The sequence below is a fragment of the Lygodium microphyllum genome, chromosome 25, assembly GCF_053477565.2.
Source record: "Lygodium microphyllum isolate KBCC chromosome 25, Lygodium_microphyllum_v1.1.10, whole genome shotgun sequence".
NCBI lineage: Eukaryota > Viridiplantae > Streptophyta > Polypodiopsida > Schizaeales > Lygodiaceae > Lygodium > Lygodium microphyllum.
The window spans coordinates 7,089,272-7,161,360 of record NC_141159.1 but is presented as its reverse complement, the minus strand read 5'-3'; the positions used below and the strand labels follow the sequence as shown (position 1 = coordinate 7,161,360).

The 72,089-nt window shown below is 39.1% G+C and overlaps 1 protein-coding gene across 1 annotated transcript; it reads left to right on the top strand.

The window, feature by feature from the left end:
- Window positions 1-37,987: 37,987 nt before the first annotated feature.
- On the top strand, window positions 37,988-63,642 carry LOC148013877 (mediator of RNA polymerase II transcription subunit). The gene is made up of 5 exons (XM_087666881.1): window positions 37,988-38,233; window positions 62,202-62,301; window positions 62,430-62,487; window positions 62,804-63,160; window positions 63,241-63,642. The coding sequence occupies exons 1-5, from the start codon at window positions 38,198-38,200 to the stop codon at window positions 63,338-63,340; spliced, it is 651 nt and encodes a 216-aa protein (XP_087523007.1). The 5' UTR covers window positions 37,988-38,197; the 3' UTR covers window positions 63,341-63,642.
- The last annotated feature ends 8,447 nt before the right edge of the window (window positions 63,643-72,089 follow it).

The following is a 72,089-nucleotide window of genomic DNA, read 5'->3' as shown; positions in this document are numbered from 1 at the left end:
CCTCCTAAGAAAGCCCAAGGTGCAACCGCAGGAGGATTGTCTCCTAGCATCCACGTGGACATCTCACCCCAAGTTCACGTTTTCCTTCCTAATTTGGTATTGTTATAATTCAATCATGTGAGGATAATTGTTGGAAATATGATGCATTTTTCATCTTAAATGCTTTAGAAAAATTAGCTCACGATAGAGGAATTTAGTCATTAGTATTTTCAATAAAACGAACAAAAATAAAGTGAGTTGAAAATTAATATGCACAAAAATGGAATTAAGATAGTACACTCCGCTTAGGCTTGGAAGTATAAAATTGCATGTCACATTATTAGGCCATATCTTCTTCGCAATGAGTCATCATGGAAAGTGCTAAGAATCCGTAGGAAAGTGCAAGGCATGAAATGATTCCTAAGTTGCATAAATTGGTCAATTATCGTTTTTCAACTGCATAACTATTAGTAAAAGGTTGCTTGTTTAGCATGAATCTTGTTCTTAAGTTATAGGATGATTAATTAGAATTAGGTTATAACCTAACCTATACTTGATCTTAAATCGATAAGTTAAGGCTGAAAATCAATTTATGTGTAGACAATGAGTCATGTGTTATAGAAATGATAGCATAATTATCTTCAAAAGTAGATAGGTTAAATTGGCATAAACCTAAAACACCTAAACCCGCGGAGTACTCGTTTTAGAAAGAGTTAATTCAATTCCAAAGAACTCACTAGGATTTAATACTTGACCTAGTGGCACGTATTGCTAAAACCGAAACTCCTATACCCCAAAATACTTGCCCACATTCACCGAATGTAGGGAACACGGAACATACTTGAGAAGTGATCTAGGGTTTGTCCCTAAGAATCTTTCGCTAAAAGATGGAACTTGGAACCCTAGGACTGACAACGTCAGCCTAATGTAATCAGGAACAGATTGTTTCGTGACTCCATTTGATGGGTAGAATAGTCCCATAGTTCGATGCGACACTTGTGCAACAAGTGCAAAGTTGTATGATCTTGTGATTGAATCACAAGGGAATGGCTAATTCTCGGGATGAGGTTGGCAGGTTCCTACGCAAGTTATCTTGCAAGAGGATGAATAATCGTCCTAATATAGTATCATTCTGGGGTAAAGATAATTGCTTGGAGCAAAGGACAAACCAATAAATTGGAATAACATATGAACTTAAGGTATTGACCAAGTCAGGTTAATAGGGTACGCCCTAACCCAGGATGTAGGAGATCTTGCCAAGTCGCAAGTCATCCCGGATCGAGTGCTGCATGCATTCGGAAAGAAGGATTCACTCCTTAGCAGTTGGCCAACAATAACGACCAATGGAAATGATTGTGTTGGTTACAGATTTAAGAGCACTGTTTTGCTTTGTTTGATCAAAGAATTAAAGGTTAAATGGATATATAATGCTTCAGGTTGAAGGCCTGAAGAGAGAGGCAGCTTCAGTTACCCCCGACTGCCTGCCTGACCCTAACCAAGGGGGTTGTTAACCGCACCGGGAAGGTGGACCGAACCCGCCGCGAGAGGTCTCTCCGTTAAGCGCTACTTGGAGCAGGAGGACGCTTGGGTGCCAGGGGGGCTCTGGCTGTAAATCCCTCACCTTCCGGGCCCTGCACAAGAGGCTAACATGACTCGGGATTGGATCTCGAGGCCCGCATACTAGTTTATGGGTAGAAACTTGGATTAGTGATCCCTATGGATTACTGGATAGCCTTCGTGCGGATTGTGAATAAGCCTACGGGCTAGACTTTATGTATTTCAAAGATAAATATGATAACCTGTTAAAAAGAAACTTGTTTGACATTGCTTTTCTATGTCAAGTGATATGATTACGTGAAGGAACCAGTGCCTAACGGGCTAATTAAGGAAGCTGATTGATACATGTCCAACTAAATGTGTTAGGTAATTAAATCACTAAAACAACGTGAGGAAAGTGCGGTGGATGTGGCCATAGGTCCGTCCTACGGATGGGTGGTCCCAATTGGCCGGGAACTTTCCTCAAATCACGATGGACAGCAAGAAGATCGTCAAAGAACACGAACAACAAAAGCGTTGACCTAGAGTTATGATTGATCCCGATTTACGCTGTTTTAGGGGAACGGATTGGGACTATGCATTATGGCAAAGAGGTTGAGCTTCACATCCCTCTCATTTCCCATTCTCCTTGAACCAAGTGCAGCGTGAATCCACTTTAGACCTGGCATTTCTGCGTAAAGTAGTTCACTTGGGTTTGACGTTAGTTGCCATTAGGAAATGACCAATAGGAAAACCCTAATTCAGGTCGGTCCTAAGTGGGAACAGCCAGAATACTTCCGCTACGTGGGAGACACGGAGAGTCCTAGATCGCAAACCCCGTAACATTCCATGGGAGTGCTGAGCAGAGCCTTCTAGATATACTTTCCGATGGACTGCTAAGACGTGTCCTGAAGATAACAGGTGGACACGTTACAGTTGGTATCAGAGCCAACCAACAACGGAATTGTTTTTATGAAATCTTAATGAGATGAAGTAAAGAAAATGTTGCTATTCCAAACATTTCCTTACCTTCAATGCTGTCTTGCAGAATTACGAAGCATGGAACAAGTTCTTAGTGTTCCGAGTCATGTTTATGACTGCGATGCATTCCCCTGATTATTGACAAAGGGTTGAGATGATGAACATCCTAGAGCGAATCTATAATCCATCACCTTTGTACATGGAACGAAGATGGATGGGTGCCTCAGGAATCTACTATATAGCTGCCCACCGGTTTTCATACCTACAGACCAACCTAAAGAGGATCAAGTGATTGGAAGACCTAAAAGTCATGAAGACCTAAAAGTCGTGAAGCCCACTTGTTAAATCTTCTTCAATGTAATTTTAGTAGAAAAATGTCCTCTTGATAAAATTTGATGAACTTCTTTGAATATCACATCACAATTGATTGGCAAAACCACCTACTACAAAACACCAACCAAATTCTAATGGTACAAACATCCCAAGACGGCTTCAAATTGTTAAGTACAAAGTGCAAGGAACTTGCTCTAACCACTACTTAGATGATTGAGTATTTCCCCTCCCTAGTATTCAAACACTAAAACATCTCCTCGTACCACAACCATGAAATGTCTAAAATAAGGTTGCTTCCACAACCCCATTATCCACAAAGGTAGATGCATCCAAAAAATCATCATCAATCCCCATAATGGCATCTCTATTATCTAGGTGAGACATAAAGTCTACTACTACATATAGAATGGTATTTGAGAATCAAATTCCTCCTAAAGCAACACCCATCATGGCAACCGAACAATTACATGTTGTTGCTTCACCAAGTACACAAGGGTAGAATGATCGACATGAAAAAAAACAAAAGATAGCCCAATAAATATCGTCAAACTTTCTTAGTTGAAGAGATCATGCCTAAACTTTCCTTCCCCATATGGACTATCTTGGCTTTGCTGATGAAAGATGTTAGTAGTTGGCATAAAAAATGGGTTGATACCGACCAATTTAGTCTCCAACATTAGAACATTACTAATGAAAATGTTGGAAGCGTCCATAAACACATGAAATTCATTAGACTAGTCGAAGGAATCAGTGTAGAAGCTTTAGACAACATGCAATGAAGATGACAAAAATCCAAGTCACAATCATCAACCAACGAAACTCAAGTAAATGGGCTTTATTATATAAAGGAATAGCTGATGCTAAAAAAATGCCACCCATGCCATCAAACTTGTCCTAGTAAGCCCAATACAACATTTGGAGAAGTAGGACCTATAGTTGCATAACAATGGAGATTATTGAACCAAATGGAGACCTTTGTTGAATCAAATGCAATTCCATCCTGGAGATCACATGGTCAAGATCCCAGATAGTAAAAACAATTTTCGTTAAGATCAGGGCAAGCTTTCCCACATCAAACCAAACAAAGTTGTAAATGATGAAACCAAAATAGTGTTTTGCCAAAACGTTGAATTGATCCAAACATGCTTGCATAAATAAGTCAAATAGGGGGGCAAAAATTTTATTGCATATCTCACTAAAAAGGAGAAACTTTAGGTCAAACCACATCACGATATGTATAATATCTCTCCAAGCAATGTTGAAAATCCATTTTTGTTGATCCTTTAAGCCATTGAGACTTGATTATGCTTGCTTAAACTATCCAAGAAAGAGTACATCTCATGCCTTGCTATTTCCTCAAGAATGCTATCAAGATAGGGAAGTAAAAAAGGATGAGGGATAGTATCTTCCTTGAACTTTCAATAGTCCACACATATTTGAAGTTTATTATTCTTCTTAAAGCAACCATTATCAAAGAAATCCATTCTATGCAATTCGGAGGAGCAATAATCTCACAAGACAAAAGGTGGAATAGGTCATCTTTGCCCAACTTGACATGTTATCCCATTTTAAAGGTTTGTGATTAAAGATCCAATGCCCCACTAATTTTTATCAGCTTTGGGTAGCCTCATCATCCTTCAAATAAACATAAGATATTTCATTTTCCTTGACAAAAGTATTCTTTTGGAATTTCTACTCAGACTCTTGCTTCTTGATACAACACATTCTCAACAAAGAGATTGAATTCGAGTTGGTAGCTCTAAAAATTATTTCCCCTTATCACCTTCCAAGCCTTTAATCATGTTCACATTTTTTGTCATCACAAGCTATGAAGTCAGAGGAGGAACCAAAATTTATCCAAAGAAACATTAATATTGTGATAACCATTTCCACATCCCAAATATGGCTCACTTCAACATGTTGGAGCCCATGTCTTCCTAATAGGAGGTTGTAATGTCTATGGTTGCTTTCATGTTAATGACCACAAAGGACACCAAAAAGGGGACACTAGCCACTTCCATCCTTAGTAATTGAAGAATTTTTGAAGGACAAAACATTGTTGAGATTAGCCATTCACACTAGAAATGGTGTCAATTTTTATTCCAATAAACCCAATGGCACGTGACAATTACAATCCTATTCACCCCCAAACTAGTATCCAACAGAACTTAGTTAGTGACATGCCCTTATAGCAAATTGAAATCATGGAAACATTTGGATCCTACAATAGAAAATGTAGGATGGGAACTTCCTAAGTTGCTTGAACTTTCTCTTGCTTTTAAGTTGTATCTACAAAAAAGGCACCCAAAACCAAGTAACTAGATAATTTGGAAAGACTACTATATCCATTGACCACGTAGTGCAGTAGCTAACATGTTAAGTGTCCCTTCATGAATTGCAATGGCACTAATTCCCTAATTTTTGATTTTCTATGGATAATAATAATCCATATCAAATTTGTTATTTTGCTTGTAGCCACCACCACAAGCGATGTAGTTGTGACTATGCAAGTTATAACATCTATAACAAATGATCCCAATAGGCAAGCACAAGGAGTAAAAAGATAATGTTGAAGTTGCAAGAGCTATTTGCTCAAGTTGATCATGAGAAATTAGAACTATCACTGTTGCATTCAAAAAAAATATTTTGAGGTCACTATTAAACATGTGAGGATAGATATCAAGCAGTTTCTCTTGTTGTTTGAGAAGAACTATAAGCCTACTACCTTTGCATATGGACTTTTGACTTTTCGGACAAGATGGATATCTGACAGTCCATCCATGAAGGAATGTACAATGTAAAAATACAATATTTATATTGTTCATTCAGCAAGTTATTGTTAATGTAGTGATGCAATGATGGTAAGCCAAGTGAACATAGGTGAATTGCTTGCATAGGAGTTTAAGTCCGATTGAGTACACTTTTTTCTCAAGTCGCTATTATGTTATGCATTTACTTTTATATAAATACTTTTTTTGTTAAGTTATTATTGTGTGTAAAATAGTATATATCAATGTACTTTAGAAACCCTTTCATGTTTATTATTGGCTCACTAGTTAGTGTTATCCCATTAAGCTATTTTTATTGGATATGGTAAATTGAACCACAGATTGCATTTTATATAACATTTTTATTGTGAATAAATTATATTCATCAATCTATTAAGCTTATATTAATATAAAGTGAGAATAATCAATAGGACAAAATATTACACCTTAAATAATAATAAATATATATACTATAATTAATCAAAATTATAAACCTCAAACTAACCTATTAGAATATAGTTTGTATTTCTATTGGGAGTATGGTAAAGCTTCATCAAAAATAAAAATGCAATTTATTCTACATTGTGACGACATAGCAAAAATATTGAGACTTGAATTCGTGTGGATGTTGTTAAAATACTATATCTCATCCAACGCTCCAACAAGACTTAAAATGATAAAGGGTTGAGCTAGGTGACGGATGGAGTCAATACTCTAATTTTGGTCAAACTCCACGTGTCACAATATTATTCGTTTAGATTCTCACGGTTTGCACACACTTTTGAGTCAGAGAGATCCATTGTCTAGAAATTCAAACACGCCCAACTCACAATGTTGTGGTAGTACTACCTTCATTAAGAAAAAGAGAATATTTGCATGACAAGAATTGAACCCCTACAAATGAGGTAGGAGAAGAGCTAAGCAATAGTGAACCAAGTCACCTTTGGTTATCAAAGTGAACACTCTTTACATGTAAATGCCATGTCGAATGGATTGCATAGAACCGTGACTATTCGCGGCTATGTGTAATTGCCCTCACTCTCTCAAGGATGAGATCGACTAGTGCATGAAGCCATCCACCACGGTGAGGTCTCCAATAACACATTAGGCCGATTACACACCAAGAAAAAGTGCTAGCCCACCCTCAAACCACGATCCAATGCCATCCCTCCTTTGCATCCACCACCAAGCACACCAATGAGTTGATGAGCTAGTAGAGAAGAAGAGAAAAGCAAGAAGACGACGAAGAGCTTCACCTTCCCTCAATCCCTCACTCTCTCCCTCTCAGTCACTCTCAATGCAATGGAAGTAAGATGATAGAATGGAAAGATAGAATAGAAAGAAAGCTTGAGTAGTCACACTGATAGAGCTTTCGCAGCATGGATGTGCCAAAAGGGTCAATACAACTGAAACCTCCCACCCTTATATAGACCAAGAATTAGGATTATGGTTAGGGTTTGCATTTTGCATTTAGGGTTTGCACACCTTTTGCATTTTTTATTTAGGGTTTCCACAACTATGAATTAGGGTTTGCATCCTCCCCTATGTGTCCCACCCACTTAGTGGGGTCTAGGCTGGTCAATCCTTGAAGCATGCTTGTACCTTAGCCTAAATAGACCAAGACTATGCTAATCTAACCACAAATACATGTGCATAACCCACACAACACTTGTGGGTGCGACAAATACAACTGCGGGTGATAAATACAATATGCACAGGGTTGAGCCCGGCTCTCACAAAATAATATATCCATGATATTCTAATGATGTACACAAGCGCCCAAAATAATACACTGAAGCTCCACAAAATAAGTATCCACCAAAAAGTAGGATTTGGAACTTGCACTTATAAGATCTGGCACTTGTCCCCTGGGACAAGTGCCAGTCCCATGGCACTCACATGGTAGGTAGCATGCAGTAGCTTGCACAGAAGACACAAAATGCTGGGAACATTCGATGAATTAAGCCTGATGGAGAAGTAATGAATATAGATTATCAAGAATTCTGGTTGTGGAGAAAGATAATATTCTTTCTACTATGGTTGGGATAGAGGATGTTACTCATGCTGTGGTAGATGGTGATTGATGTTGTTGCTGGTGACAAATCTCGTAGAACTAGGTGTTGCTAAAGAGAAACTTGATTGTTGGTCCTTCTGATGGAGACAGCTTGAATGGTCACAGGAAATGATTGGGATATTGCACAAGATAGGAGATTTGATGTTGATGTAGCAGTGATGATGCGTGATCCTCCACAAACTTTGAACCTGCAAAGTAAAACCTATCATGCAATCACTCCCTAGGGAAAAATGCTAGCCTATTGTTCGTGCACAAGACAAATAATGATGTTGGTTTGGGAGATGGGTCGAACTCCAAGCCTGAAGTGTTTTCCCACACTTGAGGGCCCAAAACTGTGAATAGGTTATGGTGCAAATACTAACTGAGTGCATGTGCTTACATAGTCTAACACATAGTTAGAAGACTTCTCCATGGGTACTTTTGTTGATGATAATGCTTGATGAAGCAAATGAACTAGAACACATGATGATGGGAAAATTTGTCATGGCTAAGGGAAAAGGAGTTAGTAGGTGTCCAATCCAATAAACTCTTGAAGAACATGGGTCTCTACAAGATCAACCACACATGGTAGCTGATGCAATGGTTGGCTGTATGTTGAAGAACCTTTTCCACCTTGTTGGAAAGTGAGGATTGATGATGTTGGATAAATCAAATGAAGGGTTGAAATGTGCAGATGACTCAGGGAGACAGGTCTAACCAAGGCAAGCCGAGACTCCCCAAGTATGTCTTGACCTTGATGCACCCTAAGCAAATGTGTGGGAAAATGGGAAAAGGGCTAGGGGGTTAGAGATGGAGCCACCCCACAAAATCCATTGGACACATTCGACTTGAGGACCCCTAGGTGCAGTGTAGTGCATGTGAGTGCATTTTTTTTTTCTTCCCTTTTTTTCTTTTTTTTTCATGTGGATGTACAAGTGAGTCGCTCCTCAAGGAGTGGCTATAAGGTGAGTGAAAGACACCCTTTGCTCAAAAGATATGGCTTAAGAAAGGTTCAAAGATAAATGGGTGATTCTTGATAGAAAGGATGGGTACATCGAGCAAATTTGCTATCCACCATATCCTCAAGTAAGGCTACACATTGAGAGCCTGGGAACAATACAACTTGAAGAAGAAGTCTTGCCATGGCAATGCGATCAATCCGTGTGTTGATGTCAAAGAATAAGGGTGGCACGCCATCCTCATAGGGAGTCGATGGCTGCTATAAGAGCTTGACTATGTTTTCTTGAAGCATAGGCTACTGGATGTCCTTCTTGCATAAGCACACAACCCAAAGCAAGAGAGCTTGCATCAGTTATGACTTTGAATTCTTTGCTTAGGTGGGGTAGCCTTAAGATAGGGGTGGTTACCAAACTCTACTTAAGCTTCTCAAAGCTAGATTGTTCGGTAGACGACCATGTAATGGAGACCTGCTTTTTGAGAACGTCATTTTAGAGGTGCGACAATTGAGGCATAGTCTTTAATGAATACTCTATACCAACCCATTAGCCCTAGAAAGCTTCGCACATGCTTGACCATTGTCGGGGATGGCCAATCTTATACATCTCAGATCTTGGCAGGATCCATTAAAATGCCATTTGTCGATACTATGAATCCTAGATGTTCAATCTACTTGAAGGAGGCACGTTTCTTCTTTTTAGCATACAGTTTGTGGGCCCTCATTGTTTCAAACACTATTCGGTCCATGGTCTTCTTTATTCTTGGAATATCTTAAGATATCATCAAAGAAGATGAGGATGAAATTGTCAAGGTAGGTTCGGAAAAGGTCTTGCATCAACCTGTTGTGAAGGTAGCATGAGCATTCACTAATCCAAACAACATCGCAATAAACTCATAATGACCGTACCTTGTGTTAAAAGCAGTTTTAGGGATATCTTCCTCCCTAATTTTTATTTGATAATATCCTGATCTGAGATCAATCTTTGAAAAGGCCTTTGCTCCCTGGAGTCAGTCAAGCAACTCATCTATCCTGGGAATTGGATATTTGTTTTTCACTGTCACATGGTTTAATCCAGGGTAATTGATACAAAGGCGGAGTATTCCATCTTTCTTTTTCTGAAATAAAATCGAGGCTCCCCATGGTGAATTACTTGGTTGGATGTATCCCTGGTCAATTAGCTACTTGACTTGTTCTTTCAGCTCAATGGCTTCAGGAATTGACATTCGGTAGGGCCGGGGGTAGCGCCTAGAATGAGTTGAATTTCGTGATCTACTTCCCTTGCTCGTGGGAGTTTTGATAGGTCTTTTAGAAAAACATCTACATATTCTTTTAGCCAAGATGGCTGATCCTTGGCTTCGCTATCCTGCTCAGTCTTGTTGAGTTTAATTAGATAGATGGGTGAACCTTTCTTTAGTCCCTTTACTATTCGAGAGGCTTTAGCCAACTGAACCTTAGGGTTCCCTGCTTCTCCCCGAGTAGTTACTTGTTCTCCCTTTGAGATTTGGAATGTGATTTGGCCCTTTTTGCAATGGATATGGGCATTATTTGGAATTAACCAATCCATTCCTAGCAGACACTCATAAGCCCCGAGGTTCATAATTCAAAAGTTCATTTTGGAAGAATTGCCACCCAAGCTAAATTCTACCTTGCTAGTTTGTTGTGTTGATAGAACTTCTTTGTCGTTTGCTAACTCTACAAGCAAACTAGGCACAAGAGTAGTGTTTATGCCGCCTAGTCTTTTTGCACATTTTGGTGATATGAAAGAGTGGGTACTTCCACAGTCTATTAAAATTTGAAAGGGTTTACCTTGATAATTTGCTAGTGTTTGAATTATTGAGAATTGGAAATTTGGACCCTTCTTATTGAGAGTGGCGTATACTCTAGCTCTTTTCATATCAAATTCCATTGTGGGATCTTTATCATTACAAACCTCCTTTAGGTTTATTCCAGCAACCTTTACCCTTGCATCTTGGCTTTGCCCGTGAAACTAACCTTGGCCGCTTCGGGCACTGCCTCTTGAAATGTCCTGGTTCTTTGCAGTAGAAGCACCTTGGAGCCTCATTGCTCTTTCCTATGGGTATAAAGTTTCCCATTGCATTTGATTTGGCTTTCTTTGTCCTATTTGGTCGGTACTGCCCTTAGGCCCTTTTATTAGTATGTTCGAATCAATGCATCCTATAAATATGATGATCTCATTGATTGAAGATGCATATTTAGGGGCAGATTTAGACCATTGCAAAATTTGGATACTTACTGTGAAACATCCATCGTAGGTGCATATTTTAGAAGTGTTACGAATTTGGAGTAGTAGGCTTCTAGGCTTAGGCTTGATTGTTTTAGATTGAAGAACTCGTTCATCTTCTGGGCTTGATATGTGGGCGGAAGATATCTCCCACACACAGCGTCCTTAATCTTGTCTCGAGTGATAGCGCTTTCGGATATTCTTTGGTCCTTGCACCACTGCTTCCACCAAAGATGCGAGCATCTCTCCTGTGAGTTTTAGTTTGGCGATCATGGCTTGATTTGACAGTGCAGCCCTTGCAGCAATGAAATAGTCTTCCATAGATTCTATCCATGTTTCTACTTTTGTTGGAATATCCCTCCCTTTACCATCAAAATCTGGTGGCTTGTACTACTTGAGAAGAAATTTCTTCTCTTGATGAGCTTCTGTAATATTGAGATTTGAGATGACATTCTAGGGAATTATGCAATTTTATGATCAATTTTCTCTCCAACCATGCTCAAAAAATATGTTTACTTACTTAATCTACCTCATTAATTTAGGAAGGAAATTATGTACTACTTGTCCTTCTAATAATGATCAGGGTTTACACTACAAGAAAGAGTTTTAATTTGAATTAGAAAAAAAATCCATTAAAATTTAATATTTCTAATTTATCAAGGAGACAAACGAATGGAGAAAAATAATTATTTACATCAATAGAAAGGGAATACATTATTCAAGTGGTTCGGGCGCTCATATTATTCTTGGGAAAGGTACTCCTACCACAATCTAGGCATGGCATTGCAATACATCCATCACATAGTAATTAGGATTCTGAGAATAGATATCTAGAAATCTATATTTCAGGGGAAGATCAAGTAATCCATCTTTCTAGCAGCTACAGCATCCTACAACCATGACTCAGCCAGTATAACCCTTGTAACTTCCTCATAGATATACTAGTTTAATTTGACATGTCGCCCTCTAGTGAACATGTTTGAGTTTACTCTAGCCTTATAGAATGGATAAATCTTGGCAACCTTAAGGCTTCCATCCACCTTAACATCTTTAAATTATTCTAGAGTTAAGCAAGATGGTTTGCGTCAATGTAACAATATCCTCTGCTTAACATCCATCGCCTTTCATAATACAAGGGCAAAGGATTGTATATCTGATCTAATATTCACATCATCTAGTTTCTCCACAGTTGAAACTAGAGGAGTGCATTGCTGACATAAACATAACTTGGAAAATCAAGAATTGTTCCCAGAGTTCGTCTTTCTATCAAAAATCAAAAACATATATTAACAAGAGAATATTTTTACTATTTAAAGAAAATATATTTTATGCCGTAAATATGACTAGTTTTATTTACTTATGTTGTGTCCTACATCAATGTGCGCTCTAATACCAACTGTAACATGCCTACCCAAGCTTTCCTTAGTGGCATGTTCTTAGTAGCCCATCAAGAGATATCCTAGGAAGCGTTGTCTGGGATTTTGATGAAAACCCTCGGAGTTCCCTAACTAGGCTCGCTTGAGTCTACCATGTAGTGGAAGTTTCGACCATTCCCATGAGGATCGGCCCGAGTCATTCTGATCAAATTAGTTACTAATGATTGATTAGTATAGCAGTTCAAGATTCCATCCCTTATGGGAATAGTTGGCTGAAACGGACTTATATTGCGATGGGTTCTAAGAGAATTGGAGAAGTATGACACTTTAATCCCTTCTGCCCATGGCTAAGTGATGTGAGTCAGGCTTTCTAGTCTCTAATGGTCCATCAAAGATGCAATTTTTATTCCTTCTTAGGAAAGCTCTCGGCTTACCGAAACCACCCAACCATAGGTCTCGATCCGTCAAGGTCCATCCTCCCACTTCCCTCGAGAGAGTGTTTTTAATTACCTAATTACCTACCACTTTAGATTTAACATATAAAAACTACTTCTTTGAATTACCTCTCGATACAAATTTGTTACATGCCTTTTAATTCACGGCACAAAAACAGAGTAAACCAATTCCTTCTTAATAGTTCCTTTCAAAAAATTTGACTCTTTACAATGTTTTCTATTCGAATATATTATTTCTCTCCAAGTTTTGCTCCCCAACTAGTAATGGAACTTCCAGGAAAGAGTCTGGAAATCGAAGGGTAGTTGGCAGTTTGTAAGAGCCTAAGGAATTTATGACCAGAGTCCCCCCGATACCCTCACCTCCTCCTACCAACTAGAGTTCCCTATACGATGAGACCTTTTGCATCATGATTGGTCTACACTCACTAACGTGAAACAAAAAGAGAAAACCCCTTAGATTAGTTTTTATTCACGCTAGCCTTGGGGAGGTCTAGAGCCATTAAGAACACTACCTCAGTCGGGGTTTTGTGCTCACTGAAATACTACCTCAGTCGTGGCGATCTGTACTCAATCATCCATCTTTTAGCCTTATGATTTTAGAAAAGATCAGTGCCTAACTTACAATCACAAACATCTTATTTTGAATGCATTACTTTTAACAAATTTATTTCCAATACAAATATTTTCCTTCCAAAATCTTGTCCCACTTCCTCTTGCTCTATACTCCTAAGAAGGGCCTCTCCTCTCTTGCTCGGACTTCCCTCAACGGCTCCTCATGCCTCATATTTATAGCTAAATTGAAGAAGAAGGATCGTGGCCAAGAAGAATAACTCTTTATGGAGGGTATCTTGGAAAATCAGTAATCTAGAAGCTTTCAAGATGCAATCTAATGCTGGCGATTTGATCTTTGAGGCCTATAGAGGCTGCCAAAGATGCAATGATCTTGCTTCGATCCGGGCCTTATGTCAAATTGAGAAAAGGGGGAGATTGCTAGAGCTTCCTATTGAGATTGAGAAGGGAGATTTTAGGGTTTTTTTCCCTATTTTGATTTGCCTTTAGTCATCAACTCCTTCATTAAGCTTTTCTTTTGAGGAAAAGAGGGGGGGTGCCTTCAGTTGTCAACTCCTTCATTTAGCTTTTCTTTTTGTTAAAAGCTTAAGGCTTTTTTGTCCTAAAGCTTTAATCCCTTCTTAATTTGCTTGACTTGCTCAAGTTCCTAAATGTGTTTGGTTTATCCTGAACTTACTAGCCATAATTGTTGTGCACATGGCAATGGCAATTCTCATGTAGAGATATTCACAGCTGTATCAGACGGAAGGTGTCAGAGTTACGAACTTTGGACTATTTTTGTTCAAGACTTCCTCTACTTAATGGTCTAGAATCCTTCAAGTTTAATTGCAAGAAGTCGGGAAGATTGAAAAATAAGGTCGGGATATCACATTACAAATCTCAAGTTCAAGTTTGGTATTGTTTGGTGGATCATGTAAGTGCAAGTTATGAAGCTTAGATGCCAAACCATTATGTAAAACACCAAGCAAAAATTTTATCTGATCAAATGGAATCCAGAGTATCTACTCTCAAAATTTGCCAAATGTTTCTTCTAAAGACTTGTAGTATACTTTCTAGGCTTTAACTTTGGTTAAGAATGTTTTTTTATTTGACCTCTATAGCAAAAGTTTTGGGCAGTTTTGTTAATGTTGTAAACAACATCCTATTTGTGATGGAGTTTGATGGTCATTGGGTTGGATATGTGGCAAGTTACATGTTGTGAGAGGGAATAGCCTTTGAGTTGCTCCTAAGTCCCATGGATCCTTGGTTTTACCTGTGGTATTGGGTTAGTGGTTGTTAGAGGCTAGCCGATTAATTCTTCTATCATAGATTGACAACCTTGCTAACGATCTCTTTGATCTTATCAGTTTAAGAAGTGTCAGTTTTGGAGTCCAACCTATACATTAACCCAATCCATGGAGATATTTGAGTATGAATTGCTTACATGTGTAAAAGGAGAAGATGTGGATAGATTTATCAAAAATGTTGAATGGATGGTCTTCATTTTTTAAAAGACACATATGCATTCAAGATCTTCAATATGGTTTTGGAGGGATTGGCCAAGTTGTGGTGGGATAATCAAACAAAAGAAGTAAAGGCTAACAATTCGTCCAATAGGTTTGGCTCATTGTTCAAAGTTGCAAAGGCTACATGTGGTCATGTAAATGGGCATGTTGATGGCTCTACTTTATTAATAATTTTTTAAGTACATGATGTTGGCTATAATGATGTTATGATGAGAATGTAGTTTCGATAGTAGAGGATGTTCATGCGTGCAAAGAGGTGAGTGTTTACCAAGAGGGTCTATTTGCATTGCCTTATAGTTGTGATGATTTGGATGCTAGGGAGTTTATTTTGCAAGTATAGGCCTTTGAACAAGAAACCTCTAATTGTGTGGAAGACCAAACCTTAGAAAAAGGACTCGTACTCAAAAATGCACAAGCCCTTATCCAACTTCACAATGATATAGTACAAATGCAACTAGAATTGCAGAGAATACATTATCAACCTCGAAGAGTGATGCAAGATGTAAAAGTTTTCTAGTCATCTCATAGCTTGCCCCTCCAAGATTCCTCTACCATGCATCAAGATGAGCTCACAACTTGTTGGAACTACCATCAGCCAAGCTATGTGGCTAGGCAATTGCCGAAAGCAACCAAAAACTAACCAACCTAAAATAAATGACTCCTAATGCATTGAATGTGATTTTTCTCACTTGTATCAAGATTGTCTTGAATGCAAAGCATCCAATATTACCTCATATGGGGTTAGCATGCATGACATCTCAATCCTAAAAGTAGAAACCACCAACATGGACCCCAATGACAAAGAGCTCATATTACCTACCTGAAAGGTGAGAAGGAACAAAGCTTGCTTGTAAGAGCTATGGTGGGAGAGCGAGAGAGAGAGAGAGAGAGAGAGAGAGAGAGAGAGAGAGAGAGAGAGAGAGAGAGAGAGAGAGAGAGAGAGAGAGAGAGAGAGAGAGAGAGAGAGAGAGAGAGCAAAAGGGAACTCCAATAGTCACAATGTGTGACCATGCCTTCCTTTATTCAAACTGTCACTGAAAGAATAAAGAATAAAGTAACGGTGACGGGCGCCTGCCACCTGCAGTGTGTAGTGGCGAGTACTGTCAATGTAGTAATACATGGGCAGGTAGGCGGAGGCACCTTTACCCCCAACAACCTCCCACTTAAATGTGAATTTGCCCCAGTGAGGAGTGAAAAGAAAAGAAAAAGACAGTACAATGTATACATGTACAACAGGATGAGGAAGAACATCATCTCATCCAATGCCCATCAATCTCCTGAGGAAGGCAAAGTGCTCAGTAGTGAGGCTTTTCGTGACCAAATCTGCAGGATTTTCGTTAGTGGAGATCTTGAAAAAGTCAACAAACCTGTCCTCCATGACCCCACGTATGAAGTGATACCTCACCTCAATATGTTTCATCTTCGTATGGAAGACCGCATTCTCAGCTAGCTGAATAACACTCATAGAATCTGGATGCAACGTAGGTATAGTATCAATCCCAAGGTCATGAACCAAATGGCCCAACCATATGTCCACCTTGCAAGCCTCAGCTGCAATATACTTGGCCTTAATGGTAGAGAGAGTCGTACACTTCTAAATCTTGGACATCCAAGAGACAACACCTCCAACATAAGTGAATACATAGCCAGAAGTGGACTTCCTACTATTTGCATGTCCTGCATAATCAGAGTCTGTGTACCCCACAACTCTTGTATCTTGGCTGCCATAGCAAATACACATATCTGTTGTCCCCTTCAGGTATCTCATAATACCCTTCACAGCATCCCAATGCTTCTTGCCAGGTGTAGCCATAGCGTGCCACAACACCAACTGCAAAGGCAATATCGGGTCGAGTGGCTATCATGGCATACATCAAATTGCCCACGACTAATGCATAAGGGATCTTGGCCATCCCAGCCCTCTGCTCATCTGTATGTGGACAATTGGCATGTGAGTCCTTCACATGAGAAGGTAATGGATAGCCAATAGGCTTGACATCTTGCATGCCAAAATGCTCAAGGACTTTATAAATGTACTCCCTCTCTAAGAGGTAGACTAGTCCCTGATGCCTGTTGCGCTTAATGCACATACCAAGAATGTGAGAGCCTATCCCAAATCCTTCATCTTAGAGCTCTTCTTCAGGTGAGATTTAAGAGCATCTAGCTCATCATGACCTTTCCCTGTGATCAGCATATCATCCACATAAAGTACCAAAATAAGTGATGAGCCATCACAGTCTTTCTTCATGTAAAGACACAAATCCATAGCACTCCTGTTGTAGCCCAGTGACTGCATAAAGGCATAAAATTAATGATACCACTCCCTAGGTGCCTACTTCAAGCCACAAAGACTTTCTTCAACTTGTACACTAGGTGCTCCCTGCCAGGTTCTGTAAAGCCCTTAGGCTACTCCATGTAAATCTCATCATCCAAATCCCCATGCAAGAATGCAGTCTTGACATCCACCATCTGATACATGTCCAAGTCAAGATGCACGACTAAGGCTAAAACCAAGCATAGGGTGGTCATCTTGACTAGAGGAGAAAAGACTTCATCAAAGTCAACTCCATGCTCCTGTTTAAAACCCTTAGCAGCAAGCCTTTCCTTATAAGCCAGCTTGGGGTGTCCAGGGGTACTTTTCAGCTTATACACCCATTGCATGGCAGAGTCTTCTTGCCAGCAGGCAAGGAAACCAAATCCCAAGTCATATTCTTATGCAAGGAGTCTATCTTAGACTGCATAGCCCTCTCCCAGGAGTGATTGTCACCCCTTCGCATAGCCTCATCATAGGTGAGAGGCTCTCCTACATCTGTAACCAAGATATAATGCATCGAGGGCTCAAATCTATCAAGTGGACGTCTATCTCTAGTAGACTGCATCTCACAGCAAGCTCTGCTACATGTTCAATATCCTAGCCATGTGTACCAACTGTTGCTACAAGTTGTACTGGAGCATATGGCTCCTCCTAGAACATAACCATGTGTATTTCGACCATCTTCTCAAGCTGCCTATGCATCTTGACTTCATGGAAGACTACATCATGGCTGCAGATGACTTTTTGTGCCTGTGGATCCCAAAGGCGGTAACCCATCTCGCCTCATCTCCATAGCCAAGGATAATGCATTTGACACTCTTTGGATCCAACTTAGTATGCTTGTCCTTGGGCACATGGTAGAATGCCTCACATCCAAAGACACGTAGATGTGCATAAGACGTCCATATCTCCTCTGCACCCTAGAAATCCAAACCATTGGAAAGCGATCTATTTATGATATGCACAGCTGTATTGACTGCCTCAGCCCAAAAGCTCTATGGTAGGCCTACATGGCTAAGCATACTGCATACATGCTCCTGGATGGTTCTATTCATCTGCTCAGCCAAGGGGTGGCATATAGGGGGCGGTCAACTAACGTTTAATACCCCTCTCATCACATATCTACTCAAAGGCATGTGACACATATTCTCCCCCATCGTTAGTCCTAAGGCATTTCATCCTATGCCCAATCTGGTTCTCAACCAATGCAAGCCATCTCTGAAACACAACCAGGACATCTAACTTAAGCTTAATGGGATATGCCCAAGCTTTATGTGAAAAGCATGAAATGAAGCACCAGAATCCAAAAGCCAGCACTGCACATACATAGAGTGAACCTCGATCAACGGCATAGCATCATAAGAACTAGTTGCAAGTATGTACTCCCCATTGGAGTTATCAGTCTTCATGGCATTTATCTCCTCGATTTTTACATTGGATTTCATAGGTACCATGCTGCAATCATAGGACTTTTCCTTTACTTTGTCTTTTCCCTTCTCTTTGCGCTTCTCATTGGGCAACTCATGACACTATGGGCGTATATGATCCTTCTTGTCGCAATGATGACATATCATATTAGCATTTCTCCCACGAGACTTGCTGCGCAACTTAGACCTAAACTTTTATGAGTCTCTACCACGTCCATACCCACGGTCATTCTTTCTAGTACCATCTTTGCCTCTAATATTCAAAGCATGCGACACATGAGAGGCATCCAAGTTCTTATGGTTGATCTCTTCCTGCAGAAGAGCACTCTCTACATCAAGCAAGTTCAAAATAGTAGCAGGAGCATATAAGGCAATGTGAAATACATCCCAGGACTCACTCGGAAACAATGGAATAACCTTATCATTGAAGGTAATGCCCTACGAAGTCAAGTTCTTAAGGATAGCATGGAACTGGCTCAAATGAGCAGACATTGTCATATTCTCCTTCATGCGCAGGTCCATAAGTTGCTTCAGCCATTACATCTAACTTGCTGGACATTTCTTGTCATAGAGGTTCTTAATCTTATGCCAAAGCTACCAAGCACTCTGTGCTCCACATTGTAATGCACTTGTTTAGTGAGAGACAAGATGAGGGTGGACTTGCATAACTCATCAAGCTCATCCCATTCGTCATCAGTCATAGTTTTAGGCTGCTCACCATGCATCCTTAGTGGCTTTATCTGAGATTTCTGCACCAATACTTGCCAAACTTGGCTCTTCCAATAGGCATAATTTGTACCATCAAGCTTAATGATGTTGAAGATAGCACTATCAGTGGAAGAAGATGCCATACTGCAATCCAAAAATGGTGCAGACAGTTTAAAATTGCTTGTTTTCTATTGTAAACAGCCAAAATACCACCAAAACCAAGGCAAAATGACCACGAACTGATAGCTAATGATGTTGCCCACCGAGTACCATCAAAAGTACATAAAATCAAGATGATTCAACATGAAAATTCCACATCAGTCTATGCATAACTGCTTGTTATAATAAAATACAGTCATGTACAATGAGAGCAAAATTGTAGGCAAAATGAATGCACCAAGTCAACCACTAACTATCAAAGCATAACCAGCATCAAGTGGGCATATATCAACATGTGACTGTCATACGGACATTAAGCAAACACCCAAGCATGTCAAATGAATCTGTCACTAAGTCGGCACACCTCCTATGTAATAGGGCAGAGTGTACACAACACTAGCAAGACCTGACACAAATAGGTGTATGCTCAAGAAGTGTAAAGCCCAAATTAGCCCAAGTACATCACATGTGTGAGGACCATGGCATATCAACCATGTAGCATCTAGGGGAAGATCCCATTCTTAAGTATCTGAATGCTCAAGTAGCATAAATTGCCTACTCGATGTCGTTAAGCATATCAAGACGCTCCCACTAGCACAAAAGCTGAAAATATCAAGCAAAGAATCTCAACAAGGGTATATAATAGCACTAGTGCTGCCAGAAGATCCAAAATCAAGCATTGATAAGACTTCATGAGCATATAGGCTGTGTAGCATCCATACATAGCATCCATAGACATCAAGTACATCCAAATTGTAACTCTGGCAAGCCGAGAGATAACCAAAGTAAGCTCCAGGCAATAAGCCAAAGCAAGGCTCAGACTTGAAGTAATAGGCTTCAGCCCACTGTTGTACAGCACTGATTTACTATTCAAAACTGAGATTTTTCAACCCAAAAATTTGTCCAAAGGCATGGCAAAGCACTAGCATTACATCCACCAACCAATAGGCATCAATGGCCTAGCATAGGGGCATCAAGTGAAGTGTAGATGAGCTCCAATCTTCATGTAAAGGTCTGTGATAGACATAAACAGGAGGTCTACTATATACACAGTCAAACTAGAGTTGAATATCATAGCCCCAAAGCCTCTACAAGGCTCAAAGTAGGGCAGGGATCAATCCAAGTAGTGCAACAATGCCCAAGAGTCCAAGCATGATCATCAACAAGAGTAGAGGAGCTGTCCAAGGGGTTGTAGGAAACAGGAACAAATCATGTTGATTTGTTGATGTCTTTTGTTGCTCCTGCTGAGGGTATACCAGATGGAAGGCCTAGTACAAGCCTAGCTGGCCTACAAAGGCTTTGGGCAGGATATGGTGGGAACAAGCTCCAATGGTAGGAACTATGGCTGCCCTTAATCTTGCAAACCCTCTGATGCAATGCCTTGAGGGTGCCCAAAGGGGCCGGGTAGGTGCTAAGAAGCTGTGGAGTGATAGAAGCTCAAGAGAGTAGGCTATGGCTACCGGGAAGGAGACCCAATGAGTGTAGGTAATCAATAGGAAGTTGAAGATGCCACGAACCAAGCTTGAGTAGTTATGAACCCATGCTCTAATACCAATTGAAAGGTGAGAAGGATCGAAGCTTTCTTGGAAGAGCTATGGCGGGAGAGCAAGAGCAAGAAACAGAGAGAGAGAGAGGGACCAAATGGGAACTCCAATAGTCACAATGTGTGACTAGGCCTTCCTTTATTCAAACTGTCATTGAAAGAATAAAGAATAAAGTGAGGGTGATGGGCACCCGCCACCTGCAGTGTGCAGTGGCATGTATAGTCACTGTAGTAATACACGGGCAGCTACCTAAGGTAAAATTAATTGCAAAATGAGATCATGATATTGAAGTTGTTACTTGTGAAGGATCAAATTATAACATCTTAACCTACAATGCATGGGCCAAAATTAGTTGACCCGATGTTGTACAAAACAATTCAATGATTAACACATATGGAGGATCCCCATATTCCCTCCTAGGAAAAAGCAAAATTATCATGACCATAGAGATTGAAAGCATTCCCATCATCTTCTATATTCTTCTGAATTGAGAAGATGGAGGGAAGGAAGTCTTGTTGGGAAGAACTTTCAAGCAGACAACAAAATGCAAGGTTGACTATGTAGCACAAAGCATACATCTAACACTACTAAATGTTAGGATAGTTACAACTTTCAATATGTGTAATCTCATCAAGTCTCAAGAAAAAGGCAAGGAGAAAATCCCTAGCTCAAAGGAGAAACTTAGTGAGGGAAATAAAGAGATGCTTGAGCAGTTGCTTAAGGCACCCAATGAAGTAAGGAGACCACTTAGCACAACCACCCACATCAGGTAAAAAGTCAAGTTGATAATCCCAATGACATTCGCATGGCCTCTAAAACCATTGAATTCAATTGAAAAAAGACCCCTGGGACAAAGAAAAATCCTAGAGCTCATAAACAAAGACATCAACCAAGAGCTAGCATAAAGTAGAGATAGACCTTGAAGTCCCTCCTACATGCTCAAGGATATTATGTAGGAAAGCATTTGTTATGGTTATCTAAACTACCTATATGGCCATCTTCATCACATCATATAAGAACCCAAAGTCTCTCTTGAGGAAGGAGAGCCAAACCTAGACAAAGAGCCAAGATAGTAGCCAGATCAACGAGGGGAAATAGAAACCAAATCTCCCAAGAAAAAGCAACCTCTAGTCTACCAAAGGAAAACCCTACAATCTACAACTAAATAAAAGCAACAATCAACACAAATTGATGAAGAGCCTAGAAGAATAGAAATGGCTAAAAATGTGGCCTTTCCAAAGCAAGAGGCAAGTGAATTGTTCATCCTAGTGATGTTTCTTAGCATGACCTAGAGAAGCCCTAGAAGGAGACATAAGAAAATAATAATAATGATGAGCAGCCAAGCAACTCAATTACTAGACACATTGAATGTGCGTAGCCCCTACCTCCTTTCACATACTTACTATTATGTGAGGTATGGACTTAGTTGGACCAATCTTAGAGTATCCTCTACTTGATAAAATCATTATGGAAGAGAAGTTCCATGTGGCTAACAAACTTGGGTAGGGAACAATGTTGCTTGACGTGGCACAATATTTGTCTTTGCTAGCAAAACTACCACAACTCCTTGATGTTTGTACTACACTCAAGTATGATCCTTCTACAACTAGCATCATCCACCTTGAAATGACATGAAACCTTAGTTAGTATTGATATATATGAATAGATTACGTTTTCCAATGGTGGTACAAAAATAAGAAATTAAGCAAGAAAAAACCCACAATGAGCAAAATCAATTCAACTAAATTCAGTTAAGTGGTGATTTTTTAATTTGCAAATTGTGATGTTGGTGGATCAAGATTTGAAAAGCCATGAAGGACCTCCACTCTTCTTAAAGAACCTTCAATTACAACACTAGCAAAGTAATGGACTAAGAAGAAAACCCAATCAAGACCAAGACCTACAAGACCGTGATTTACAAAAGCCGTCCCCTACATGCAAGTATATTTCATACTGGCATGACTATCTACTACTCTTTCTCTCCACAAAAAAGGCCCAACTCAAATGAAAAGACACCCATTCAACAACAACAACAACAACCCTCAACAACTTCAATCTTCAATGATCAATACTTAATCTTCAAAATACCCTACCTCACATCCCAAGGACTACCAAATCATTGCCTCTTCAACATTGATCCATTTTATTCTTTCCAATGAGCCTCATTATCCTTGCAATCTTATCTCATTCATAGAGGCTAAAAATCCTCTTGTATTGCATTGCAAATCAAAAGAAAGAAAAGAAAAAGGAAAAGAAAAGTATGCACTCATGGACACAATAGTGTAACTAGGGTCCTCAAGCTAGGTACTTTAAGTGGCCTTGATTGGCTAGCTCCATGTCTAACCTACTTGCCTTGCTTCCTAATCTCTCTACATATGCCCGAGGCACATCAAGTGTAGGACACACTTAGGAAGTCTTGGCTCAACCTATCTCCCTAAGCCATTGGCATGATTCTTTTCATTCCTTTCCAAATATTGCACTTCCACTATAATAATACTGAAATTAGAATAACTAGTAAGTCAATCCAAAATCACCAATGTTGCAGTTTCATTTGGTAATGAAATATCTATAAGTTGATGATTTCATAAGAGAACCTCATCCATTATATCCATGACCATGAGCTTAAAGCTATTCAATGTAGCTCGAAGTTCTTTGCATAATTCCACTTTGGTTTTCTTATTTCTCATCAATGACAATAGTTCCCATCCTTTACCCATCAATTGGTGTCTTATCTCATTATTATCACCAAGAGGAAACCATAACATTGTCTTCTAACTATGTAGTAGCCTATGTAAGCACGTGCACTCACATAGTAATTGCACCATAACCTAGCCATGGATTGGGTCCTCAGGTGCAGGACAACACTCAAGGCTTTGACCCATCTCCCAATTCATCAAAATATATTGTGCTGCATGCAAAACAAACTAACACTTTTCTAGGGAGAAAATGCATGAGAGGTTGCCCTTGCAAATACAATTAAACATGGGTGGTTTGCGACTTCTATCACAAGCCAAAATCTTCAACCACTGACATTTCAATCCCAAGAGCCCTATCTAATTCCCATCACTACTTCCACTTAACATTTGATAAGGCAACTACAATGACCACATCTATCTCCAACAATAATTGATGCTCCCCTCACAATGGTCACACGATTGTCCTGACATTCCTTCTCTACAATGCAAGCTAAAACATGCTACCTCTAATGAAGAGTACCATGGGATTGGCACTCGACTAAGAGAGGGGTAAATATTAATCACAAAATGGGCAAGCGATAAAAGCAACCATCAAAAAGTTGCAAATGACAAAAAGTAGATATATCAAAATCTTAAAGGTGAATAAAGGCACAAATCTAGCAAAATCACAATGCACCACGAATATTTTGAAAATTAATTCTTCCACTCGCAACATGCATGCAATAATTTTGGGTTAAAGCTCATAGTTATAAAATTAATTGCAATATTATTTTAAGAGTCTAGCTCAACTCTCATAGAAGTTGTAATAATTCTCGTTGTTGGAGAGGAAGATCTACATCTAGACAACGTTACAAGTACTACTTTTCTACACTTCAAAATATTGGTCCAAATTATATGCATAGAACAAAGGACCAACCAAAAATAGTTTGGAGGGTGAGAGGTAGAGTCAAGGTGAGGTTTGGATGACTTTTCTTGCATTGCAACAGGTGTATTTAGCATATTAGTAGTTGGTCTATTAAGTGTTTAGCCACCTCAATGATTATACAAATCTTTACAAATGAGGGATGTTGAAACCATTTTGTCATGTAGCATAGCCACTAACTTTCTCACTACTTTCATAGTTTTCAAAAGCATGTGGTATGGTTCTACCACATAGTCATGTTGTAGTATATCATGTTGTAGTTCAGTAGTCATGTTGGAGCCTACATTTTGTATAGATTCAAAAAAGTAGTTTTTGTCGTCTTTGTGAACTTGACCTCATCAACATCCTTTGTTTCTAACTTCAAAGTTTCCACACATGTAACATGCAAATGATCTCCTATTAACTCCAAAACTTTAGTATTAAGTATCTTCTATACCTCTATTAACTCTGATGGTCTAGAAAGAGGCATAACCCTACTTGTAATGTTCTTTTCCCCCCCTTTTCCCACATGAACTAGCATTGGAGAGAGGGGGGAGGAAATTCTAAGGTTGAAAGAAACCTTAGTGGAAAAGAAAAGGAGAAAACTATTTGATAAAAAATGCCACCACTAATAGATCGCTACGAGCCTTAAGCTAAGGCTATAAAGCCTTAGCTCAAGCCTTGGTTTAGGCTAATACTTTTTGTTTTTCCCACCGATTGTGTGTGTGTGTGTGTGTGTGTGTGTGTGTGTGTGTGTGTGTGTGTGTGTGTGTGTGTGTGTGTGTGTGTGTGTGTGTGTGTGTGTGTGTGTGTGTGTGTGTGTGTGTGTGTGTGTGTGTGTGTGTGTGTGTGTGTGTGTGTGTGTGTGTGTGTGTGTGTGTGTGTGTGTGTGTGTGTGTGTGTGTGTGTGTGTGTGTGTGTGTGTGTGTGTGTGTGTGTGTGTGTGTGTGTGTGTGTGTGTGTGGAGAGAGAGAGAGAGAGAGAGAGAACAAAGGAGAAGAATAGAAGTGGGGAAGAAGAGAAGAGAGAAGGGAAAGAAGAGGAGAGGAGAGGAGAGGAAGAAGAGAAGAGAAGAAGGGGAAGAGAGAAAGTAGAGAAGAAGAAAAGGAGGAGTAGATGAAAAGAAGAGGAGGATAGAGAGGAAGAGGGTGAAGAAAGAGAGAGTGTGAGACGAAGAAGGAAGGGGATATTGTCTTAAATCACAAAGGGAACACCACTCCAATTCACAATGATCTCATCTACCTTCTTACTTTTCATACCCGACACAAGTCCTTCCTCTCATGGAAAAGTCCCGATCTTGCATAGAGCCACTGAACTATTTATAGTTCAAGAGCTAATGGTGCAAACATCTTCTTGTGATGGCCCCAAAGAGACAGTATTCTGAAGCGAGGAGCATGGGAGCTACCAACATGATCGAGAATATGAACAACACGATATCATATATGACACAAGACCAGGTTCCTTCACAAATTAATGTTCATTCAATACATGGCTTGGAACACAAATAAAGAAGTTTTCATATGGTAAAGAAATCATAGCGAAAGGAAATGATAGAACAAGTAAGTATTATTATGTTAGAATTATATGATTCAAAGTTAAGATAAATTTCATAACATTGCATTGAATAAATTAACTTGGTTTCTTATAAGCAAAGAATCGCATCAAGAATAAATTCCTTGGCATTTATAACTAGTGTAAATATTAGAAAATGTGAAAATTTTCATTAAAAATACTCTCTTTTAACATTTACAATTTATGTAAACATTAGGACAAGTGAAAGTTGCATTAAGAATGATTCTTTTAGCATTTATAAATTATGTAAATATTAAGAAAGGTGGAGGTTGCATTAATAATATTACTTTTAGCGTTTACAATTTATGTAAACATTAGGACAAGTGAAGTTGTATTAAGAATAATTATTTTAGTATTTACAAATTATGTGAATATAAGAGAATGTGAAAATTACATTAAGGATCATTCTTTTTGTATTTAGAACTTTATTAAGTATCAAGAAATATTCATATAGTAATTACAAACATAGAAAATTAGTTTTTCCTTGGAAAATTAGGACAATTAAAGTAGATAATAAAAGATTATTGAGTTGGAGTACTTCTTAAGAAAGGAAATTTCACTATTATTTCTAAGATTTGATAAATTCTCATAATTTGGGATAAACTCTAAATTCTTAATGAGGTCAAACGACCAATCCTTAACAAGGGTTACGAATGAAAGATTACAAATAAAGACCAACGACAACTAAAGAAAAGACTTAAAGAAGGAAGGTTAATCAAAGTTCAAAAAGGGGAGTTAGAAAGTCAAATCCGAAGGGGAACTAGGAAAACCCCAAGAGTTGAAAGAGAGTCGAGTTGGAAGGGATTGCCTAAGTTAAGATATTGCTCAATTGTCTCTCTATTTATTAAGAATATTGCATGAAGGAAATTTCTTGTGCTTATAACAATGCAGATAAGTTTAACTTGATGCACTTAGGAAATTGATTGAATAATCAAAAATCCTAATACATTATCTACAAAACAAGATAAAAGACCTCCCCCAAGGCTAGTTGTGCATTCCTTTTCCAAAGTGGAACAAATTGCCACCTCTGAGAGTTTTGGACCAACCTCGAGAGGTCACTCCATAGGAAATCCTCGGGCAAGAGGAGTTGAGGACGCCAAGGGGATCTAGCCAATAAATCTTTAGACTCCTAGGAACCATCCAAACTCCTACATGACTTAGGATGGATTTCCTAAGGCCCCAATACTAGTTAGGGTCGAAAATCTTGGAGAAATAATGGTCTTCGTGCCGTTCTTCTGTATGGACAAAAGGTGAATACTTATGTAGAAAATTTCTATTAAATAAATAAGCCATATTTCATAAGGGTTGTCTTCATTCTTTGTGTGTTGTGATTTTAAATTACGTAAACAAACACTATGATTAAAGAGATTAATAAAGAAAGTTGATTTTATGTATATAGCTTAATGCATTAGGTAAATAGATAATTAAAACTACCCAAATGAGGGAAGTAGGAGGGCATGATTCCTGATGAATCCACCTTAAGTAGGATAGTCTCAATAAGCTGAGAGCTTCTCATAAATTTGATACATTAGAGTATAGGGAAAATTGACTCCTATAATTAATTAGGACCTTGAATTTGTATCATTTTATGGGAATGGAGTGAGACTTTGCCTTATGGGCAAAGGAGTCGATGTACTCATATTCCCCCTTGTTTTTCACTCTCCTTGAACCAATTATGATACGAGTCAGCTTCGATTCGAGCAATCTAGCACAAGCAATTGCTCAAAGGCCAAAGCTAGTTAACCCCAAATAGGAGACCTTAGCTTACCTAGAAATTGAAAATCATGTTGATTCTCTGGGAATGACCAATACCTTCCATTGAGAAGTGGAAGAGAGTCTAGGTAGCATATCTAGTGTTATTTGAAAGAGTATTGAGCAGTGTTACCTATAAAAATTATCTCGATGGACCACTAAATCAAGCCACCAACGATGTCTCCAACGGGTGCATCACACTATTGTTGTTTTGAACATAACAAAATACATATTTTACATGCTTGAACAATTTGAAATGAATCATTATGCTAATGTATCCTATCACATATAACTTATGTATCTGTAGCAAAATGCTAATTTGAAACATCCTTCAAAGTGAATCCACAACCGTATCCTTTATCGTCAACCTATGAATGTATGATCCAAGCTCCCCTCCCCAGAGTTTCTTGTTGGGTATACTTGCAAGGCTTGATACATCACTTCCATTGTCCACTATTGCAACTCAATTCTATGATTTGTTATCCCTTTTTTGTGCTCATGTGTCAACTTCTCATTAATCTTACAAAGCTCATTCAAATTTTTCTTTGTTTTCTCATGTTATATATTGAGATCAAGAATGGTGTCCTTCATTATGTTCTATCTTTGTTTAGCTATACGCACGATAAGTAGGACTTGGATGGACTATTATTGTTTCAAGAGCTTCAATGTGCTTAGCCTCAATTAACTCTCACAAAGTCCACTCATAGTCAGATCTCATGGGCACCTACTATCTCCTCACTATCCCCAGCAAGTAAGAAAATAGATAGCAAAGAGCTCATAGTAGACTCACCCTCTTGCCCTCATGCATTGTAGTCCAAATGTGTTCGACGCCTTGATCTTGGCCTCATGATCCAATCATGGCTCTCTGGATTTGCTCCATCTCTTGGTTGCAATCATTTTGCTTCTCAAGTGTCTAGCAAAGAGAGGAGACATATAGAAGGCATACGACAAACAATTTGTGACCTTCCCTATCTTTGAAATTGGCATGACCTAGCCAACCAATGGCTATTCTGTCACCATTGTCCATCGCATCTGCCATAAACCAATATAATTGTAGAAAGTTAATTTTTTGGGAATCTTAGACTAGTTGTTTGATAAGCTTAAGTTTTCGAACCTACTGGCACGAATTTGCCTATCTATTTCTTGCTAGAAATATCCTTGATTCCATTGGTAGCGAGTGGGACCAAATAATATAATTGATTGTCAAATTAGATGGAAGTGAGATGAAGCTTGGGAGTGTTAGTATTAATTTAACGAAGAAAACTTTGTAATACAACAAATACAATACAAGGAATTGTAGCGTCTAAGTGAAACATATGGTGGCTTACTTCAATTGAAGTTTGGAAGAAAGCCTTTATGCTGCTAAATCTAATATTCATGCATATACTATCCAAGATATTATAAAAAATCAAGAACATGTTAAGACTCTTAGTTGAGGGGTTTGGTGAATATATTGTGGTTTGGCATCTAACGAAAGTACACATGCGGCATTTTCCATGATGCAAATACAAGTTTTCCATGTCTGTATTACTTAAATGAGGGGACAAAAGAAATAAATGGTAAGAAAAAACAAGAACACTTGCCAAAAATGTAACACATTTCTCACGTACTCATCACAAAGAAGATCTAATTTGGAAGCCTATCTTGAACACATCTTTGGAGAGTGCTCATATATGCTCTTTGCATGGATTTGTTTGCATTGTAAGAAACTAGTGTATGAATATAGCTTCTTAGCATATAGGATGCAACTAGATGCAAAAGCTACTACAACTTGCAAGAAGGTGAAGAGAGTTCCATTAGGCATGGCATTACAAGAATATCAAATCATAATTGAGAAAAGTTATATAGACCAAGAAAGAGGGGAAATGCACCTAAGAAATCCTTCTTTGGAAGGGCCAAAGCTACAAATATTTCTTCTCCTCACTACTAGATGATTTTGGCAATAATACAACAAAAAAACCAAAAGATGTGAGGGTTGGAATAAAGTGCATACTCTAATCCCAAATGATAGCGGTAGTGAAAAAACAATGGTGAAAAAATCCAATTTTTGGTTTAATATTAAGAGATTGGCCACATCGGCTCAAAAATAATGGTCTTTAATATAATGATGATCAAGAAGGGTTCAACATTATGGTGTGCATAGTTTCAATAACAACATGGTGGAGGCCTAGGGTACAAGCTCTATTGTACACTACATGCGTGTATGTCAATAAAGTTCTTGTATGTCAACGTTTTAGATTAGCTTCCTTTGTATGTGTATGTTTAATGATCTATACCTTTGTAGCATATTCTAGAAGCACCTAGGTCATACTTTGTAGAACCATGAGGCAATGAAGTTTGGCCTACTCAAGGGATGGAAAATTAAAATTGGAAAATAATAATGCATACCAAAGGAAGGCCAAGTATAACAGAGGGCTATATGGGAGCAACCCAATGCTTCAATTGCTCCTTTGGTGGGTAAGGATAAAAGTGGCTAATGAAATTCACAAAGACGAGCAAATAAGAATGGTAATGAATTTTCTTCAAAGAAAAGCTAATCACCTCGGGTCACTGAATGAACATGTTATCATACATCAAGTGGAAAAAAATAGTTGGTTGGAAACAAGGTCAAATAAGATAACAGCTTGATTCAAAGAGAGCTAAGATAAACAATCAACTTAAGTCTAAGTGTTTGTACCTTTAACTTTGTTTATGACGAGTTTTAAAATGTAGGATCACTACTTGTGTGAATAGGTACTAATTCTGAGGTTAGCTCTAAACTTTCACATTTCTCGTCTATAGTTTGCATCTTGTACTTCACAAGGTAAGATGGCTCGGACCAAGTAAATTACGAAGAAATTTCCACTCAAGGCACCATGTTATGCCCTTTAGAATGGAGGATCCAACAATCCCTTTTCCTAGAATTTTGATGGCCTATCCACTTTTGTCCTAAAAGTACCATCCTTAAGCCCCTACTGCCATTGACAAGGTTCTTCTCAACATCCCCACAAATGTAAAAGGAGACTCGACATTGTTGCCCTAAGAAGAATTAGGAATTACCAACATTCCTTAAAGTTCATCATATCCAAGGCAAGATTCTCATGAGTTACACAAGAGATTATGTAAGATCTATACTTTATATATCTCAAGAGGTATTTATAGATGCGATTGATCCACACAAAAAATGTATTCATACTCTGCAATAGGTTGTTGCTTCTTTTATAGACTTAATATGTGAGGCTTGACATTGCCTAATACATGCCAACCACATTATTATAATCTCACAAAACTTTTATATTGTTAGGAACTTTCAAGAAGTGTAGATGTATTCATTCCAATGGAGTAAGTAGTGGTTGTAATCAACTCATGTTTGAACCAATCTATGTACTTGGGTCACTACCTCTATAGGAGTGAATAACTATTATATAGCTCCTTAAGCGCGCATATTAATCAAGTTTTTTCAGTTTAAATGTTACTTTTAACAATCTTCATTAGAATTTTTAACAACTTTGTGCTTACAATGTTTTGTACAACACTATAAACCAATTTAAGGATTTTGAAGGGTTAAATTGACATCTCCTCCTCATTTCTCACTTCATTCATTCACACCTCTTTCCCATTGTCTTTATCCACAAAGTGTCGCCTATCCAAGAAGTCTCACACATCACCAACTAGAGCACAAGGAGGCAAGAGGGTTCCCATACCACCATCTGTATATATCACAAGATGAAAGCACATGAGGGGGAGGCTCCTTGCATGCACAAATTGATCCCAAGACTCAGAGGCCGTTGTAAAAGAAGGGATGGAGACGTGGCATTATGGATCTCAAGGATATGTAATGGGGTATATAATGCTCATTTCCAAAGCTAGCTTTCAAATTTTGGTACACAAGGTTGTATGAGATTTGGATTGAACCAACCTTGGCAAGTTATGGCAACGCATCATGGATATTGTTATCTTGTGATGGTTCTCCACAAGCTCATGGAGACCTTGTAGATGGGTTCAAAGTGTTACTTGATTGATTTGTTTAATGAAAACCGATTGGTAGCTATACATGCAAAGAGGATCATGTTACAAAATGAGAAAGACATGAACTTTAGCGTTTGTCTTTGCAAGGAGAAGGGGTGCTTGAGGATCGCAATGACCCATACTTATGCCTTCAAGGCCTATGGGCATGTGATCCTTCTTTATGTGACATAACACATTATTTTGATACAATCTATGAGATATTATAATAAATTATTCCCTTCATACTCTTTCTTCATGTTCATTTGGTACAAATTGTTTGTAGTATTTAAGGGACAATAAATAACAAATGTCCCCCATAAAAGATGGTGCTTGCAAATATTTGATACGTTGACAATGTTACACATGCATACAGTACATTCTAATGATGAATTACATGCTTGTTACAAATGCACACAGTACATTCTAATGATGAGTTACATATATATCTATAAAATAAGGAAAAACAAATATAATATCACACATATGCATCTATTGCATCTCATTCACTTTTTGTATGTACACATAAAACAGACACAAATCCATCATGTATATACATAGAATTTATTACCAATGCATTGATTTAAAATAACAAGGTTTCGTGCACTAGCAGGAAACAAATTAAAAATCATATTATGACCAACATCTAAATTTTGTAAAACTTAGTTTTTTGTCGAAGGGGATGCTAGATTGTCTGACCAAAACGGTCACCTTCTAGCATGTAGATTGCTCCAACATGAGCTTAAACAAATAATAAAACATGTTACTTTGACCTTTTTACAAGCATGACCTTTCCAAAACTTGAGATTTTCAATAAAAACATGGCATGCATCAGTGCTTAATTCTGCATGATGATCTCATCTCCTTCAAGACTTAAGCACTTATTATGAAACATCAACATGTCATTGATCATGTTCTAATGTATTTCTTCAACAATTGATCATATTCTAACATATTTCTTCAACCACAAGTCTTGCAAGGGTAAACAAGCAATGAGCATCCTTGCCTAGATAGGAAATCATCACCGTATAATATTCCATGGAATTTTTGCCAACATAGAAACATACTTGCAAAAAATACATGTAAACAAAATGCAACAAAAGTTTATGATTGAGTGCATAAGGGTGAAAGAGAGTGCAAAAATTATACTTTCATTGAAAAGAGTGGCATCAAGTAACCAAGCCAAAGTCTGACATTTGGGACTACTTTTTACACCAATTCATGTTAAGAATAATTACTATCATGTCAAAAACGACATGTTTGATGTGTTTAGACTTAGATTACATTGTTGAGGGTCAAGACCTTGCCAAATTTCTTCTATCACTCATTCTCTAATAATCATTTATCAATTTGTTTGAAAGGTTTCTTTGAAAGTTAGAGTTTAGATGCATGATTCATTCTCAATCATTTGACATTTTACAATTAGGAAGGTCTTGCCCCCGCGAGTCATAACACATTGCATTGGTTTCTTCTACTTCCACTAGGGCTCTCAATTTATTTCCAAAAAAGTCTACATTTTTCCTTGCGAGCTATGTGGATTTTGGACTACTTGTAGGTTCTAGATTTGATTTTCACTAGTTTAGACCAATAGAAGCATTGTCAATGTGCATTGTCGAATCATCTTGCTTCCCTTAGGTTCTTCATATCCACTTGGAAATGTATTTAATTTTTTGGTTTAGGCCACACCATGGATTCATATGAAGAGATTAGTCAAAACATACTAGATCTTTTTAACCCCACACATTAGGATATAAACATCAAGCAAAATTGCTATTTTGGTAGAATTAAAGTTAACTACCAAACTGAATGTAGAGGAAATTCCAAGAAATGATTAAGGGTTACTTTTTTCTATTATTTAAGATCTACAAACACAAGATTACCATATATATATCAAAGTGCATATAATTATATGTCGCTACATTAATATTGCATCCTTGCGAGATGCATATAGGCTAATTTTTAATTGCCAAAAGCCATTCATGATTCAACTAATTCAAATTAGAGGAAGAACATGTTAGTGATAAAGCTTTGCTTTCTTTACACTTCAAAACATAAACACTGAAGTGTTCTCAAATTCTAAATATCCTAATTGTCCCAAACCCTTAGATGGGTGTAAGAATATAGCTAGTGTACAACTAGTAAACATAGATGGAAAAAAAACCATTATATTTATTGTATTCACAACAAATACGTTTATTGTGCTTATGACAAAGATCTAGTTTACTTCTATCCACATAAAGTATCTCAAATAATGGCTTAGTAAAGTTCCAAAATATGGAAATAGAATTGCAACTTGAAGTGCAAATCATACCATTACAAAATCCATTGAGAAAGAACCAAGTAACTTTAGGAGACAAATGTCCAAAATTAAAGAAAGTAGACACTCCATAGCCTTAGGACTTAACATTGAAACATAGAGGATATATGATCTAGTAGACATAGTAGTTTGTTTGAGGAGCATGCATCCAAAACAAAAGTAGATGTTCCATGGCACTAGGCCTAAAATTGAAACAAACATGATGTGCTAAGCATAATATTGAATCACTAGGTAATTCTCTTTATTTAGTCACAAGGTAACTCATTATCTTTCATAACCCCTTGATAGGAATATGGAAGCAAGTTGCAACATGCTTCTAATGCCTAATAGCATACATGTAACAAGATCGTGCATTCTAATCTCAAAGTTGATTACATGAAGGAATTGATAAGGATTGTCTCCAATTTCTACCTGTCATGCCCTTGGGAGAAGAAATTAAGAAGAAATTCTAATTTCTCATGTTTCACAAAAATTGGGGTGAAATGCTTGTGGAATTGGTGGGAATTAAGTGATGTCTTGTGAGGCAAATTTTCTAGAAATTTAGGGAGTTACACGGGAGTGCCTATCAAAGCCTCTCCCGACTCCTAAGTGCCAACCCAATCTCATTTTAGACTATAAAAAATGCAGAGTCTAGAGTCGAGTGTGTTGCATCAATCTAAGTTAATTAGATGATGCACCCATCCTTTTAGCATCCCATAAAACATCACACAATGCCAAGACATCCCCAAGAAAGATGCCAACCAACCAATTGCTCAACTCATGAATCAGTGTTCAACTTTGTATGAATGGGTCATGATGTCTCTCATCGAACTTAAGAGCTACTTGGATGTGCGATACATTTTTGCTTCCAAAGCATATTGGCAAATATTTGAGCACCAACCTTGTAATGAGAAGCTAGATATTCAATGCTTGTAAGTGCACTTACCTGGTGAACATAGTGTTTCTTTTCGTGACTCAAACAATATTCATGAGGCGATACAAAATGAAAATGCTTAAAAGATAACTCTCATGGAGTGGTTTACTTGTAATCCTATGCATCATGAGGCTAATGCACTTCTATATCAAGAGTTTCCAACATATTAGGTTTGGAATGCACAAAGGAAAATATGGACAAAGAGAAAGTAGGGAAACACATGTGGTCGGATCTATTTTGTTACTCCCACATGTGGGAAGAGGTACTATTTACATCTACTCCTTATTGTGTACACAGGGGTACACTTCATTTGAAGCCTTGTGTATAGGTGATAATATCATCTATTCTACTTTTAAGAAAGCTTTCATAGAGCAAAAGGTATGTTAGCAACTGATGAATAATAACATATGTGCTTGCAAAAAGCTACATTGATGCAAATTGGTGTAAGTTATTTGTCTCCATTTTGGTATTTTGTGAGTTGACATGACCTAGTCAACTTTGGAAAGACTTTAAGTACCACTCATAGAGGATATAGTACATTGATTATCATTGCAAAATAGACCAAATGTTCATTTGTAGGATGAGGCTACTAATGAAGCATTGTTGACTAATGCAAGATCTTTTGCATTAACATGGTCACTCCTTAGTTGACTATCTAGGATCACTTGAGGAGACGATGCATCACTATGCGAACCCTTTGTTGGAGGATGAATTGATTTATGACAAAATGAAAGAAGAGAAAACTTTCTTTGCTTTGGAAGTTATGCTTAATGATGGACAAAGGAATGCTTTTATAGCTATAATAAATGCTATTGATAATGGTTCACGTGATCTATTCTTTCTAGATGGTCCAGGTGGTTTAGGAAAAACATTTCTCTATAAATGCTTACTAGCAAAGCTACGTAGTCAAAGTCCCATTGCCTTGGCCACAACATGTTTTGGCATTGCCACATTGCTTTTGTCAAATAGTTGTACAACTCACTCCAAATTCAAATACCCTTGCAATTGGATAACCATTCTACTTGGAATATACCAATTCAAAGTAATCTTGTGGAATTGTTGAAAGAAACTAGACTTATTTAATGAGATTAAGCTCCCATGATGTATCACATACACTTGTGAAGTGCTTGATAGGACTTTGAAGGACATAATGCATAATGATAAGCCATTTGGTGGTGAGGTTATTTTGCTTGGTAGAGATTTTAGGCAAATCTTACTTGTTGTACCAAAGGGTAGTTGTGAGGATATGGTGGGTACGACTCTTTGCTTTTCTAATTTGTGATAGCACATCAAGGTTTTGAAACTAACACAAAACATGGGGGTAATAGTGGATAGGCGTCGGTTTATTAGATGGCTACAAGACATTGGAGATGGAAAATGTTTGTTAGATAACAATGGTATGCTACAAATTCTAGCTGGAATGGTACTGCATGGGGGAATCAATGTATGTATTTATCAAGATGTGGATGGCATAAATGATCATAGGTCCTTCTTCAGTGAGCGCATCGTTCTTGCATGCCAAAATAGTGAGGTGGAAAAGTTAAATAATCATGCATTGTAGTTGATGCTAAGAGAGGCTATACAATATTATATAGTGCTGATTTTATTGCAAAGACTAATGAGAACTCCTTCCTGTACTTTGTGGACTATCTTAATTCTCTTGAGCTTGGTGGAGGTATTCCTTCCCATGTCTTGCTATTAAAGATAAATGCTTCAATAATATTGCTTAGAAATTTGAATCCTTGTAAAGGTTTATGCAATGACACCAAACGTATATGCAAGGCATTTAACAGAAAGGTCATTGAGGCTAAGGCAATAGCAAAAACCAAAGTTGGAAAAAGAGTATTCATTATCCCAATAATAACATTTGTCCTAAGTGCATTACAACTCCTTTTCTTTATGAAATGTATGCAATTTCCTATCCCTTTAGAATTTGCAATGATAATTAATAAATCTTAAGGTTATATCTGAAGACCCCAATCTTTACTCTTGGACAACTTTATGTTGTGTTCTCTTGAGTAAAATCACCACATGGATTGAAGATCTTGCTCTATGAGAAAGAGGATATGCTAAATACCACCATCAAAATTGTATATAAGGAAGTTTTAAAGAGAGAATTGTAACTCATTTCCCCCTTTGTCAGTTTGTCAATATTTTTGTGCAAGTGTAAAGTCTTTCCATTGACTACTTCAAGACTTTAGTACATATTTTCTTAAGAACATATTCACATATAATTTCTATTAAGTAAAATCGCCACATAGATTGAAGGTCTTACTACTCAGTGAGGATGAGGATATGGTAAATACCACCATCCATATTGTATATAAGAAAATTCTACAAAAATCTCTCATTTTCTACCTTAATAATTTATTAATAAATGATGGTTTGGTCTGTGTAAAGTCTTTCATTACATGCTTAAAGTCTTTAGTTCTTATGACATTAAAACCATGCTCATATATAATTTCAAATTGTGCTTCATTGAAATTAGTTTTTTTAAAAGTTATTTATTATTAGCTAAGTTCATGATAACATTTTTAATGGTTTAAAAGCCAAACATAAGTTCTCAATTTAAAGATGGAGTATGAGGTACACTTAGTTGTTCTCTTAATGTGTATGCGAATGCATACATGATATAAAGGTTTCTTGATGTTGTGTGTAAAAAGCATGACATTGTACATATTTTTAAAAATAGGTTTTATGCTTCTATGCAAAGATTTGATTGTTACTAGCATCGGTGCCAAGAATTCACCTAATATCTTTACTATTAGTGAAGGGGAGGTGGGGGCGGGTGCCACGTGGCAGCCCCCAACTTCACCACAAAGAAACGCGGGGGCGGGTGCCACGAGTCCAGCACCTGCCTTGGCCGTGAAAATTGCGCCCGCGGAGGGCCTAGTTGGTGTGAGCCATAGGACATGTAGTGGTCTACATATTAATGACACCGATGCAAAGTACTGGTTTCTCAAATTAGGCCTACGTCGGTCGATCGAGAGACCCCGAGCAAGGCCTCGGGCCTCTATTATTCAAATTTCAAACTGTAGGTGTTCTGCTTGAATCAGGCCAAAGATATCTGAAGCCGGATCACCCAGCGATGATGCTTTCAGTGGGAGGAGCAGAGAGGATTCGCTGACCTTTGCAAAGTGTATGCTCGCCTGACATGGAGTGCATTGTGCAGGGGGTCATCGAAGTGCAGGTGCGCGCTTTTCTTTCCTCCTCTTGTATTTTGACGTCGAAGGAGTGTTTTCTAAGCCAAGGGAACAACAAAGGTCTTGAATTCAAGACCTCAGCAGTTGAGTTACATCCCATCGATGGCGACGAACGATGAAGAAATCATCTAACCTCCACATGACACACGAGCTGCTCCACAAGTGAACATAAAGTGAACATCTATCATGGACTTTACATATGAAATGTGATCTGCTCGACACTCGATCGGTCCTCCTCTTTGGTAGGGTCACTGAGGAGTAGTAGGAGGTCCTGGGGCAATCAAGCTCTGCAGTTCATTTGGCTTGTGAGCTATCATATCTGCGGAACAATGCCAGTGTGTCTCTTGGCTAATATTTGGAGGCTCCCCCTTCGCTTGAGGAGGAGGTTCTTGGTGCAGTCAAGTTCCGTTGTTCATTTGGCTTGTGAGCTATCATATCCGTGTAAGGAAAAAATGCCAATGTGTCTCTTGGCTAGTATTCGGAGGTTCCATTGGTACGATCAAGTTCCATTGTTTGGGCTTGTGAGCTGTCATATCTGTGCATAGGAACAATTCCAATGTCTGTCTCTGCTAGTATTTTGGAGGGGAGGCCCCCTCTCCTCCCCCTACGAGGGAAGTCTTGGTGCAATCGAGCCATTGTTCATTTGGCTTGTGATCTGTGCATAGGAACCATGCTAATCTGTCTCCCTCGGCTAATATTTGGAGGGGAGACAAACATGTAGCGTGCCCCTTCCCCAAACCAAAAAACCCAAAACACTTGGGTTGCTTTTCTTTTCCCCCTCCCCTACCCTCCTCCAAAAACAAAAAGGGGAAAAGCCAAAAGCCAACCCAGCATTTGGAGTTTTGTGACTTACCTTGGGAAAAGGAAAAGTGACCCACTCATTGCAGGTTCAACCTCTGCATGCACAGATAATTATTAATGACTGTATTTTGTATGGACATAAAACAGGGTATGGCAGTATAGAGGACAATAGCAAGAGTGGAGTAGTGGCAGGTGCTTGGGCGGATGATAGTAATTGGATAGACCATTTTTCAGTCTGCTAGTTTTGCTCATCTGCAGCCTATTTATAGGCAGCCTTTGTGGCATTTTTATCATCATGATTTAATTCCTCTTCTCACACCCCGTTGCCTTGTCTCTTCTTGTTCTCCATTAATAATTGCCGTGTTCATCTCAGCCACCTTATTCTTCAGTTGTTTATGAGAGACTGGGGTGTTCTGCTGCATATTGCCATAACAGATTGCCATAGGAAGTGCTGCGAATACGGTCCAACATTTTGTGAAGAGGTAAAAGGAGGGTAAGCTAACATAGTGCAAGGAGGTTTCATCCTTGAATGGTTGCCTACATACACAAGTTTTTTCCCATCCAATGCATCCCATTTGTACATAAATACAATGCCAAATCCATGAAGTATGCAAGGGGTAATGCAAGGTGTCATGATCTCTTTACTCTATTATAATTCGCTAACCATGCCTTGCCTTGCATGGCTTCTATTTATTGAGAATGTTACCTTTTTTTCCATTACTGACATTAATAGTTGTCAAAAAGTGAAAAGAAAATAAAAAACTGAGACCCTTTCACTAGGTTTATTTAAAAGAAGATATTGCATTTGTAGTTGTGGTAGGTTTTTGGGGAGTTGACAAGCACCCATTGACTGATGCCTTAGCTGCCTTGGGGTGGGACCTTTCAAGTAATGTAAAGAGGGTGAGGACGTGACTTACTCATTGTGTTGGTCACAAATCTTTTTGGGCATGAGACGGGGTGTTGAGCCACTAATTTTAGGGTTTGTACTTAATCTTAATAATCATGCATTAACCCCTAATTTAGTCTCCTTACAACAGTCCCAAAAATGCAATGAATGCTATTGTATTATTATGAGATGGCTTATTTTTGGCAGTAGGTCAAGTGCACCCCAAATCTGCTATAAATAGGAGTCTATGTGAGTGCATTCTTGAATCCCACATATTTCATCCAGCCATCTTCAGCTCTGTCATGGGCGATTGCTGCCCACGTCCCTTCCTAGAGGACATCTCGTTTTGTGAAGTTTCTTTCAGTGCTTCCCTTGTTGTCTACAGAGTCTACCAGCCATGCAACCTGATTTGGAGAGCTTCCACTGCATTTCTTCATCAGACACCCGCCCAGCTGCCTATGACCTGTTTTAGCCTGTCTACACTTGCATTTTCATGTGTTTGCTGCTGCCCATCTATTCGTGGTGTGCCTACTGCCTCCTACACCCTCAACGACTGTGTTTGCTACTCCAGCAGGCTGCCAAGCCCCTCTAGAGACTCCTCTGCTGTTACCTACACTCCAAGCCTGCATTTTTATTGCTAGAGATCATCTTGAAGCTGCTGCGTCTGTGTTTGTTGCCATGATATCTGGTTGCTGACATCATCATACATCATCTTAGTATCTGTATTTTGCAACTGGTCTGCTGCTGACTCATTCAAGCATCATCAGACACATTTAGATTTCTGCGGTTGTGGTTTGGGATTTGTCCAAAGTGACCTGCTGAGCTACCACATAATCATTATTTGTTGATCTGCTGCTTGTGTATTCTGGTCACCAGGACGTGTATTTTGATGTTAGGAGGACTGCTGATGTTATCGTCATCTTCATCACTTGATCGAGTTTGGGCTGCGTTTTAGCTAGGGCCCAACGTGCCTACATTTTGCAGCCCTAGAGCCTTCACCAACATCTTGCTGCTTGGAGGATTGTGTTTTGCTCCCCTCAATGCTGTCCACATCATCAGCATTGATGGATTGTTGCTCTCCAGCACTCTCCCTCGACATGCTCCCATGAGAGACCCTGAGAGACAGTGGTTGTTGGACAGCCTCTGCTCCTTGAGCTCCACCATTGTATCTTGTTCATTGTTATTTGTACATTCTCTGAGTTTTTGTGCTATAGGCATGGGATGGAAATCCCTATGTTTTGAGCTCCTTGGGTGGTGTGATGTGTGTGAGTGGGATTCCTCGCATGGAGACACAAGAAGTAGTTGACACATGGGCTAAGACCAATGTGAGGGATCAATAGAGTGAAGATGGATCACATTAATCATGAATGTATGAATGTGATACCCTATCTAGCTATGATAAAGATGACAGGCTACTAATTATATCCAGGGAGGTGTGTTCTCCCCTAGCTAGGAGCTCTGGATTGCCTTGACCAAGTGCATCTTTTGAAGGCCTTGGATGCCAAAACCAAAGTGAGGACAGGTGGTTTCCTAAGAGGAAGAAGGAATATGGTCATGGTTATTGAAGGTGAAGGACGATGGTACCATTACTTTAGAGTTTCTATAGATACGTAAATTGGATGAAAGGGTACGTTCCTTTATGGTGGAAGCTTTGAGGAAGTAGGCTAAGACATCAAATGCTATCTTGTGCTCTTGAAAGCCTAATGCCCTTGATATTGTGGTTGTGTCAAAAGCACTCGGCTTTGATACCATGTGAGAACAAGAGAGCTAGTAGAGTGCATAGAGATGGGCAAACAATACAACTAACAAATATATATTCAAGAAGTAGAGAGCCAGGTGCAGTTGAAGGAGGAGGCCCACCTCAGGTCTTTGTCACTTGGTGGTGCAGGCTAAGGGGAGCTGAAGGACAAATGATCAGCTGCAAGTGTGTGTTGTACTTGGACAAGTTCTGGATAGAACCAGCACACCATGCAAGACATCGACATTTTGATGAGGATGTTCACCTCTTGGACAATGAATGATTGCAGTGGCAACTGTGTTTTATTTCAGATCAGTTCGGAATGCAGCTTTTTCAGCTCAACAGCTGTGTGAATGTTTGGCAGCAGCATTAGACATTGTTGGGAGTGGGTGGACTGCAACAACTTGCATGTGGCACAGGAGGAGCAGTGTTTTGAGTAGCAGGATGTCAGCAAACAGGGCTGTCAAGGTAGCAAACAGCAGCACCTACCATGTTGATGACTGCACAAGATGGTGAGCAGGAAGGATGGTGCTAAAAAAAATGATGGCAATTGGGGGAGATGATGGGATGGATGCTTTTGGAAAGTTGGCAATAAAAGTTGCAATAATGGAGATGAAAAGTGGCCACACACTTGGTTCCCTTCTGCAGAATTTTTTGAGTCAGTTATCCTACCAAAACTTCTCAACATTTTAGTTCTTAGTTTGATTTTCTTTTTGGAGCTGTAGAAGAACTGAATAAATTGGTCAGCAATTGAGAAATACTTTGACTTGATTTTATCATAACTTATAATCCTTTAATTGAGAAATTTCTAGTCCATCTTGTGGGCTACATGTTGATGCCCTTTGATCCATGATCCGGGCTCCTTAGGCATTTAAATTGTCATTAAATGCAATTGTTACCCCTAATGTCCTAGCCACTAAGTGGCACTAGGTTAGGGTTTATTTCAGGGTTTTGGATGATGATTAAGCCATAAGGATTTCGTTTTTAATTATAAAAAGACACTTTGTGTCTCATTAGCATATAAGTGTTGTATTATTCATTGCGATTGCCTTGGGCATTGTATATTCTCTCTCTCTCATAAATAGATCGCCTCTCTTTTAGTGTTTGAATTATGGTGCATCGATTAATTCATTGATTTTCTTTTATTCTCTTTCAATTTTGCGCAATTACTTCACGTTTGGGCCAATAGTTGTATGAATGTAAAGTTCCTTCCCACTCAATGGGTATAGGTGTTATCCAGTGGAGTAGTAAGAAGCAGGCCACAATTACCCTTTCTTCTATAGAGACTCTAATTGATTTGTGGTTTCGTGTAGGTTTTGCTTGCCGGGTTCATGAGTGAACCCAAGGTGGTTCATTGGAAGGTTGCTATGGATTTTGCGGTTCTTGAGGGGAACCTCCGATCTTGGTATTCATTATCCAGTAGGAATTGACAATTCGGCTTTGGTTCTTATAGGTTGTACGAATTTAGATTGGGTTGGAGATGTTGACCAATGGAGGTCAATGACATGATATTGCTTTACTTTGGGTGTAGGTGTTATCTTGTGGAGTAGCAAGAAGCAGGCCACAATTGCCCTTTCTTCTACTAAGGGAGAGTATAGAATGGCGTCTTCTACTACATGTGAGACAATGTGGCTTTGGAGGTTAATAGGAGATCTTGGTTGCGCGCAAACAGATTCTATGAGACTTCATTGCATCAAAATACATTGAGATACAATACAATTTCATTCGTCGAGAGATGATCTTGGATGAGACTATTGATGTGGTATATTGCAAGATAGAGGATAGTTTTGTTTATGAAGGCACTTACTCAGGTTGTTCTACGACATCACTCCAAAACCTTGAGCCTTATACGGTGTCTAAGATTTGGGAGGGAGTATCAAAGATTTAGTCATCCCCTGGACTGTCATTCTTAGAATTGGTACAATTAGTTCTCTTGGGCACAGCTGTGCATTTCCTGTCAGTTTTTGGGCATTTTGCAGCAATCGCAAAGTGTGGCATCTCTTATTGGGCATGGATAGTGCCACATGGTAGTATGGCAGGTGTTTGTCATTTTTAGGTAATTATTGGAGCCAATCGGCCACTAGTTGGCTAGTTTGCTGGCCACCCTGATTATTTTCTTGGCATATTTCATGCTATTTATTGCCACTAGGTAGTCAGCCCACTTCACTTATTTTTAGGTGTGGTGAGATAGATTAACCTGAGGAGATGCTTTGATAGCCGGTTTGTATATTTACTTGATATTATTGAATGAAAAACAAACCCTGTGATGACCACGGCAAATGGTTAGCTGATCTTGATTCCAATTGCGGCTAACCCTAGCTTGTCGCAGCCAAGGCCTTTTTAGCAAGGGGTGGTAATCTTCTCTTGCTTGCTCCATGTTGAGAACCACTAAAGAAACCAAGAAGGGGATACTAACCACTTCTATTAGCATAGAGGGAAGAATCCTGGTGGTTGCACGTGTTGTTGATTAGCCATGTAGACCAAAAATGGGGTTGGTTTTGAGTTTGCGTCAGCCCAAAAGCTCTACATGTTGCCACTGTATTGATATTGACTCTTGATCCACTATCGATGAGGAGGACGTCATTAATAACTCTGTCGCCACATTGGATAGAAATGATGGGCAGTAACTATGAAAGATGAGTTATCGTCATGTTCTTTGAGGTAATTACCTTCCCTACATTTTGGACGTGCATTTGCAATTACTAAAGCTTATTGACATGCTCTTGCATAGAAAAAGACTTTTTGGGACTCAAAAGTCTGCATCTAAACCTCTTAGAGACACTTGCTTAATAATGGCCATCCGATTGTACATTTGAACTAACTCTAGTTATATCTCCCAAGCCGTGCTCAAGTGCTTGATGTGAACAATAATAGCTGGAGTGCGAGAGAGAGAGAGAAAAGAGCGGATGTAGACACTCGGTTTATCCCAATGTGCCTGTACCTTGAGCAATTGAGCTTTATCTGCTTGGAGGCTCACGAGTTGTAGGACTATCTATAGCCTCGATTACAAGCTCCACCAAATCATAGGATTCCAGGATGGCAAGCATCATTACTTGTTAGGTGCGGTAATTCTCCCCATCAAGCATTTGATTTGAAGGAAGAGTTGGTAATACTAGGATCTTACAGTCTATAATATCTTGAAACTTCATGTCGATCTCGAAAGACATTGTCTCTTGAATAACTTGCAAAAAACGACACCGCTTCTTTTTTTTTCTTCACCTATTTGTCTCAGCCTTCGAATGCTGAAAACACAAACTTTTGTCGTTGTCCTCCTCTGCTTGTGAGGCTCATTTAGAGTTAGATGGGGACATTAGTAGATTTGACTTCTCAATATTCCTTAGACTTTCTTTGTAGATCTCAGCCATATTTGGTGGATAGCAAAGGGATTTCTGCTATAAACTCTAAATTTTTGCAAAAATTAGGGTTGAACAGCCACCTCGAGACTTGTGCCAACAGAAGAAGGCATCGTACATTGAAATTAGCACCTGCAATTTATTGTATAGGGATTTTAGATGCCAAGCGATCCATTGTGAATTGGGGCAGCATTTGGTGAGTTGGTGGTTCCATTTGTGCAAGTCCTGGGTGAAAATCAAGGAGCAATCGGCTCGAATTGCTTGCTGATTGTTTGTACAATAAGAGGCTTTTGGATTAGCCAAGGGGATCGGAGAATCTTGGCTTGTAAGTGATCCATTGGCAATTGAAGTTAAAGAAATACTGAAAGGGGCACGAATCTTGGGGCCAATAGGGTGTGGTGTCTATTGTCCAAGATTGATAAGGTAATGTGTGCATTTCAGTTTATGCTGAATTATTTATTGCTGCAATTAAGTGCTTGATCAAGTTTTTACCACCCTATCCGAGAAGGAAAGTTGGTTTCATTGCCATTTTTAGTCAAGGGTAAGAAGGTTTTAAAGCATGCAAACACTTCTAATTTGTGCCTCAAAGCATAGAGCCTGTCGCCCACGCCCATCTGGTCCACGTTCTTGCAGGAGGCATCATTTGAGATACAGAGTATACTACACTTGCCAGCAAGGGCAAACATGATGGGTCATTTCATTACTATGTGTGCAAGTTGTAATTTTTTATTAGCATGCATAGATTCACTTTCAAGAAGTCAAGCACGATGCATTTTGCCAAGCATACAACTCTCATATACATTATGAGTAGATGCTTTCAAGAGAGGGAGATCAAGCATTGTGTTTTTACTCCTCAAGCAAAGCAAATTGCTAGAATTGAGATGATAAAATCAAGCATGCCACAACTTGGCGTTATTCATATTGCTAACATTAACATGTAATGCATCCTTTGATGCTCTTCTCTCATGTATATCAAGCTGATATAGGCGATTGTACAATGTGCTAGTGACAATGAGGGCATCCCCACCACTATAGTCATAGACATTGTATCGATCCATGTAGAATTTAACCACAAAACCAACACCTACAATGGCTGAAACTGAAAGCAAGTTCTTTATGCTAGGCATATACAAAAATTTTTCAAGCATGATAATTTTCCCATCTATTGCAACAATGGGAATCTGTCTAATGCCTTGGATTTCAATTGCTACATACAACTAATCCTCTCTTTTGTACATTTGCATATGATACAAACAAGTCACAAAAGGATGTTATGTGTGCTTAGAGATTGTCATAATACCATGCATTGCTGTTTTCAGCCATTGATAAGCGATGTGCATGAGAAGAAAGATCATAGGAACAATGCACAACAAAAGTATAAGATTAGCCAATATCTTAACTTGCTAAATGTGCTATTACTTCCTTCGCACTTGTTGAATTTTCAACATAGCAATTCTCTTTTTGCATTCCTTAATGATAGGTTCCTTTTTCCTACAATAATCACATTTCTTTTTCTTGGGACCCTTATTCTTGGTGCTTGAAGAGTCCATAAAAGAGATTGATTTGCCTTTGCCCTTCGCGTTTGATGGCTGCCATGATTTTTCTTTGTTTCTATGGCTGGTTGTATATGCTTGATTTTCCATACTTACGCCAAAGTGATTTACTTGTGATTGGTCTTCTTGCAACAATGATACTAACACATTAAGTGTATATGTACTAGCATCTCCTTTTGCAAGTAAGCAAAGTGTATTGGCGAAACTTTGATAAGGCTTTGGTAGACTAGCTAAGATGGTAGAAACAAGAGAAGCATTAGGAATAATCTCATCGATATTTGCAAGTTGCTCTGCTATATCATTTACACATGTAATGTAGGCATTCTCTGAATCATCCTCTGTCATGTGTTCCATCTCAAGCTGTTTACACAAGTAGGCAACATAAGTCTCTTTGTGCACTTGATACAAAGAAGCACGTTTATCCCAAGCATCCTTGGTTGCTGTGCATGAATGAATGTGTGGAATTAGTTTGTTTCTTTGTTGATAGGGTAATCAAGGCATGTGCCTAGGTATCTCTCTCATTCCATCTCAATTGATTAGTGGTAGGAGGTGCAACAAGAGTTGGAGCGGAAGATCCACTTCTATGGATGGATTGGATGAACATGCAGTATTTGAGTACAATAGGGCTTTTAGGCCTAACCTTAGAACTATATAAATAATCCTAAAGTTGTTTTGCAACAAAAAAATGCTTCATCATGTGTTTGTGCCATCCAATTTATTGGAGTCTCCAAACATATTTAGCAAGTCATTTTAGCTTGCCATTGCTTGTTGTGTCAATTGTATTTTTGCAACAATGGCTACCAAATGTATACCTAAAGGTGTAGAAGTATAAAAAGGCAAGGAAAAGCTAAAAGAACTTTAAATTTTGCGTACAATTGTGGACGTCAAAGAAAGATTTGCAATTGAAAAGGCTCCAATGTCCCTGAATGTCAACGAAGATGATCAAATTGGCCTTGATTATAATGAATTTGGAGATATTTCACAAAAGCTCAAATTTATTTGATGAAATTTGGGCTCGAATTTGAAAAGCTCCAAATTTTTGACATGAAATTGGTCAACATTGCACATTGAACAAAAAATCCCCAAAGTTTTGGTGAAATTTGGGGGTTTTGGAGAAAAACTCGAAATTAAAAAAAAATCTGGAAAAAATTGATTTTTGGAGCAAAAATCCCCAAATTTTGTGTCTATTTAGGGACCCCACTTGAGTAGGAGTTTATTTATGGGATTAATGATAGATAAGGCTAGGGAGTATGTTAGTTCAGGTGTGAAGTAATTGCATGCTTAATTGATAGAGAATGAAAGATAATGAATGAATTAATTGAAGCACAATAACTTGATCACAAAATGAGAGGCGATGTGTTAATGAATGAGAGAGTATACAATGCTCATGGCAACCATAATGAGTAATGCCACACTTATGTGCTAATGATGCACAAAGTATATTTTTATAATAAAAAGAAACTGTAGCGGCTTAACCATCATAGAAAACCCTAACCCTAATGTCATGTAGCGGCTAGGACACTAGGGTCAACAACTACATTTAATGATAGTTTAAATGCCTAAGGATCTCGGATCATCCATCAAAGATTATCAATGCATAGCCCATGAGTTGACCCACACAATAATATTACTTTAATGTTGGGATTGTAAAGGTTGTTGTGACTAATGTCATAGTTGTCTTGTAATGTGTGTTGCTTGTTGGGTTGTCAGGCAGCGTCAATTCTGTTTGAATGGGAGCAACATGATAGTTAGATCCGGCATGGCAGATAGGTGCCGAATTGTTTGATGGGACATGAATGGATGATGGACAAGCTGTCGTGAGGTGTCGCTAGTCGTGAGAGCAGGCAGATGGATTGCATAGGTAGACGGTGAATTGGTTGATTATGTGGCTATGTGACAAGCAAGATGGAGTGTGGTGGACCACCATGTATGGGCATCTGTAGAAGTGGATCCGTAAATGTGATTTGCGCCAACATCTAGCCAAGGATTGCATGCTTGTTCACTTGATGCTTCCCTATGAACCGTTTCATAAGTGGGATTTGAATTCTTTGGCGTCATTAAAGTCTATTGTGGCTCTGTTAGGAGGACGTGAAATTTTATTGCTTTGCTTAGCATTTGGTTAAAGTTAATCAAATGTGCAAATGTGACTTGCATATGTAATATGCAAGTCGATTATTTCACAGTGTGGAACCCAAGATCTTGAAATATCATGGTGCCAAAGGTAGGTCTCACAAATACTAGGTGGTACCTATGTTAGATTTTGACCGAGACCAATTTATTGGCCATTAATGTCAGTGGTGACATTAGAGACTAGGCATTAATTAATTGATTAATACTGATCTAAGGGTCAATAATTGCTTGGGAGTACTTGGAAGACAAATTGGCCTTGCCAATTTAATTATTGGCTGGTGGAGATAATTTTTTGAGCACTAGAATAATTATTAAATTAATTTTCAGAATTAATATTTTAAAAATCAATTTAATAAGTTGGATAATGTTGAAAAATGGGATTCGAAGATTGCCATTTGGTAAAACTTCCTATGCAAGTGGGAGAAACGTTTGTGGGGGCTAATGGAAGTCTATTCCAACCATTGTGAAAGAGAAGGAGAGTGTTAGATAGCAAAGGAGATGCTGCTAATGTGATTTAGAGTCACTAGGTACTAGTCCTACAGCGGGTGACAGTAGTTTGGAGCCCTTCAAGTCCAGGTGATAGCAGCCCAAGGTCCTTTTGGTTCAAACGGCAGCATATAGGAGAGGGTAGTAGCCGTTTTGGTATTCCCAAGTTGTAGGTAACAAGGTCCATGGTTGTTTGAGTAAGGCAACAATAGTTTTTTAGCCTTCCTCGTGATGAAACCCTTGAAATTTCTCTCTATAGCATTCTCTCTTATCCTAGAGCCATCTCTCAAGTTATCGTAGTAAAGTTCAGTCATTTGAGTCATTAGAGGTGGAGATTTTGGTTAATCTCTATCCCTAATTTATAGCAAAAATTAGGGTTTTATAGCTCTAGAATAGTTATTAAATTAATTTTCAGAATTAATATTTTGAAAATCAATTTAATAAGTTGGATAATGCCAGAAAATGGGATTCGAAGTTTGCCATTTGGTAAAACTTTCTATGCAAGTGGGAAAAATGTTTCTAGGGATTGATGGAAGTCTATTCCAGCCATTGTGAGAGAGGAGGAATTATTAGAGAGCAAGGAGATGCTGCTGATGTGATTTGGAGCCAATAGGACTAGTCATGTAGTAAGTGACATTAGTTTGGAGCCCTTCAAGTGTAGGTGATAGTTGTGAGAGAGAAGGAGGCTGTTAGAGAGTAAGGATTGATGTGATTTGAAGCCATTAGGGATTAGTTCTATAGCAGGTGATAGTAGTTTGGAGCCCTTTAAGTGCATATGATAGCAGTCCAAGGTTAATCGAGTACAGATAATAGCATATAGGAGGGGGCATCAACCGTTTTGGTGGTCCTAAGTTGTAGGTGACAATGTCCATGGCTGTTTGAGCAAGGTAGCAGTAGTTTTCAGCCTTTCTTGTGATGAAACTTAGAAATTTCTCTCAACAACATTCTCTCTCCTTTTAGAGCCATCTTTGAAGTTCTCAGTAAAATTCAACCATTTGAGTTATTAGAGGTGGAGATTTTGATTAATCTCTAATGTAAACCCTAATTTATAGCAAGAGCCTAGGACTTGAATTCTAGCAGTTGAAATTGAGGAATTTTAGGGAGATTCAAGAGGCTAGTTGGTCAATATAAGATTCGGGGCTTAATTTATCTTTTAATGAGCAAGGTGAAGGCCAATCCTCAAGCAAACCAAGGTTAGTTTTGTCAATAAGAGGCATTTGCATTAGTGGAGAAGAAATATCGAAAAGGGGTGCTAGTTTTGGGGGCAACAGATTATCCATTGTCCAAGACTAAAGTGGTAAAGTGTGCATTTCAATTTATGTGAATTTTATGTGTGCTGTAATTGTTGATTTATCAAGACATTACCACTCTCTCGAAGGACGTAGGTTGGTTTCAAGGTTCCATTGCTGAAATACCATCAGTTCCCTTGAATTGGTGGGCTCGTAGTATGTGATTAGAAGTTAGAAGCATTATTCTAGTGCTGAAATGTAATCAGTTGAGCATTACAACAAGGATGTCTTCAAATAGTGAGATGGGACCAAGTAGTGATGATGCTTCTCAATCTGAAAATTCACAACGTGTTGGGGGAAATGTAAGGCTTGATCTTGGACAAGGCACGCAATGTGAGCATGAAGTTGTCAATGTTTGTTTAGACCAAAATATGGGTTCTTCTAGGTCTTTTAAAACTAATGACTAACAAGAGGAAGAAGAATTTAATGTCCAGTTTAAAGATGAGCTAAGGACAGGAGATGAAATTTTGTACAATTGGCAAATGATCCTCAGTATATGTGCTATTTGAACCCCTTAAAGGAGGGCAGCAAAGGCAAGAAGAGGAAATCTTCTTCAAGAGCTTTGCGACAACAAGGTGCATCGAAGGAAGAGCCAATACCTCAGCCTGATGTTCCAAATGTGGGTAGTGAGCATAAGCAAATGATGCCAATGGGGCAATTGATACATATGTAAGGTCAACTTGGAAGTGCCAATCCAATTTTTTTTTGAATAGTAGGGCATACAGGCAATGATGAGGCAACTAAGGTACTTTGATAGTGGTACTAGTTTTTGTGCCATGGTGGGTCAGGGACCGCATATGGGGATGTATAGTACAACTCCTTATGGTATGTAGCAACCAATGCATGATATGCAAGGTCCAATGTATCTGGGTATGACTGGTAATATGCATAACCCCATGTATAGCAATGTTGGTATGATGCTAGGCCACAAAGTGGCAAGTTTGACGAGGCATGTATAAAGCCTACTATGTTTGGAACTCATGGTATTAATGCTGGTCATGCATATGCTCCGCATAGTGGTGCTCAGGAGGGAAATGCAATTACTAATGTATATAATGTATGGAAAAATATCTCTTGGTATGGTTGGTAGTATATAAATTCTCATGTACAGAGTCACATTGCACTAGTCCAAAGTATGCAAAGAGGAATGTTTTCTGATGCATTTGGTGCTTCTAGTATATCAGATATACATAAGAAACTAGTCAATTGGATGCGAGGGTTCATGCTGGTTAAAATAGCATTGTAGCAATGTGAAAGTACAAAGGATCTCCATGCTCCAAAGAGAGAGAGTCTTAGAGTCTAGTGGAGATTTTGAGGCAAGTAAGGTTAGAGGTAAAGTCTCCATATGCTTCTTGGTGAAGCTTTAGCATAGTTTCATCTATGAAAGAATGCAACTGGATGGAGGAGGGTGACTTGGCAAATTATGCTCAGTGATGCACTTTATCTTGATGTGTTTCAGTTAGAGCCGAATTTGGTTGAACTCTTTCATGCTTAGAAGAGCATAGAAGGCCAAGAGTATTGCCTAATGGTCAATGTGGAGGTTGCATCTCCACTCCCCTAGTGATGGATAGCTCAATTATGTAGTGGATCATGGATATACTTGTTTTGAATCCAGGGTATTGTATGTTGATAGTATTTCTGCCATTGGGATTACTATTCAATGTACTAATCACTATGAGTTGGTATGCAGATGCTTATGGTTTGTACCTAGATTTTGAAATTATACATTTATAAGGTTGCTAGCATGTATAGAATACATGGAATGTATATTTGGATGTGATGTACATTTGCAAGGCATGTATGGTATACAGTGTACATTTGTAAGTTATGCAAAAGAAGTACAATTGTATAAGTTACATGTGTTTTGTAGTTGATGTATGCTTTATATAACTATCATGTGGTACATCATTGCTATGAGGTGTTCTTTATGCTTAGTGTATGTGTTACAATGCCTTAGCGGTCAGAACATGATTGGATTTTAGCATATGGATTCATATGTGTGAAGTGTAATTGGGGGTAGTGATTGGGAATTTCACATGTAGAGGGTATAAGCATGGTTAAGCAATAGGTGCACATGTTGTTTGGCTACGATATTGACATATATATCCAGTAGTGGCAACGGATGCTTTGGCACATTGTAGTGCAATCGAGGATGATTACAAGGATTTCAAGGGGGAGGTTTGTCACACGTGAATGTGAAATTTTATTGCTTTGCTTAGCATTTGATTAGAAGTTAATCAAATGTGCAAATGTGACTTGCACATGTGAGGTGCAAGTTAATTATTTTACCATATGAGAATCATGACCTCGAAATATCAGTTGATGCCAAAGACGAAAATTGTAATAAGTTATGTCTAACATGTATTAGGTGGTACTTTGTCAGATTTTGGCCTAGACCAATTTATTGGTCACTAATGTCAATGGTATTAGAGACTAGGCACTAACTAGTTAGTTAGTGTTGAGCTAAGGGTTAATAATAGCTCAAGGATACTTAGAAGACAAATTGGCCTTACCAATTTAATTATTGACTGGTGGAATTATTTTTTTGGACACTAGAATAATTATTAAATTAATTTTCAAAACTAGTATTTTTAAAATTAATTTAAAATGCAGGATAATGCTAAAAATTGGGATTAAAAGGCTGTTACTTGGTAAGATTGGCCTATGCAAGTGGGAAAAACGTTTTTAGGGATTGGTGGAAGTTTATTCCAGCCATTGTAAGAGAGAATGAAGTTGCTAGAGAGCAAGGAGATGTTGATGTGATTTGGAGCCACCAAGAGCTAGTCCTATAGCAGGTGACAGCAGTTAAGAGCCCTTGAGATACAGGTAATAGGAGCCCAAGATTCTTCTGGTGTCGATGACATCATAGGTGAGGGGGCAACAGCCTTTTTGGCGGTTCTAAGTCGTAGGTGACAGCTTCTATGGTTGTTTGAGAAGGGCAGCAGTTTTTGAGTATTTCTCATGATGAAACTTTGAAATCTCTCTCTCTACTGCATTCTCTCTTATCCTAGAGCCATCTTTCAAGTTTTCTTCATAAAATCTAGCAATTTGAGTCTTCAGAGGTGGAGATTTTGGTTAATCTTTGATGCAAATTCTATTTTTTGGAAAAATTAGGGTTTTGACAACCACCTTGGGATGCGTGCTTTGAGTTGAGGGCCTAGGACTTGAATTCCAATAGCTGAAATTGAGGAATTTCAGGAAGATTCAAGAGGCCAATTGACCAGTATTAGATTTGTGGCTTAATTTGCCTTTTAAGGAGTAGGATGAAGGCCATAATCCCCAAGCAAACCAAGGAGAAAATTGGTTTGAAGCTTGTTAGTCAGTTTTGATAGTAAGAGGCACTTGGATTAGTGGAGGAGATGAGAATCTCAGTTGTAATGCATCCATTTGCAGTAAAAGTTAAAGAAATACAACAAGGGATGTGAATTCTACCACCGTGCAGTGATGCGGAAGCGTAGGACAAAAACTAAGAGAGAGTGAACACAGAGAGAAGAGAGAGAGAGAAAAGGAGACACTGTAAACACAGAAAAATCTGCGGTGTAGTATGCTGTATAAGAGTGCAGATATACACAAGGAAGCAGAGAAAATATCTACGTATGTCTCCGACTTGATGACCTCGATCTCCGTTAGCCCAATCACAGTCTGTCTCAGCCAACAGATCTCAAGATCAAAATATGATCACAATGTGTTGAGGGATTGCTTTATAAAGCAAAAAAGAAAAGGTAAAAAAAGACAAGGTCGGTTGCATTAAATGCAGCCGATTGACATACATCTGTTCGACTGTTGTAAACTGTGCTACGTGGCACCCTGTCCAAATTGTTGACATGGCATCCTCTGTGACTGCACTCTGGCCATACTGCCCTGCCACGGTTGTACAGGGAATGACTCTGTAACACCCCCTCTTAGATCCTGGACAGGGCAGAAGACTGAGGGATCTAGAATGTTGCCGAAGAAGAGCTTGGGGAAGCGCCTTTGTGAACAAATCTGCAAGATTATCCTTCATCTTGCAGTACTCCATATCTATGGTCCCATCCAGAAGCTTCTCCTGAATGAAGTGATACTGGATCTCAATGTGCTTCGTCTGGGCATGGAATGCAGGATTTCGCACCACGCCAATGCAACTCTCGTCACATCGCAGAAGAGTAGGACGAGTCTGGGGACAACCAAGCTCCTCCAACAATCTCCGAAGCTACACAACCTCACATGTAGTGGAAGACGTAGCCCGATACTCCGCCTCAGTAGAAGAAAGGGCTATTGTGGGTTGCTTCTTGCTACTCCAAGAGATAACACTTGTATCCAAGGTAAAAGAGTAGCCTGTAGTAGACTGTCAGTAGTCCATATCGCCAGCCCAATCCGAGTCACTCCAACCTGCAAGAACCAGATCAGAAGCATCTATACGTGCGGGATAAGAAATCCCCAAGTCAGAAGTCCCCCTCAAATACCGAAGAATCCGCAGGGCAGCCTGCCAATGCACCTATTTGGGTTCAGTCATGAATCTTGCCAAAAGACCCACAGCAAAACAAAGATCAACACGACTGTTGAGAAGCCAAATCAAGGATCCAATCAACTGACGGTAGTAGGACACATCTATCACGGGAGAATCCGAGTGTGAAGTGGCCTTCCAATTCGGATCCATAGGAGTAGTAATGGTCCGATAAGTCTCCATCTCAAAAGTCACTAAGAGCTCCTGAATGTACCTCTGCTGAGAGAGAAAATTCCCCTTTGAGACTGATAAATCTTGTGACCCAAGAAGAAATGAAAAAGCCTCAAATCTGTCATCTCGAATGCCTGATGTAAAGCTGTCTTGGTCTCTCGGACCTTCTGTGCATGATCCCCTGTCAGAATCAAATCATCAACATATAACACAAACAACACACGACCAACCTCGGAAGTGTGCACATAAAGTTGCGGATTAGCCTTGAAGCACTGATATCCCAGCTTCGATTGAAGAAGCGAGTCAATCTTCTCTTTTCATGCACACAGAGCCTGCTTGAGGCCATACAAGGCCTTCTTCAACCTGTAAACTTTCCCATTCGAGGATCCAAAGCTAGAAGGCCGCTCAACATAGATCTTCTCCTGCAAGTCACCATTCAGAAAGGCCGACTTCACATCCAGTTGATAGATAAGCCATTTCCTTTGACCAGTCAAGGCAAGAACAGCTCGAATAGTCGCCATACGAGCAGTGGGAGTAAAAGTATCATGGAAATCAATGCCTGGGTGTTGAGCAAAACCTTTAGCAACAAGGCGAGCCTTGTGCTTGTCCAAAGAACCATCGCTAAGGTACTTGGACTTGAAGATCCACTTGACACCAATCACCTTCTTGTGAGAGGGACGAGGTACAAGAGACCCAGTGCCATTCATCTCAATAGCCTCCAACTCGGCTTCCATGGCCTTTCGCCAATGATTAGACTGCAAAGTCTTCTTCACTGAAGTGGGCTCACGATCTTGCATAACACAGGTTAGCAAACAATAGTTGGAGCAAACAAGCTCCAAAGAATGTGCTTGGTTCCTCCGTGACCTTCGCGGTCCATCCTGCGGTTTCTACTCCTCCGGGACCCCCTCGATCCCTGAATCTCGGAGTGTATCGTGGGCCTAACGAGGACAGATCTCTCTCCGTCTCTCTCCATCTGCTGAAGACTTGGGTACATCCACTGGCGGAACCTCCTCTGGGGTTGCTGGTGGAAGAGAGACTCTGAATCAGAATAAGAATCTCTATCAAGATGCTCTGGCTCCAAAGGAACTGTCTCGGAAGCCCAACTCTCCCCTGGATCTCCAAGGATGGGGTGCTCCTCACCCCCCTCTGTGGCCAGAACTTCCACGAATCGCACATCTCGGCTCGTGGAGACACCCCGCTTGATGGGATCAAACAAACGATAACCTTGGGACTAGGAGCTATAGCCAACAAAAACCTGTCGTCGGGAAGCCGCCTCGAACTTATCACCCTGCGTCTTCGGAATGTGCACATCAAAGATCTTGAAATAAGAGACATTAGGCTTAGGCCCAAAGTAAGCCTCAAAAGGTGTCATCCTGTCAATGGCCGAAGTGGGAGATCGATTGAGGATGTGAATTGCGATAGCCACTGCCTCGGCTCACAGAAATTGAGGTGTCTGTCGGTGCTTCATCATGGTGCATGCCATCTCGATCACACTTCGGTTCTTCTGCTCCAAAATGTCATTCTCTTGGGAAGTGTTGGTGTTAGCAAACTCTTGGTAAATGCCCCTATCTGCACAAAAACGAGCAAACTCATTAGACATAAATTCACCTCCCTTGCCTGAACGCAAGGTCTTCAGTCGCCAGCTAGAATGATTCTCCTCAAAGAAAAGCCAATCCTTGAAGTGAGAGAAAGTCTCCGACTTCAAAGTCAAGAAATAGGCCCAAGTCATCTTGCTGTAGTCATCTACGATCAACATGAAGTACAAGCTCCCCTTCAAGGACTCCGTCCTCATCGGGCCACAAAGATCCGTAGATACAAGCTCCATGGGTGACGTAGACCGCCTAGAAGCTTTGTTGGGAATCGCATCCCGATGCAGTTTCCCACAAATGCAGGAGACACGTGGCTGATGGCTTACCACTATGTCCGGAAATCCTCAAACAAACGACCCTCATGAAGCCTTCCGAAGGTACTCGTAGTTCAGGTGGCCAAACCGAGCATGCCATAGCTCGAACTTTGTCTGAGAAGTAAGAAGAAGAGAAGTAAGAGCTGAAGAAGACTTCAATTTGTAGATGCCATTCTCCTCATACCCTGCAGAGAGAACCTTTCTCAATCCACGATCAAGGACTCCAACAGTATCACTGTCAAACTCCACCAAGAGGCCAAGAGCACAAATCTTATGGACCGAAAGTAAATGATATCCCAAACCTGGCACATGCAACACCTCAGAAGTGTGGATACCACCACGTCCATCTCGAATAAGCTGCATCTCACTCCGCGCAACAATAGACACAGAAGAGCTGTCTCCAATGAGAATCTGCCCACGTGAAGGTAAAAAATGGGCAACACCAACGGAAGGAGTGTGCCATGAGATACCACTGTCCACAATCCACTCTCGAGCGTGGGGAGCTGTCATCGCAGCATCAGAAGTCTTTGGTGTAGAGTCCTCAATGACTGCAAGTGTGGAAAAGCAGCTGATGAGGGTGCAGCCACCGCTCCAGAATCCTTCGTGTTCTTCTTCTTGGTGTCCTTCTTGTCTTTGTTGGGGCAATCCTTCTTCAAGTGACTGGTCTTTCCACAAATATGGCAAGTCGATTCCTTCTTCTTGTCCTTCTTGGATTTGTTGTCCTTATCCTTTTTCTATTGATCCTTCCCCTTCTTCTGAGAGGCTTGACCAACCAATGCCTCCGATTTGGAAGCATTCTGTCCCTTCAATTGTTGCTTCTGGTCCAAGATCATAGGAACCAACTCTTCCCACTGAAGAGTCGACTCTCGCCCTGATGTAATAAGAGTGGAATAAAAGATACCGAATCGTGGCGGCAATTGGGACAATAAAGTGATTGCCATGTCTTCGGAGGAAATAGACTTTCCCGCATTTTGAACTTGCATTTGAAGTTGCCAAAGCTTGTTGATGTGCTCTCGAAGTGTCTCGAAGTGAAGAAGATTTATTCACGGACAAGGTCCGCATCTGCACCTCCAAAGAAACCCTCTTCATCAGGGTCATCCGGTTGTACATTTGATCGAGCTCCGGCCATATCTCTCGAGCCACTGTCAAGTGCTCGATGTGAGCTATCATGGCTGTAGTGCAAGACAGAAACAGAAAATATCGAATCCTGGCATTCAGTTTGTCCCAATGAGACTGGGCCTTGGTCAACTCCGCATGAGCATTGGAAGAGAGTTTGGACTCATCCCTCACCGAGGGCCTGTTAATCTCCTCCATCACTAGTTTCGCCAAATCATAAGACTTCAAAATGGCCAACATCATCACTTGCCAGATGCGATAATTGTCACCATCAAGCTTTTGATCCGATGGAAGAGCATGTAGAACAGGCACCTTCCTGTCCATGATCGCCTGGAACTCCAAATCAGTCTCTGTAGATATGTTAACCTAAAATGCCTGCACAAACGCAAAATCAGCCCCCTCTGACTGTGAAAATGCAACCTTCTAGGGCTGGTTTCTCCGCTGCCCAAACCTTCTTCACTCGCCGAAGGCAATGAAAAGGTAAGAATCTGCAATGGACGGCCTCAAACATAGCCTTCCTCCACTTTAAATAGCAATATCCTAGAACAAATTCACCGATTAGACTCCTTTCCTGTACGCCCACGTTCGCTTCAGCCTTGATCCGATGCGCAGCCCCCCCGCTCACCCTCGAATCCTGGAAATGCAGCCTTGTGTCGCGCTGAAATCTCCTCTTCAGATAGGTTCAGCCCTCAGCAATCCATCTTCAACGCTCTGATACCATGTTAGAGTGTAGCGATGTGGAAGCGTAGGACAAAGACTGAGAGAGAGTGAACTCAGAGAGAAGAGAGAGAGAGAAAAGGAGACAGTGTAAACATAGAAAATCTGTGGTGTAGTATGGTGCATAAGAGTGCAGAAATACACAAGGAGGCAAAGGAAATATTTGTGTGTCTCTGACTTGATGACCTTGATCTCCGTCAGCCCGAGCACAGTCTGTCTCAGCCAATAGATCTCAAGGTCAGAATATGATCACAATGTGCTGAGGGATTGCTTTATAAAGCAGAAAAGAAAATGTCAAAAAAGATCAGGTCGGCTGCATTAAATGCAGCCGACTGACATAAATCTGTTCGACTGCTGTAAACTGTGCCACATGGCACCCTGTCCGACTTGCTGACGTGGCATCCTTTGCGACTGCACTTTGGCCGTATTGCTCTGCCCATGGCTGTATAGGGAACGACTCTCTAACACTTGGGATGCGTGCTTTGAGTTGAGGGCCTAGGACATGAATTCCTATAGCTGAAATTGAGGAATTTCAGGGAGATTCAAGAGGCCATCGGCCAATATTAGATTTGTGGCTTAATTTGCCTTTCAAGGAGTAGGATGAAGGCCACAATCCCCAAGCAAACCAAGGAGAAAATTGGTTTGAAGCTTGTTGGTTAGTTTTGATAGTAAGAGGCACTTGGATTAGTGGAGGAGATTAGAGGATCTCAGTTGTAATGCATCCATTTGTAATAAAAGTTAAAGAAATACAACAAGGGATGTGAATTCTACCACCCAATTTGAGGAAGAAGGCTGGTTTTAGCCCGCACTCAAAATAAATATATATTGACAACTACCAATTACTACACCAAGTGAGTTGAGGCATGGGCCTTGAAGGATAATACTACTCAGTTAGTAGCCTCATCTCTGTTAAAAGATATTTTTACCAAGTATGCCTATCCAGTGGAATTCATTAGTGAGATCAAGGTGGGCATTTTTTGAAAAAGGTCATCAAGCACCTTTCAGCCTTCTTCAGTTGAGGGCAGATTGACACTAAAGCAAATAGTCAGTGGGCGCAGGCTGCGCAATGAGGAAGAGAACTTGAGCAGCCTGAAGCGATTAGTTCAACAGACACATAAAATGTAGTTGGTGTGTGAGGAGCAGCAGATGCAGAGCTTGACAATCAATGGCGGTTGAGGCGGTTCACAAGTTGAGTGGTGGCTGAAAAAAGGTATGCCTTTGATACCACTATTAGGTTCGGATTCAGCAGCATGCATGCGTGCGCGCGCACGCGCACACACACACACACACTCTCTCTCACAGTGAACAAGTGGACAGCAAGAGAGGAGAGAGTTGCTGGAAGTACATGTCCATTGTTTGAGAATAATAATGAAAGTACAATCCCTAAGGTACTAAACTACCACACCCATTGATGGGTGCTCACATGGGAGAAATACATCCTCCAACTATAAGGTCAAAAGTTCCCATGGATAAGGGAGCGTTCACACTAAAGCTACAGAGGAATATGATAAGTGTAACACAAGAAACACAATGGGCTGGGAAGCATCCTCAGCAGGCATGAACACACTAGTTGAACGTATAATGCACGCTTTAGAATGGGCAGAAAATAGTTAGAGATCCAATGTCTTCATCAAACTCCGACGGAGCTCACAACCAGGAGATAACAGATTGTCGCATCCTTGTGACATGGGCTGTTCTTTTTAGAGCTTAGATAGCTCCTGCTAGGGGTATAGGCTTGCCAAGTTGCATGCTGATTGATGGCTAATTAGGCTAACAACTTCTTATTACCTAGTGTGATTCACATCTTAGTGCATGGATACATGATGGTTTGCAGGACAGAGCATGTGGTCACAAGGAATTCGATTGGTGGGTATTACAATGATGAGCATGACTGGTGTGCAGATTTGGAATGGCCTGGACCAAGGGCTAGCAGCAGTTGTGCTACATGGATGCAAGTGAGGGCGGGGAATTGGCTTACTGGACTGGTCGAACCAGTACTGTTTTCGGATGAGCTGGTCTTCCTTATTAAAGATCAGCTTTCGATCGTATCACTGATCTTCCAGCTGCTGTGTACATCTGTGAACTTTATATAATATTCTCTCTTTGCAAAGTGCTGGCCAACATTTTCTCCTTTTTGTTTTTGTACAAAAGGGTTCGTGCAAGCAAATGCATATTTTGTTGTTGGTATTTCAGGCTGCATTAGGATTTTTGGAGTAAATCCAAAAGTTTCACTGCCAGCCAATGCGATCGATCATGTCTGGGATTGAGATTCATTGCTCTGATTGTGGCTGATGTAGGGCCATTGGATGTTAGTGACTTGATTATTACTCTGGGAGAAGTCCAAAGACCTGTGCTTTTAATGTGAGCATCCCAACTGAGTTTTGCTTTGTAATTTTAGCTGCAATGAACAAGAAGGGATGAGAATGGGCATGTTAATGTTCTTCGGAAGAGGAATGAAACGAAAATAAACAGCTGATGGAAGGCCACATTATTGCTTATAGATGCTTCTGATTTCCATCATCAAAAGGCCATATCATTGCTTGTAGATGCTTCTTGTTTCCATTCTCACCAGATTCAGCACTCGTGTCTCCATTTATGCAGGCAAATGATACTTGTGTGGTATCTGGTTTAAGGTGGTTAGAGCAGGTCTTCCAGGGTTCACAATGATTTCTTGATATTGTGGCAAAGGTAATGCCACAAAGGTGCAGAGGCACAAGGTCAATTAGTAAACTCAGTTCAACTTCTAGGGCATTGCACATGTGAGCTGACCTATAGATGGAGTGTGCTTGCCTTTTGTTGGTTACCAATGTACCGTGGCACTCTAATATTTGGGTCCTGGGGCATTGAGCTAATTAGTGATGGTGGAACTTTTGAGTCTCTTTGAGTTCTGGTGAGCGTTTGCCTGTATAAAGGCACCCACTTGTACACTCTGTTTAGCCAGTGCAGGTTTATTGCTCATTTTTCTTGTGTACAACTTTGGGGATTTTTGATCTTGCTTCAGTTCTTCCTGTCGGTAGTACAAAGACATTTAAATGCTATTCCCTATTTATAAGCTTATGATTCAAAATTTAAATCTCCCCCAAACCTCCGTATACTTGTATCTGGATCAATAGCTTTTGATCTAAAAAACTATACTTATACAAGCAGGAGTGCATGTCATAGAAGTGATCAGTAGGCTGTGGGTACCCACTGCTTTTGCACAAGTTTGTAGTTAACAAAATTGTGGGAGAACCACAGAGAGTGCTAATTGAGAGAACATGTGTACAGAGTGCACATATTTCAACTCCCTTTAAAAAAATTTACTTTTACTGCTGCTGTTTAATTTTCAGCATGTGGAAGCTTTGGGAGTATTGCTGCAAGGTCTCTGTGGAAGCCGTCGTTCAACTGTGAAGGTCCATGAGCTCTGTCTCAAAAGTGGACCGAATTTAGGTTTACACCATCTGTTCAAGACTACTATGCATGTTTATGCATGTATCCCTTTGCTATTATATTTTGCTGATCTCTAGATGTTGAATATTTTACAGAACTGACAGATGTATTTTCTTTTCCGGATGCAGGACAAGGGTCATCAGAAATACATCTACTATGTGACTTATCACAACAGGAGCCCAAATGGTACTTGAATCCTATTTCTCCCTTTGATCCCTCAAGAATCTAGTAGTTTTAGTGTTCTTTATGAACACATAATTTTTCATGTGACCTGGTTTTATATAATGAGCAAGGGACTTCGTAGTTATTTATACAAGGGCTTGAGCCCAGATCAAGAATCTGTTGTGTCAATGGTAGTCTGCAAGTGAGGTCTTAAAGTCTATCCAATTAGGGCTAACCTCGCTGTGTCTGGATGATGAGGTCATGCTTTTGCAGACGAGACTTATAAATATTGTTAGAAGGCATCTAGGATAACAAGGCCGTTCATTCTCTTATTTTTCAGGAGTGTACGACATATTGGAGGTGCAATGCGTGGGGCTGGTGCAGATCAATTGCCTGCCTTGGTTCGAAGCATACTGGATTGCAAAATAAGTAATAATGCTCTGAGATTTTTCTATGGTCTGGGCTACAAGTTGGACTATGAACTTCTACATGTTGGGTTTAAGCTTCAGGTTTATAGAGTTGTGCCAATATCCGTGTCGGTTACGTCTGTCTGTAAAATTTTGAAGCTGCATGCAATTGATGAGGCAGTGCCGATTACACCGGGCTTACAATTAGTGGAAATAACTGCACCAGCAACTGCAGAGAACTACAGCGAAGTTGCTGGTGCAATTGCATCCTTTGCTGAGCACTTGGCTCCGTAAGTTGTGTGTTGCACATCTTGTCAAAGGCAAGATCGTACGTTCTTCTGGTTCTAACATTTTATTTGTCTTCTTGTAGCCTATTGCATCTGTCCAAGCCTGGAGTTCTCACTGGTATTGTACCTACAGTGTCCTCAGCAGCTGCTTCTCTGACATCCAGGGCAACCAAAGTGCCATGATACGTAAGGGCAGTTGCATGATCTGATAGTAGCCTCTGATCTATGGATTTATGCTTTGCCTCAGTTTGTCAGAGTATGAATCATTCTTGAATTTGTCACGACTCATGATTGAGAATAGTGCAAAGCATTCTCCTGTCCTGGTAAAAAAACTCATGCAACTCAGTCACCAGAAAAAAGCTATGAAGGTAGGCTCAGTGCTCACCTCATATCTAAGCATGCAGATTAGGATTTAACACAGATACAAGCCCCAAATTTTCCATCTAAATTTTATCAGTTGTCTCAAAAGCAAATTCTGTTTCTAAGTTTTTTTGTTAAGTCTTTTGATAATGTGATAGGAGGATTTGAACTGGGCAAGTCTAAGCTTAGTTTGTGGAATCTGTGGATTTCATGTGAGCTTTTGAAGGTTCTTGTAAAAACCATCGAATGGAAATTTACTCGTTTAGGAAGCTTGGTCTTAGAAAACAGGGTTTCTAGAAGCCTCTAAGAAATCACATGGAGGTTGACATTGCGCATCTTGTAATTGTTTACAAGTTTTCCTCCTCTAAGAAATCACATGAATGTGGACATTATGCATCTTATAATTTTTTACTGGATGTTATGGGTTCTACCATAAGATTTTGCAGAGAGGCCCAACTTGGCAAGCCTCCAAAATCTCTTACATCATGTGGAATTGAATGTGTTCCTTCAGTCCACTGCTAGCTTGAAAAATAAGAAATGTTCTTTTTGTCCAATAGTGCTAGAGTCCTTCAATTTTAGAATAGTGTAATGGATGCTGGTTAGCGAAAGGCCTTCCAAGGCCTGATTCCACGGGTAATGGAGTCACCTAGACAGTTGAAATGGAGAGTGGTATATAATGCGTGATCGTGTACTCTTGATAGAGTACTGGGTATGTAGTAATAACTGTGCAGAATATAGCAAATTTTGATTGAACTGTGTGAATGCTGGATGGTTTCTTCAAAGCCATGTATAAAACTTCTTGGTATATATGGATGGGTTTTCAATGGTTCCTTGAAAGCTATGTATAGAACTTATTGCCATATTCAACTAAGCAACATAGAGTTTGAGTTGAGGTTTTTGTTTTGCATTGCTGACATGCCACCATGAAGCCTCGATCAGATAACAGACTAGTTGTCTGAATCAGATCAATAATACGAACCCATTTGCGCTCTGTAAAAATAGCGTGTTTCCATGTTGAATGCATTGGTGTTAAAGAAAATGAGTAGCAATAATCGCCGACATTTCTTGACCCTCAACATCTCTCTTGACGCAAGGTCCATCTTGTAGCAAGCATACGAATGAAATGACTAGCAATATTGATTGAATATTCTTGATTCTTAGGTAAAGTTGCCAATTCAAAAACAAGTAGGGTAACATTTTTTTAACTATATACCAATATGGGACTATAGAAGTGACACCACCAAGCTATTGGCTTGTTGGTTGATATGATGTAACAAAGACACAAGGTTGTGTGATGGTGATTCAAATTCATCAAACTATTGGTCCTTACAAATGTTTTTCAAAGGCTTCTCTTCGGTTCCCTTTAATAGCTGATTTTTTATTTCCCAACCATGTTTGAAACATGGCTTCAAGCTCTACATACATGGGACGAATCATAGTTTTTTTCACCCCCAACAAGGAGGCATCAAGGCCAAAAAACTCATGATAGCAATTATGCCAATTGTTGCATCTATGTATTGAGTGAAGCATGCCAAGTTAGGTGTCATTTTACTAGCTCCTTTGCCTACATATTTCTTGGAGCAAGGCCCATTTTCTAGCTAACATAAACGACATAAAGCGACATCAATTTTCAATGATATCCTAAATGGGAGATGTGGCTGCATGGCACAATTTCACATTGTCTCCTAAAAGCATAGAGATCTTGCTCACTACAATTGATGAAAGTTGATATTTCCATAGGACATGGAAATTTGATGCAACAATATGCTTCAAATCCCAAATGTGCATGTGCCATTAGTGGAGATGATCAAACATTTTTCAAAATTCAAGTGAACAATAACTATTTCTTATTTAGATGCCTCAATAATGATATTTAGTTGGACATTGCATATGTTATGTAGAGTATTTTGACTTTGATAGAGTTATATTGTGTAGGATGAAAAAGCTTGGCAAGTGATTATATAACTTGTTCACCAATATTGTTTATCTCATAATTATTGATTGCCATTGTTTGAAGGCCCATGGGGATGATGAAACCTTAGGTAACCACTTAATTAACATTGCCTTTCACATGCTAGGCATGCATTCTATTTGCCAAACTTCTTGAAACATCTTAGTGAGAAGACCCTTCAATCGATTAGCATTTTCAACTTAGAATTTAACAGTGATCTATTTCACCTTAGCTTTTGTATATTTTCAAAGAAAGCACTATATGTTTGACCTCTTGCTTTGCAATTTTAGCAGTGATTCCAATGTCTTTTTTCAATGGAAGTAGTACACTTACACCTTTCATTTGTAATATTTGCATCCTATTAGTTATGGATATATGAAGGTATTTGATTGTTGACTAGGCCAAAATAAATGTTTTATAGCTTGATGTATATCAATATTATTTGCTTATTGTAGCTTACAAAGATCCAAGAAATACACCACACATATTGCAAATAATATGAGGTTTACTTTTATAAGAGTTTGCATTTCTTTGACATGCGAAAGGGTTTATGTTATAGAATAATCAATATCTATACCTATATTTACTGTAGGCATAGGGAGTTGGGACCTTGGAACCTCCAAAAGGCTCTTAAACCTTACAACCTTACACATCGGCAATTGAGAATTAAAAATTTCAAAAGGTTGAAGCAATGTTCATGAAAAACGTTTTTAGGAACCAATGAAAAAATCTCCTAACCTTTAGATTGTTTGTGATTTCTTGAAGCTAGCTAGTTTTAAAAGACTAATGCTCATATCATTCCTTTTTCCACAAGGCAACATCCAATCGTAACCCTTTTTCTTAAGAAACTCATAACTTTAGCCTTTAAAAATATCATATAAGGACATCACATAATTAATTCAAAGATATATTTGTTACATGATATGTAGTCTTTTGACCTTAGAATGGATTGGGGACTTTATTGTCTATAAATAAGATGATAAGAACATTAAAGAATATAAAGTTATACATATATGATTACATGCAATAGATAACATGATGTTTATATTACATAATATAAGATTTAGTAAAAGAGAAAAACATAATTAAGTGTCAATATTGACAAGTATACACATAAAATAAGATGTAACATATGTGCTTGATGCTTATTGTTACCATAGATAAAAAGATAATAAATATGAACATGGAATTATACATTGATATATAAAAGGCCTTATACAAAATGAAAAATAATAATAATAGTAAATATATCTCTATATATGCAAGCAAGCAAAGAGAGAGAATAACTAACGCAATATAGATATTATCTAGAGTCTATCCATTCTCTTCTTCGCTTTAGCATATGGCAAAGATCAAGATAATATCATCATTTGGCCATATCAAATAATGTTTTGTAAAGTGGTAAATCATCTAAAAATTCTAACTTCTCTTGGAAAGAAAAGACATACATGGCTATAAGTTGAGTATACAAAAACTTTTTGAAAAGAAAAAAGTAGTATCTATGCTTGTCGATAGCTTAATGCTTATCCCATATCATTCAACATACATTCATATTTTAAAAAATATTAAGAAAACTTATTTAAATTACAAGTACATATATCAAAGAAACAAGTTAAAAACATAATTTACCTTATAGAAAGATATATACTCGTATTTGCACCTCGTCTACACATCTCTATTGCATTTGAGAAATCAAAATCTTGTAGCAAAGGACCTTCTATAGATACTCTCATTAAAGACTCAACAGTCCTTACATTCAAGTGATTTTGTAGCTTTGATTTGATCAAATTTTGTTTGGTAAAATCCCTCTCACAAGAGGATGTACTATGTAATAATGCAATGCTAGCCAATCTCAATAACATAGGATATTTCTCTCTCATTGTGGGGTTTCTAGCTATGGCAACCCATGTATCTTTTAAGCTCCATTCATGCCATTCAAATGGGACTTGAAGCCTAAAGTGTTGATATTCTCTTTTTGTTTCGTATTTCCTAACTAATGGGTCATATGTCTCACTAGTAGAACAAAACTTTTATTCTCCATAAAATTCAACTAATTTCTCTATTTTTGGATTTTCAAAGTTCTAAAAGCTTCCTTATTTGATGGAAAAGAGCATGGTGCAAGTGCTTTAAAACATCTCTAGCAAAGGACCTTCTATAGATACTCTCATCAAAGTTTCAATGATCCTGACATTCAAGTGATTTCGTAGCTTTGATTTGATCAAATTTTGTTTGCTAAAACCTCTCTCACAAGAGGCTGCACTACAACATTGTAATAATGCGATGTTAACCAATCTCAATATCATAGGATATTTCTCTCTCGTTGTGGGATTTTTAGCAATGGCAAACCATGTGTCTTTTAAGCTCCATTCATGCCATTCAAATGGGGCTTGAAGCTTAAAGTATTGATATTCTCTTTTTGTTTTTTATTTCCTAACTAATGGGTCATATGTCTCACCACTGAATCACCTCAAATGATGGAAGCTTTGAGAGCATCCAATTGATCGTCTGGTGATCCATAACCGGGTATGATGTGAAAGTCACATCTGTCATGTGTTGATGTGTTTACATCAACAATGGGATCAATAAAAAAAAACATTTCTGATGCTCTTATTTCAGTATTTATAAAACTAGCTATGGTCATAACATCAACAAAATCACTTTGAAAAACTCTACTCAACATGCCTAATCTATTAGAGACATCAGATAGAAAATGTAATTTATACATGAACTCTAAGTTTGCATATTTATAAAAAAGAGTCATATTTTTTAATTGAGTATATGCTAATATTACATAGAAACATGGTGATAGGTTCATAATTATCCGAAAAAGAAACATAGACAATCATATTTTGCCTATTTCCTATATCTGTAGACTCATCTAACATTGAATTGAAAAAGGAGTCAATTTATTATTAGCAATTTGAGCCTTAAATATTGATTCTCTAATATACAGTATAAACATGGCACATCCTTATCATTTCTATACATCTTAGGAGGAACTCATTCACAATCAAGGACCTCAAGTAATTCTAAACTATGTTCGTAAGTACAAAAAGAAAAGTCATGTAGTATCAAATAGAACTTCACATGCACAATCGGTTTTATCTTTTCCTTTTTCTAATATATTAGTTATTAATTTTTTTTGGCATCATAGTGATATGCAGCTAGCTTATGAGAATTAGTTTTCACCTGATTAGTTAATGCACTAATTTGAATATTTATTGAGCCACACTTACCAAAAGTTCTCTTGCATTTTGGATCTTGTTTACAAAACGTGCAAAATTTCCTCGCTAATTTGCGATTAAAGTATGCCCAATCGAAAGTTCTAGTCCGTGCTTCATTTTCATCTGCCCTGGCCTTTTGATGTCTTAACATTTCCACATCTCCTACGAGTTGATAATTTTCTTTAAATTCATACTTTATTAAATCAAATGCTTCATTATTACAAATAGTAGATATATGGTTCTTGGTTACCTTTCTATGCTTAGATCTTGATACCTCATTTTCCTTTGATTGCACTTTAATAGAACCACACGTACCAAACAAAGAAGTTTGCACAAAGTTTGATATAGTGAATTTTGTTTTCCAATAACACAAAGAATAAAATTTTAAAAGCCTAATGTAAATTTATGAAATATATAGTACAATGAATTATAAAAAATTAGATTTTAAAGAGTCATTGCTTAGAAACAATCAACTAATATACAAGACATCACAAGACACTATGAGCTAGCACATAGACACATGAATCTTACAAATTCACAGATATTATCTTATTCATAATTTTTTAAACTTCAATATGTATTTTATATATGTTTAAATCTCTCTCTTTTTTTTAAACCCTCCCCTCCTCTCTCTTTCCTCTCTCTCTCTCTCTCTCTCTCTCTCTCTCTCTCTCTCTCTCTCTCTCTTTCCCCTCTTTTCTACCTCTCTTTCTTTCTTCTCTTCCTCTCTCTTTCTCTCTCTCTCTCCCCTCTTTTTTCTTCTTCTTCTTCTCTCTCTCTCTCTCTCTCTCTCTCTCTCTCTCTCTCACCCTTCCTACACTTGGCATATGGCTCTCTCACTCTCGCTCTCGCTCTCTCTCGCTCGCTCGCTCTCTCTCTCTCTCTCTCTCTCTCCTCCTAGACATGCACCCATAATCTAAGGCTCAGATTCTGAGCAATGAGTTGTGAGATGAAGATCTCTCTCTCTCTCTCTCTCTCTCTCTCTCTCTCTCCGTTGACAGGTTGAGCTGTGGGCCATGGCAGACCCCTCTCTCTCTGGAGTCTACACATTGATTCTCTCTCTCTCTCTCTCCCTCCTTGGACTTGCACCCACCATCTAAGTAGTGTGATCACTGTGATGAATATATATATATATATATGCATTGCCTGGAAGGTCGAGGTCCATATGAGTAGTGAGATGAAGATCTCTCTCTCTCTCTCTCTCTCTCTCTATGAGTAGTGATACATCATACGATTACATAGCACAACAAATGCAAAAGCACAAAGCACTTGAGTAGATTCAACCAAGAAGAATGAGTAGAATGATTATGATATACCTGGAGCCTAGAGGTTTCTAGTTGAAGCTTGACTCTCCAAGATTGCAACCTGTTGACTTAGTCTCTCAGCTTGCTATTGTGAATCCCAAAAGCTTGATTCAATCTTTGAGAGTGCTTGTGTGATTCCAAAAATCTTGAAGATTGCTGAGTGAATATGGTTCAAAGCACTTGAGTTGGATGAAACTCAACCTGGGAAGCTAGAAAGTTTTGTATTTTTAAAGATAATGATTTAGAAGTTTAAACTTCAGAACTTAACGAACTAACTTCTAGAACAGTTGGAGCCTTGAATGTTACATATTAAATTCTTTTCCATGCCACAAGTTTATTAATAGGTATATTAAGTCCTATTTATAAATATTGAATTTTGAGTCCTGACAAATATATATTCAAATTTTAAAGGATACATGAAGAGGCAACACACTTCTACTACCATCAAAGACAAAGATGAAGGTACAAGTTCTTTCTCCTTTTCGTCTATATTACTTATTTGTGATATGAGAGAGAGAGAGAGAGAGAGAGAGAGAGAGAGAGAGAGAGAGAGAGAGAGAGAGAGAGATGAAATGAAATGATATATTAATGTCTATAAAGGGCCAAAATGATGTATGAGACCATGAGTTACAATCATGTGTATGATGGTACAATTGTCTGGGCAAAGTATGTAGCACAAAGCAAAATAAGAAAGGAAACTAACCATGGCTATGTGTAAAACATAGAGCTCTATCTAGTAACAATGAGCTCTAGATGGTACAATCTCATGTGGGTATGGAGGGCCTAGCTCTAGCTTAAGAAATAATCCCATGTATTTGCCTATGAAGGTATCTTCGATGTCTGTGTTGAGACCTAGGACATCTGGATTGGCTAAGCTGAATAGCTTTATCAATCAATACTCCTTGTTTGTGTGTGGACTATGGTGGTGAGAGAGTCTCTCATGTGGACAGGGGCTATAACTATATTGAAGTCTCCAAAGTCTCCTTTGTAAAGGGCCTCGGTGTGATGGAGCAGTTGTACCCTTGAGGCACATGTCATGAAGCCGTAATATCTTAAGGAGAAAGAGGCCAAGGCATCACTGATTGGTAAAATCCATGACTTTGGGTAGTGGTCCAAATCAATCTCTAAAGGGATAGTGGAAACGACCACGGATCTCATAATACGTTGGGTAGCAGCACATATAATGCTCCTTTGTCTCTGGCTCTAATTGACATAATTGGCATATGCACTCCTTTGGTGGGATGGATCTATATATGCAAGTCTCAATATCTAGCTAATGTGAGGAGGTGCACAATTGACCAATAGTACATCTGATCCCATGGGAAAAGTGGATTTTCATGTATCTCGGGTGAGTGATAAATCCATCATCTGTAGTAGTACAAAGGAAATGCTCATAGTAGAAAGCCATCTTTGTCCCTAGCTCCTGCCCTGGCATCAACCATGTTTGCCTAATATCCAACTGGGTAAGATCCATCCTGATAATCTTGTGAATCTCTAACCCGCTCAAATCAAGAGATGGTGCATCAAGGGGGTACTGAAAGGGGGGTAACTTGTCCATGCTAAAGCCATGTAGCTCAAACCAGGTTGACATCTCTGCATACCAACATGAAGAATCACCCTCTCTAGCAAGCTGCTTGAAGGACTCAAGACTAGGTAAGTCCCATAGGCTATGTATGTATGTGACTGATTAGATGAGAGCCTCTACCACAATCGGTGTAGCTACTAGCTCATCTCCGATGATCTCATGTGGAACTAAGGCCTTACATTTGATCATCTTGGATATCACATGGACACTAGGGTTTCTCCATCAACCTCCATCTGTCATAAGTGTGCCCTGATCTACTATGGTGGTCAAGATTGGTCCCCCATATTTGTACTCCATAGAGTAGTGTGGATGTGAACAATGTATCAAAGAGCCATAGCTTGGTGCAGGGCTCTTGGAACTACACTTGTGAGCGCATTGTAGTGAAAACTAGGAATGAGAGGATTTGTAGATGAAAGGACACATTGCAAAATAAGAGAAAGAGATAGAGACGATGTAGAAAATGGAGTGAACTGCAGTTGATCATTTCATTGCTAGTATTTATATATAT

Excerpts from the sequence above, each read along its gene's own strand:
- LOC148013877 (XM_087666881.1), top strand. The coding sequence starts at position 38,198 with ATGGAGTGCATTGTGCAGGGGGTCATCGAAGTGCAG. Across the intron at positions 62,302-62,429 it reads CAAAAGTGGACCGAATTTAG|GACAAGGGTCATCAGAAATA; the intron begins GTTTACACCATC and ends TTCCGGATGCAG. Across the intron at positions 63,161-63,240 it reads TTTGCTGAGCACTTGGCTCC|CCTATTGCATCTGTCCAAGC; the intron begins GTAAGTTGTGTG and ends GTCTTCTTGTAG.